Raw genomic sequence first — 72,089 nt, forward strand, 5'->3', positions numbered from 1 at the left:
ACTTGACTCGAGGAGTGAACTCAACTCGAGGAGTAATGTAGAGTCGGTACGAGGAGTAGCTAGTCGACTCGTGGACTCGGTACTCGACTCGAGGAGTGAATTCAACTCGAGGAGGAACGTAGAGTCGGCCCGAGGAGTAGCTAGTCGACTCGTGGACTCAGTACTCGACTCGAGGAATGAACTCAACTCGAGGAGGAACGTAGAGTCGGCACGAGGAGTAGCTAGTCGACTCGTGGACTCGGTACTCGACTCAAGGAATGAACTCAACTCGAGGAGAAATGTAGAGTCGGCACGAGGAGTGGCTTGTCGACTCGTGGACTCGGTACTCGACTCGAGGAATGAACTCAACTCGAGGAGAAACGTAGAGTCGGCACGAGGAGTGGTTTGTCGACTCGTGGACTCGGTACTCGACTCGAGGAATGAACTCAACTCGAGGAGAAATGTAGAGTCGGTACGAGGAGTAGCTAGTCGACTCGTGGACTCGGTACTCGACTCGAGGAATGAACTCAACTCGAGGAGAAATGTAGAGTCGGCACGAGGAGTAGCTAGTCGACTCGTGGACTCGGTACTCGACTCGAGGAATGAACTCAACTCGAGGAGAAGTGTGTAGACCGTCTCTCTCTGGGATCTCCGGCCTAACCATCGGCCCCTTGAGACTTTGTTATGCTTTTACTTTTTTTTTTAAGTTGTTTAGTTGATTGGGTATTGATTCCTGTTAGCCCCCCGAGTTTCTTGCGTTTGTGAGACGAAGACCAAGAAATTCTCGTGTTGGAGGTAGACAATAGTGTGTGTTGCCATGTATAGGATAACTCTTTATTGCAATAAGGGGGTCGTTACAGGTTGTCATGGCACTTGGCCTTCTTTGGAAAAAGAAAATTGCATAATTGAAATGAAGCGATTACCAAGTCGAGCGAGTTCGGTCGTGAGTTTAAGGGTTGAAGCCGCGACAATCATGGCTTGCTAGCGGATGCGACGAATTCCTTGAAGTCCCCACCTCGAATTAGGGAATCAATTCGCTTCCTAAGTTGGTCGCATTCAATTGTCGTGTGCCCGTGATCACGGTGATACTCGCACCGTTTGTTCTTGTCTCACGTTGCGGGGTCCTTCTTCATCGGAGGTGGGGATCCCAGCTTCTCTCTGTGCAAGCTCAGGATCCTGTCGGGTGTCGCGTTAAGAGGGACGAAGGACTGCTTCGGGGCTGGAGAATGGTGGTCATTAGGGACTTGGCCACTTCTACGCCTCTTCTTTCGCGAGCCGAGACTGGCGGCCGATGCCGTGAGTGTGGCATCGCGCTTTTTGTTGGATGCACGGTCAGCAACGTTGGGTGGTTGGTGTCCCAAGGCAGCCTCTCTTACGGTCTCGCGTCGGGCGTTGAGTTTCTCTCTCAAGTCGCATCCACGGGATTCCCTTCGGGAATCGAGATGGTCTCTCAAGTCTCCGTTGGCCGTCCCTATCACCCTTGGCAAGGATACGTCGTTCAAGTGACGTCCTCGATGGGCGCCACGACCTTCGGTATCGTCGCCCAATCGGAGGCCTTGGACGCGAATGGTGAGCTTGGAGCGTCCCTTTCTGGACCTTGAGATTGAGCATCCTCGAGCGTTGCGTGATCTTTGACGTCTCGATGCGGTCTCTCGAGGGTGTCCCCTTCAGAGCGCATGTGTTTGTTCGCTCGACGGTGGATGCCTTGACATGGTCGCCTGATGGGGTCTCCTCGAAGGCGTGCATGCGCGTTCACTTTCGTGAATAGCGTGGTCAAGGTTTGTCTCGCTGGTTCTCGACTTTGCCACGTAATCGTGGTCTTTCTCGTCATGGTCGACGTAGTTGTTGGAGTCGAGGAGGTCGGCGATGAGCGCGCCGGTGACGCCGGGACGGTCTAGGAGCTCGACGAGCCTTCAAGCCGTGTCCTCTCGGACTGCGGCCTCGGGGTCATTCGTCGGGTCTCGGGGCTGGCTCTCATTATCATGAGGTTGCCCTTCAAGACGGTGCGCAGAGCTTTGGAGGTCGTGCCTCGAGCTAGTCGCTCGGGCGCCCACGGAGGTGGCGGGGACACGACTCATCTCTTGAGAGTCGTAGAAGTAGCAGGAAAGAGGAATAGGAGGGAGAGCATCGCCAAGGTCGGGCGGTCCCCTCCTTCTAGCGCCAAAATGTTGTCGCTGTTTTTCGGACAACCATTTAGGAGCCCAGAGTGGTTAGACCCAAGGCCAGACCAAGTGGTCTCACTTCGGCTCGAGCGTGTCGGACTTGGTATTCCAAGTCGTCCCTTAGCTGTGAATGTCCCTTGAGTTCGTCCAAGTACCTGAAAAGGAAGAAAGAGCAGGTGAACTAGGAAGGGAAAACAGAGGGGGTGCCTCTGTTTACCTCTCCGACGCTCAACATTAGTAGGATTGAGGTGGAGTATAGAGGTTTTAGAGGTGGTGAGAGGCCAAAGATGAGCGAAACGAGTGAAGTATGAGTTCGACAGCGTTTCGGGACTCAAAAATGGATTCTCAACCAAGGGGGCCCCTGTATTTATAGGCGTGGTTTGAAGCCCCCTTTGGCCGAGCTCGGGCGGCCGAGTGGAGGTCGAGCTCGGGCGGCCGAGTGGAGGTCGAGCTCGAGCGGCCGAGCAGAGGTTGAGCTCGGGAGGCCGAGAGGAGGCCGAGCCCGGGTGGCCGAGTGGAGGTCGAGCTCGGGAGGGCGAGCAGAGGTTGAGCTTGGGCGGCCGAGTGGAGGTCGAGCTCGGGCGGCCGAGTGGAGGTCGAGCTCGGGAGGGCGAGCAGAGGTCGAGCTCGGGCGGCCGAGTGGAGGTCGAGCTCGGGCGGCCGAGTGGAGGTCGAGCTCGGGCGGCCGAGTGGAGGTCGAGCTCGGGCGGCCGAGTGGAGGGCGAGCCCGGGCGGCCGAGTGGAGGGCGAGCCCGGGCGGTCGAGTGGACTGGATGGCCGACTGGAGGGGTTCACTCGGCCATTGGCCGAGTGAACTATTAGGCCGTCTGGAGGGTTCACTCGGCCATTGGCCGAGTGAACTGCTGGGCCGGCAGAAGGGTTCACTCGGCCATTGGCCGAGTGAACTATTGGGTCAGCTGGATGTTGACTCCGCCAATGGCCGACTGAGGTGGCTGGGTCGGCCATTGGGCGTTGACTCGGCCAGTGGCCGGTCTGAGGCTTGGCCCGGTTGTGATCTAGCCCGGTCAACGGCCTAGGCAGGGGTTGCGCCGGTTGTGTGGTTGAAGTGGCCCATTTTGTCCTCGTCGGCCCAGGACGGGCCGACAACAACATTAATGAGCATTATATAATTACTAACCTTTGAGAAGCTTGAACGTTGAGAAGCCTTCAGAAAGTTGAAACGTTCGTCTCCCTTTGCAGCACGTCTCTCTTCTTTCCTCGGGAACTCGAGCAACCACGAAAGTTTATATCACTAAAATCACGCGAGAAAGAAAGGAATTAGTGTGTGAGCACTTTTAAACACGACGACTCGAGAACAAGTCTCAAAGTCGAAGAGCTAAAAATACTAGGTCAAATGAGGACCTAGGTGCCAAAACAAAAACGAAAGAAAACTAGAGAGAGAGAGGGAATGGGGCGGCCAAGCTAGAGAGAGAAGCTATCAATCTCTAAAACTTGGGATGAATGAAATGAGAAGAATGATGGCTCTATTTATAGGAGAGGTTTTACCTTTAATAAGGTAGTTTCCTCTTCTAAAAAATATCACATATTCATGAGCAAATATTCCCTCCTTCGCACTAATGTCACACGGCCAAGAGGGGGCTTCTAGAAGCCTTGGATTTGTTTCCTCTTTTGTTTTGCTTCTCCCTTGACTCATTTTGGCCGAAATCCCTTATGCATCTAGATGCAAATTTGTTTCCTCTTTTCTTTTGGCAAGTATCTTCATACATTAATGCACAAAATAATCTCCATTTTCTTTCTTTGGGTTGGGCGGCCAAGACTCCTAAAAGGAGCTTCTAAAAGCTTCTTCATTTGTTCATGACAACATAAGAAATGCCCATTAAGAATTTTCAAGTAAAATTCTATGAAATGAAATTAATCCACAAGGCCCAATGAACTCATCATGGCCGAGTGATTTAAGCCATCATATGACCATGTCAAAAAATTTATTGACATTCATTTCATCCTATGTCCAAAAAGACAAAAATACCATTTTGATAGTTTTCGTAAAACTTGTCTCGTTCTTGTTTTGACTTAGCTTCTAGTTTAACTATTCCTACTCAATATGATTTGTGATAGTGACCTCATGGATCCAAATGAACACGTCTTGAACTAAAATACTTGGACTCAAAAAGTTCGCAAACTTTTTCCAAGTTTAGCTTAATGTCAATTGATTCCACTAAAGAGTTGACACTGAGAATCTCTCGGTTCAAATGAATTTATTTTTAACTCAAGAATTCAACTAATTGTGATGAGTGGATCCATTTAATATTATCTATATTTACCCTTCATGAATATCATCAGCTAGTCGGGATTTACAAAATTACCATTTTACCCTTCTAGCTGTTATTTCCTCAACTCATTTGTTGCTTGTGAATAAGTTAGAAACAATGTATTGACGAGGAGCTAACAAGTCACATTGTTTCATCCAAAAGAGTCAAGACTCAATTTGGACCTGGCCAGTTCATTTATTCACATTCCAAGGAACAAAGCATGAGGTGATATACATTGCATTTCAGCAATTTTGTACATGAATTCCATATCTATGAGAACTTCACAAAGTTACTCATGACATCTTCATAGCATAGTACTTCACCAGTAGGTCTTGTTAAGAATCACATAGTGAATCCGAACTCTGACTTTCTCAAATGAGAATACGTAAGCTATGAAATGGCATGTCTCATTTCAAGATTGAGGTAAGCATGATGCAATTCATACGTAGTGACCTCGAGACATAAGAGGTTAAATGGTTTGTTCTTATCTTGTCTCTAGAAGTGCACTGGTCAATTCAGTACCATCGGAAGATACCTAGAAGAACTATAGAGTCTCAAACTCTCAATGTCTCATAACCAGACATCATAGATTCTCCTAACAATCGTACTGAGATCAATAGTCCTTTGATCCTTAGATTGCGAATATATTGTTTTAAGCAAACCATGAAGAGTTTGCTCATGCAAATCTACATTTGTCTCTTCATGTGTTGTTAGGTTTGTTTATGGACTAAAGACTAGGGTTTTATCATAAAACTTTACACAAGGAATAATGAATGAACGTTTCAACTTTTTATTAATAAATAAGAAATTACAAGCAAGAGTATTCGTGAGACTTTATTACATCAAATGTACAAAAGTAAAGACTACAACTCTTCTTGTGGGCACCATTGACAACATAGGCCACGCCCATTTTGTGACTTTGACATGTCCTTCCCTTGGTTCTGATTCCGATTATGGTTTCTCCCATTGTTCTCCACGTTCAAGGCCCGTCGAGGCCTCGCCAGAATTAATCATCCCCACCTTTTCGGCGAGGATGCGATCTCGCGCGTCGTTGAACTTTAACTTCGCGCTTCATACCGAGTTGCTAACAGCGGCCCTCATCGGATCCTAGCTGTTTGGTAAGGACGCGAGCAGGATCAGAGCTTGCACTTTGTCATCGAACTCTATTTTAACCGATGTCAGCTGATTGACAATCGTATTGAATCCGTTCACGTGCGCCGCCACTCCACCACCTTCATCTATCTTTAGATGTAATAACTTCTTCATCAGGATCCCCTTGTTGTTCGCCGAGGGTTTTTCATACATGTCTGACGGGACCTTCATCATCCCCCGTGGTCTTCTCCTTCACCACGTTATGAGCTACGTTCTTTGACAACGTCATTCGAACAACTCCCAGAACATGTCTGTCGAGGAGATTCCATTCCTCGTCCATCTTCTCTGGTTTCTCGCTCAGCGGTAGATGAAGCATTTTGGCATACAGATAATCCTCGATCTGCATCTTCCAGAATGCGTAGTCCGACCAGTCGAACTACCCGATCCCGTGCACAGTGCCTTCTTCGTCTCCAATCGTCTTCTCTGTCGCTTCTTCTGCGCAACTAATGACCAAGTCGCGCTCTCTACAAGTCGCACTCCGTTTCAATAGTTCTTTTCTGATGTGGAAGATCGGACTCAGCCGCAACCACAGAGCATACTAAGAAATTAAAGAAATTCACAAACCTAGAAGCTCTGATACCAGTTCTTGAGATTTCTTCGTCAAAACCCCTAATACAAACAGAAAATGAAATTAAACAATAGCAAATAAAGGATAGAATAATTTATAGTGGTTCACTTTCAATGCGAAAGCTACTTCCACATTACTACTGCAAAATCGCTATAAACCCAAATGGGGAGGTGTTTACAATTACACTTAGCTTAAAGTGTTTCTTGCTGGGATGAATAGAATACACCCTATGGACCCCTATTTATACACTCTTGGAGTTCACAAAGTTGCTCTCCCTTTCCCATGTGAGACTTTTTCACTCCTATTATATTATGCTCAACACCTTCTAACAAATGCTTTCTAGTGCTTGATCACAACTAGAACAGTTATCTAGGATTATTTATTACTCGAGAGAGAATCGATAACCATGCTTTTATTCATGGCTTCTTCATATTTGATCCTAGGTTAGTAGAAAGTCTAGCCAATTTATGTAATTGTTTGAACTCTTGATTTATTGCGTGTGATTGTTTTGATAGGATTAGAAGCCCTTCAATTGCAAAGGTTTGTTAGATCACTCGAGATAGGCTAGTGAATATTGTTGATAGAGTGAGATTAGCATTATAGGAGTAGATTTGTTGTTCGAACCCGAAACCCCCACATAGTTAGCTCATGTAAAGTCGTGACTCCTACATTCTCATCCTTGCATAACCCGTATTTAATTCTCTGTTTAAATTTGTTTATTTTTGCTCTTGTTACAAGTATCATCTCAACTTACTTGGATTTAATTAGCATCAAGTTTTAGGAAATTGCTGTTATTCTAGTCTCTGTGGGTACGATACTCGAATGTAACATTTTATATTAATTGAGCGACACACGTACACTTGCGTGCACGGATTATTCTCAAAATCGGACGCGTGGCGACATGCATGCCCATGGATACGACACGCGTTTCCCTCTACCCCCTAATCCTGAAACGACTTCATTGGGTAATGTAACGACGTGATATTATTGAAATGACTTTATTTTGAAATCGAACAAAGTTAGTTAGCCTTTAGTTCGCTAAGTACCTAACACTTGCAAACTAAGGGGCTAACTGTAGAGGTGAGAGTAAACCCCTAACTAAATGAGCCTTATTGGGCCCGTGAAATGGTCATCGGTTCCTTTCGAAGCAGATCACGTGCGCTCATTTTGGGCCAGGAGTAAAGCCTCACTTGGACGAATGCATGCCCACCAAGAGAATATGAAGTCAAGGGTAGCCCATAAACTCAGTCAAATTAAAAAACGGTCGATGAAGAGCATGTTTTTCGTTTTTTTCGTTGTTTTTCTGTTTTTGTCGATTTTGTCAAATGTCGTCGTTTTTCGTAATTTTGTCGTTTTATTAAAAGTTAGAGAAAATTTGCACAATTGAGATTCAAACTCACGACCTACGCTTTAGGTGCACAAGTGTTTACCATTAGACAAAGTTACAATCTTGTTACATTTTATACAATTTTAATATAAAATAAGTAAATCGATAATTTTAATATAAAAATCATATAAAAAGAAAAATAAAACAATAAATTTATAATTATTATAAATTAAGTTAGTAAAAATGTGTCACATATTATTATTATATATATATATATATATAAAGGAGAACCCAAAAGTCACTATTCATTGTGACTCAGTTTACTATTCATTCTACAGTAACATTGTAATTAAATAAATAAAATAAAAAAATAAATTAGTCTATTAAAAAACTAAAAAATGACACTGACCAGCGTTAATAAAACTATCCAGAAATGTCTGGAATCTGGATGACTGACTGACGTCAGGGGTAAAGTTATCTCAATAGATACATCTAGATAATTTTGGATTACACGAGTCTTTTTACGTTCCCTACTCTATATAATAAACTACCTCTTCACATTCATTGTTGCTGAAATCTGCAAAGAAAAGCAAAAATCATCATGAGTAAATATTTCATGTTCATCTCTCTCTCTCTCTCTCTCTCTCTCTCTCTCTCTCTCTCTCGAAAATACACAATGAGATCATAATCTGTATCTCATGTTGTTTTACAGGCTGTTTTCACCATTTTAGTAACAGCACTACCACTTATGTTCTACCATCTTCCAAGTGACTAATTTTTTTTTTCTTATTTACTATATTCCGATACACTAATACAGTTCAATCATAGTAAAAACCGTCTCGCAGAAAGTTACGCGAACCTGCTCCATCATCCATATAATATGATAAAGTTCAAAATGAAAAAAAAAAAAACGAAAGAAAGAGTGAACAAAAGATCAAATCTTACAACATAGATATATCCAAACCTACAATTCAGCATCAACGACCAAAAAAAATAAAAAGAAAAGAAAAAGACAAACACAAGACACTTGGTCTTTTTTCTAATAAGCTTTTAGAGACAACTTACCATCCCAACATAAAAAAATTCTTAAATGTCTATCATGTATACAGATTGAGATATGATATGCAAGCATATAATATACAACTAATTAAACAATTTTTATGATCAGCCAAATAAATATTACACACAAATTATTTTGATCCTTTATAACTTACCCTTCAGTCTTCGCTATGAGGTAGGATTGTCGATTTCATTATAATATGCGACCCAGTGTTTCTGCGTATTTTATATCTGCAAAACCATTGAGGCATTGAAAAATGACTTGAAAGGAAAAGAAAGACTCTGCCATTCATTTTTCATATAAAAATCCCCCACGGTCATTTTTTTCCACATTTTGATGTAAGCTCTAAAAACAATTCTAAGACGGGGTTGATAAAAACTCAAATAAGTATACAATTCAAACACAATGAACAGAGTGGCATAGCGAATCAACTAACCTGATATGAAACTTAATCACCACCACCACAACATCAACACTAAAAATGCAACCGTAATAGTAAAAATATTGAAATATCATACATATATATGATGTTAAAGATTTTCAATTGAACTATAAAAAAAATCTGAAAAAACAAACATGCTTCCCATATTTTACATAAATAGTCTCATTACAATTTTTTGTATAATATATCTATTATCAAACTGTATATATTTACTATGTTTGTTGCAGTGTAAAAAAAATTGAAAAATTTGTATTAAATATGTAATTAGTACACTAATGACTGAATTTCATGCAGTTTAATACATTCATTTTTGTAATTTAAGGATAAAATTGTATTATTTATCATTAAAAATAAAGAAACTTTGTTATGCATACAAATTACATTTTCATAATTAATTATCCATTTAAAATGAGCGGCTTCTTCGTACATAATTTAAAAGAAATTTATATTTTTATATTATCGATTTCTTAAAATTTATATTAGTCTTAATGTTTTGGTCTCATAGATATATTTTGCTTTGATAGATAAATAATATATATTTTACATATCTAAATACATATACATACATATTATGATGCATGGTGCCTTTAAAAAAAATACATAGTATGTATGGTGTGTTTATTAGTATAATCTATATATATTAAACTTGCTACTTTTTAATGTTTTACATATTTTGACAATATTTAGTTTATGTATAATTTCTTATGATAAGAAAATTATTATTTAATATCATAAAAATATAAAAATGCAACAAACGTTCCCGCTGCAACGCGCGGGTATCTCACTTGTAAATTATAAAGATATATATATATATATATATATATATATATATATATATACATATGTATATACTATATACACATTTATAGAACTAGATATATGTATTGGGTATAAATACGTTTAGATTGAAATTAATGAGAGTATTTGATATTATATTTGTGCAAAAGCAATTAGATATTGAAGACTATAAAATATAGTTGGCATGAATCTCAATTAAAAATTGAAAAAATATATACATATATATATATATGTATATAACATATTATGTAACATTATTTTCATTCAATTTTCCACTGAAAATGGCATTTGAAAATAATATTTTATTTTCCATTTTCCACATTTTTTCGTTCGTTTTCCGTCGGCTTGTCGAAACGGCGTCGAAAACGGCATTTCAAACCTTGAGTATTACACAAATTCATTCAATAAAAAAGCTATATTCTTTTCGTATTATTATTCTCGCATTTTTATTCTAGTTTTCATCATCAATTTTTGAATCCGAGTATCATCGACGTGAATTCAAGTCCCATTAATCATAATAAAGCGATCTTTATTTCTAAGGCATAGTAACTGTTTTGATTTCGGTTTTTCGACTTCAACAAAAGTGTAAGTTATTATTGTTATAAATTATATTTTTGTATAAATATCAGTGCCATGTAAAAGATAATAATAATAATTATTTCGAGATTATATATAAAGTTTGAAAAGAAGGATAAAACGGAAACCATACCCTTGATCTTCTCCAAGGAAGCTTAATCGAGAGCTCTAATTCTTTTTTTTTTTCTTTGAAAAACAGACATGCATAATCTTAAATTTAAATGAAATGCTAACTTTGAATTTCAGATGTCGGGGTTTGTATCTTTAGTTTTATGAAAATAATGATACTATACATGAAAAAAAAAATTCGCCACATTGACTTTTATTTCGTTTTGATGCTTATATTTCTATTGAAAAAAAAAGAAAAAAATAAATAAATGTGATATAACTATGTATTCTAATGTATTAACCAAGGATTTGAATGCCGTTTCGAACCTCCTGATTTACGAAAAATCGACATGCCAATGGAAAATGGAACGAGAAAAATTTGGAAAATGGCAAATAAAATGCCGTTTTCGATGGAAAACGACGTGCCAATGGAAAACTGAACGGAAACAATGTTGCCTAATATATTAAAAAGATAATACATAATTATATATATATATATATATATATGTATCTTTTGTATTTTAAAACTTGAAAAATATATTCTATATAATATCTATAGATTTAGTACGTATTTATATGTAGTGGTGTTTATTTTTATGTTGAGAGTAATATGTATAATAATGTTTTGAGTTTAATACCTATAATAATTTGTATGGGTTAAATTGTAAAAATGACGAATTCATTGGTCGTTCAATTGTTTGGTTTATGCTTAGGGATGACAACGGGCACGGGTAAAGCCGGGTATATCTCTTCCGTTACCCGTACCCGTTATAATTTTTTACCCGTTACCCGGACCCGTTTACCCGGATTTTGAGAAGGGCCGGGTAACAGGGATACCCGCCGGGTGAGCGGGTTAAAAATATTGGACCCGCCCGATTTAAAAAAAAGAGAAGCGGGTCGGGTAGACCCGCTTACCCGTTTACCCGTTTATAAAATAAAAATCTATCAACAATATAAAGTTTAAAAATAATAAAATTTAGGTGAAAAATATCAAAATGCTACTACAATATAAAGAACATTAGGATTAAAAAAAAATAAATAAAAATACAAAAGAAGTCTTCATTGCAAATTGATCATCTTCATTGTAAATTTGATCATCTTCATTGTAAATTTGGTCATCTTCATTGCAACATATAAAAATTTATTATCTTTTTAAATATTTAAAAATTAACGGGTCGGGTCCCGGGTAACCGGGTACGGGAATGACTATTCCGTTACCCGTACCCGGAGCAGTTAAAACCTTAACGGGAATTACCCGTTTACCAAAAAGAACGGGTATTACCCGACCCGAATAAATCGGGTAACGGGCCGGAACACGGGTAACGGGTCAAATTGCCATCCCTATTTATGCTTTTATGGTGGTTTAATATTAAAAAAAAATCAATTACTTACTTTTATTTAGTTATTTATATGTGATCTTATTTATTAGGCTCAATTACATATTTTGGTATTGTTGTAAGATACAACTTGTATTTGGTATTTAAAGCTAAGAATTCGGTACCAAATTCGGTATTTGAATGTTAATGAACTGCATTTATTTTGCACAATATCTTATGATGTTTAATAGTATTAATATTTTTTATATTATATTTTTCCCTTAAATACGGTAATTAAAGTGCATTAAATGGTAATATTTGATATGTCATTAACAACATTCATTAAATGGGGAAATATTATATTAACATGCAATGCAATGGACAAGTTTTCACCACCACCACCCATCTTTCCCCATCCACCACAAAGAGAGAACAACCCATGGTCTTGAACGTGCGAACAACGTCAAAGAAGAACAACTACAACAAGAAACCCTCCCGAAGTGCGAACAATGTCAAAGAAGAACTTAGACGCGGTGGTGGTGGCTTTATCGCCACCGCCGTCGTAGAGGACGAGATCGGAAATCGTCAAGGCCACGGCGGCGCGGCACAGATCTATTGTTTTTTTTTCTTGTGTTCTCGGCCTTATCACCACTGCCGTCGTCGAGGACGAGATCAGAAATCGCCATAGTAATGGTGGCGGGGCACATATCTGTTGTGGTTTTTTTTTTGGTGTTCTCGGCTTTATCGTTACCGCCATCGTCGAGGACGAGATTGGCAACCGTCGTAACCACAGCGGCGGGACACATATCTCGCGTGATTTTTTGTTAATTTTTTATTTTGGTATTTTGAAGTTAGGAAGCGGATGAGTTTTAACTGTTTTAAGAAAGATAAAAAAAAATATATGTTGTTTAAATATTTCAAGGATAATTTTGGAAAAGTAAATTATTACTGAATGGAATGGTCCATTCTTTACAATACGTGAGGAATGAAAATGAAGTAATGGAGATTCTGCAGAATGATGATTCCCCTGAAGAAAAATGAACCAAACAAAGTATTTCATTTTTTTTGGAATGAATTCCATTCCATTCCTACATTTTGCAGTCAACCAAACATGCCCTAAATGTAGTGGACAAGTTTTGATATTGACGTTTACATACAAACAAAAAAAAAGCAAAAAAAAAAAATTCTATCTCTCTCTCGTCTTCAGCCATCACCATCTTCATCTCTTCTCATTCTTCTTCAATACTTAGCCAATCCAAAACTCGCCCAAATTCTCGTCGAAACTTACCTCCTGTCGTCGAAAAATTATGGAAACTCACCTCAGCACGTCCAATTATCGCCGAGGAGGAACGAAACTCGAAGAAAGTCGCCGAAAAATTGTCTTCTTCTCTGCTTGCTTGCTCTGGTCCGAAACTCGCCAAATCTTCGCCGTTTTCTCCGATTTTCTGAAAATGTCATCGAGTGAATGAAGTTTATACTCTTTAAGTTGATCGAAAACGACCGGTCATTTTAAATGGAAACGACGTGTCGTTTTCGGCGATTGCCAAATGATAAATAGAGGAAAAACGACTTCAAAAGTATCGTCGGCTGTTTACTCACCAGAAACGACATTATCGACCATTGTTGGAGAAAATCGCCGGCATTTGAATCCTTGGTATTAACTCGTCATTTTTTTAAAACCAAAAGGTATAAACCAACTTAAATGTACACATGATTTTCCCTTTTTCTTTAAAAATAAAATGTATTCCCAAAAAAAAAAATGATAATAATAAAAAAAATTGTGGAGAAAAATAGAAATGACAAATCTGTCTCAGCTTAGCTTAACAACAAAAACGCCGTGTATTGTATAGAAAAGACAAAACAATCCCAATCCCAAAGATCTCTCCTTCTGACGTGGCCTGCGAAATTTAAAAAAGGAAAAATAAAATAATAATGATTTGTTGGCTTGGAAGCCAACGAGAAAACGAAAACTCTCTTTCATTTGACACGCAGAGAGAACCAGACAGAGAGAGGTGCGCACGTTAGCATTCATTCATTCCTCATATTCTCACGATTTTTTTTTCTTTGCATTCAATGTTGAGACGAGACGAAAGAGAGGGGAGAGAAATTGTCTGCCATTGACGAGCTTCGAGGAATCGTCGAGCTAATTTTGGAAATATCTGGTATACGCTGCCTCCGAAACTCTCTTCGTTTTTGTGGAGCGGAACGAACGAAACCTCAAATTCGCGGAATAACGACCAAGTTCCGGTGAGCCTCGAGAGTATTCCCGACAATGTAGGTGAATCGTGACTGTCGTTTCGGTGGTTCTCTATCGTCTTTATTGTGGTTATGCAGGTCGTGTATTGGAGGCGCGAGAATCGAGGAGTCTTTGCGCGGTTTTGACCGCCTTTTTGTATTCGGTTTCTAGGGTTTACGGTCGAGCTGAGCTCCGATCAGCCGAGAATTCCTTCCGAAGAGTCGTTGACGAAGGTTTTGCTTGGGAGAAATTAGAAGTTGGACAATGCGCTTGACGTTTATCTTTATTTCATTGCTTTCGATGGAGAGAAATTTGACGCGTTGCCGTTGTTCGAGTCTCTGTTTGGTTCTTCATTCCCCGGAAACGATTGATATTGCAACATCTTGAATGGCTGATCCTCAGAGAAGTGGTTTTGCCGAGAAGGATATTGAGCAGGTTTTTAATATGTTCGAGCAAAATCTTTCTATTTTTGCATATTAATCTGCGAAGTTACATGTAGTTAATATAAATGTTACAATTCTGCGTGCAATGTCATGAACCGGTTATACGCTTATGATTATCGTGTTTGTAGGCAATTACAGCTCTTAAGAAAGGGGCTTGTTTACTCAAGTATGGTCGGAGAGGAAAGCCAAAGTTCTGTCCATTTCGACTCTCGAATGTGAGTACAAATTCCTTTTGTAATGAAAAAATTTGGCCGAACTTTTGAGTATCTGAATTTTCTGTTGAGTTGGCAATGTACGAGAATATTCACCTGAGTTCTTTGTAATTTTTCGCTTCAGGATGAATCTTTATTGATTTGGTACTCTGACAAACAAGAGAAACATCTCAAATTGAGTAATGTTTCAAAGATTATCCCTGGACAACGCACTGTAAGTTTCTCGACTCTAGTGTCTTTCTTCATTTCTGTACTGACTTGAGCCCTATAAATTCGGATGTGAGATCACAACTCTACGGGCAAAGCTTTGAAGTTCATCTGCCTATTTGATTTAGTTGTATCTTCCTTCTATTATTTATCCTTCCTTTTCCGAAGTCAATTTTTAAGAGTGCCTTTGTCGTCTTTCAGGCAATTTTTCAGAGGTATCCCCGGCCTGAAAAGGAGTATCAATCATTTTCCCTCATATACGGCAACCGCTCGTTGGACGTGGTGAGTGAATTTGGTTAGGTCGTCTCTCCATAGCTGTGCTCATACGTCATCCTCAGAATGAATTGCCAATGGCTATAGCTTTTTTTACATAATTGTTTCAGCTTAAATATTCATTTACAATTTTTTTAAAGGTGAGAAAAATATTGTCCAGCAGAAGAAATGAATGGGGAATCGATTTTATACTTCTGCGAGATGACTTTCTGTTGTGTTTGTTTTGACATGGTTATCTGCCTATGTATGAACAGATATGTAAAGAAAAGGATGAAGCTGAAGTTTGGTTTGCTGGTCTTAACACGTTGATTACACGAGACAATCGCAGGTGGAGAAACGACAATGGATCAATTGATCATTCTTGTCCTCGTCCTCGAAGAAATTCACCATCCATAGCCCCATTTGTCTGTATCAATCATTTAACCTTTAGTTGAAGATCCATAGGTGCATCTCTATCATTTAACGTTTTCTTTTTTCTCCTCGTCGTCACGAATTGCGACAGGATCCAGGAGATGCAGAGGAAGTCAACTCGGAGAACATTGCACAAACCAGATTGGGGAAAGCAATCTCGGACGTTGTGACATATACTCAAGTCACAAAACGGTTTAACCTAGCCGACCCAATTTCCACTCTCTCATATTCGCCTGCCTATACAGACAATTCTAACGGCCGAAGCTCGGCAGCCGAAGGGCTTCGAGTCAGCTTATCTAGTGCTGTAAGTTTGTCGAGTCAAGGTTCTTACCACGACGAGTTTGACGCTCTGTGTGATGTTTTCATGTGGGGTGAAGGTGTTGGCAGCGGAGTGTTGGGTGGCGGTGTGCACAGAGTCGGGAGTTCATTTAACACCAAGATCGATGCGCTTATACCCAAGCCATTGGTATCAACAGCCATTCTTGATGTCCATGGTATTGCTTGCGGTAGTAGACACGCTCTGGTGGTCACTAGGCAAGGTGAGATTTTTAGTTGGGGAGAGGAGATCGGAGGTAGGCTTGGTCACGGCGTGGAAGTCGACATTCCTCAACCGAAGCTCATTGAAGTCCTCAGTGGGACAAGCGTCGAACTAGTAGCGTGTGGCGAGTATCACTCTTGTGCTGTCTCGGTCTCCGGAGAGCTTTATACTTGGGGAAAGGGGAGTCACAGCTCCGGTATGCTTGGGCACGGAAGCGTGATTAGTCAATGGATTCCAAGAAAGGTAAGTGGGCAAATGGAAGGGATACGCATATCGCATATCTCGTGTGGGCTATGGCACATGGCCGCTATTACATCAGCTGGTCAGTTGTTTACATTCGGAGATGGTTCGTTCGGAGCCTTGGGGCACGGAGATCTCAGTAGCACATCGATTCTGAGGGAAGTTGAGAGCTTTCGAGGGATGAGAACGACGCGGGTCGCTTGTGGTGTTTGGCATACTGCCTCGGTCGTTGATGTGGTGAATGAGTTCAGTCCCGAAAATTCCGACAACTCTTCGTCTGGGCAGCTCTACACTTGGGGGGACGGGGAAAAATGGCAGCTTGGACATGGCGACAACAAACCTAGGCTTCTTCCTCATACAGTGTCTGCCTTTGCCGACAATAAGATTTGCCAAGTCGCATGTGGTCATACTCTCACAGTTGCTCTCACGACTTCAGGACAAGTGTATACGATGGGAAGTACTTCATTCGGGCAGCTGGGCGATCCTTCAGCGAATGGAAACGATCCCGTTCTAGTAAGAGGTAGAATCGCAGGAGCCTTTGTCCAAGAGATCGCATGTGGATCTTATCACGTTGCGGCGTTGACTTCCAAAACAGAGGTCTTTACTTGGGGAAAGGGTTCGAATGGGCAGTTGGGTCACGGGGATAACGATCACAGAGCCACACCTACTCTTGTTGAACATCTTAAAGATAAGCAGGTGAAGAGTGTGACGTGTGGTTCTAATCTCACGGCGGTTATTTGTCTTCATAAATGGGCATCCGGCGCTGACCATTCCATGTGCTTTGGTTGCCGTAGTCCTTTCGGATTCAGAAGAAAGCGTCACAACTGTTACAATTGTGGATTGGTGTTTTGCAAAGTATGTAGCAACAAAAAATCCTTGAAAGCTGCTTTGGCTCCGAACTTGAATAAGCCGTATCGAGTATGTGATGATTGCTACAACAAGCTAAAGCAAGTTGAGGAAACTAGATCGGTCCTGAGAAAACCCACGAGTGTAAATGAACATCAGAAATCTAACGACACGGCTGAAAGAGATACCCGGAGTACGAAATCACGGGCATCTCTCTCCAGATTCTCTTCTTTTGGTTCAGGCACTGGAAATCAATCCGAAGGCTGGCTTTCCAATGCTGAAAATCAAGCAGAAGCGCAACTGTATTGTGCTCTTCCTGCTCTGGGTGAAGTTTCTCTGTTAAGAGACTTCAACTCTATAAAAGCGTCAAAGTCTCTAGTCGGATGCCCAAACAAAGCTCCCGTGTCCAGACCAATGTCAAGAACAACATCTCCGATCTCGAGAAAGTCAAGCCCACAATGGTCTCCAGAAGATGCAGTAAATGATAGTCTAAGCCAAGAGATTATGATTTTAAGGACACAGGTAAACTTGTTGACATTGCTTTAGTGACTATCAACAAGTAATTTAATCTAATCACACAACAAGCATATGCCAGAATCATAAAAATACAGCCACATTTGTAATGATATTAATCAAGCTTGTTAACATAAGCCTTTGGACCATATAATAAGTAAATAAATAAATGAACTTTGATTATGTTTTGCCCAGAAAAAAAAAATGATTGAAGAAACTGCATACAGGTTGAAGATCTTACTTACAAATCCCAGAACCTTGAGGCCGAGTTGGAGAAAACAACAAACAAATGGAAGGAGATGACAACAATAGTAGCCGAAGAAACGGAAAAGAGCAAATCTGCCAAGGAGGTTATAAAATCCTTAACATCTCAGGTTTGTTATGTTTTCTCATCTGGGTCTTACCTATTTTAGGTTTATTATTTGTCTGATAGACACATCCTCTGCTGATATGCAATCCATAAAATCACTGCTCTGACTTCTGATGATTTATTTTTCCATTCAAAAGTTAAAAGATCTAGCTAAAAGATTCCCAGAAGGACAGCCAATGAGTTGTACTTCACACCGAGTAGCTGAACACGCCTCGGAGCCGTTGCAACCAATTGACACCGCTCCCTCAAACACTTCTGAAGGCGAATCAAACAGCGATTCTCCGAACCAAGCATTGCCTATTGAGTCCAGATCACAAACAGGAAAAGAGTCTGTGGTTCAAGATGAACCTGGGGTTTACTTAACCCTGACTTCTCTGGCAGATGGTGGGACTGAACTCACGCGCGTTCGCTTCAGGTAAGAAAGACATCATAGGCATTGAATTGTTGAAACCCTTGGTTACTGATTTTCATATAATCTTTTACCAAACAGTCGGAAACATTTCACTGAGGGAGAAGCTGAGAGATGGTGGACCGAACACGGAGCCAGAGTATGTGAACGGAACAACGTGCGAAACGCAGAGAGTTAACTGGCAAGCGTTTGAGTTGCTTGGGTAACAAGTCAGATATACAATCCCTATAATGACTGATAATTTCAGATTTAACTCTCTTCTGGAAACTGTATATTTTTCTCTCTCAATCTTCCGGTGGAGCTAACCTCAGAATCTCCCAAAACTAAAGAATCTAGGACCACTGAGCAGAGAACCTAGTTTAGGAAGAAACATCTTTTGGTCTAGAAAGGAATGCATAGATAGATAATATTCATCTTTTTTTACTAATCTTTTTTTTGGGGGGAAATATTTTCTTCCTTTAGTAGAAAGATATTACAGATAAAGCTGGTTAGTTTGCAGGTTTTTTGAAACCCCATTTTTTTCTTTTCTGTAATGCTAATGGTAGTTGTAATAGTAATCTACACAATTGCTTATTTCCATCTCTGATTCCTCTAACGCCTCCATAATTCTAGCTCCACAACTACTTACAGAGAGTAATGAACATATTGTAAGCGCTCAAACTAGTTCTATAAAACCATATATTCACAGATCATAAATCAAAATGATCAACCAAGAGGAAAGAGACATGTCCATTCTAATTTGTTCTTCAGTTATACAACAAGATAGAAAAGAAAAAAAAAACTATCTTCTCCGAAAGGGCTCGAGACTGTTACTTGCGTTGGGGGTTTTCTCTTCCTTATAGGGCTGAGTCGAAGGATCGGAGAGAGTGGGTAACCTCGAGACACTGCCTTTTCCTCTCCGGGCATTCGGCCCCAACTCCTCTATCATGTACTTCCACCCATCAATCGGTCTCCTCCGACTAAATATGTGCGTCTTTATAAAACTAGCAATCTGCAAAAAAAAAAAAAAAAAAAAAAAAAAAAAAAAACATCAGTTTCATTTTTTGGGATCAGAAATCAACACAAGAGTAAGTAATGAAAATGGACCTGAAATTTGCAGTAGGCGATTCTCCGGTCGAACTCCTGGAGTAGAATATCCTCTTCTCTCTGAGTCATATCCCACACATTACCGTCGTTTTCGTTCTTTGACGTCGTTTCCCAGCCATCTGGCTTCGCTTTGAACTCAGAGTTAGGGCTCCGAGCCTTCTCGCCCTCAAATCCACCATTCCCATAGTCGAAAATGCTATTATTCAAAGATACCAAACATAAGAACATAGAAAAAAAAACAAAAAAAACAAAGATGCATAATATGAATTTCAAACTCGGTACATACTCGGAACAACTGTGCATCAATCTCTCGATATCATCGCATTCGCCGCCGAACTTTGCCTCCTCGAGCTTCTCGATCTCCTTCATCCACAGGCCAGCGTGAATCCTCTGCTTCTTCAACCGGTAATCCTTCTTCATGTCCTCCAATCTCCCCAGCGATTCGATCTCGTTCTCTTTCTCTCTCTCCGCGGTGTTTTCTTCGAGCTTCTTCTCAACAAACGCCTTCTGGTTCGAGCTCTTGCCTTTCCTCTCGCTCCATTTCTCGTCCATCTCCGCCATGAACTCCCTCGCCTCCGCGTCGCCGATTCCGAAGTTCACGTCGGCCTCCCATGGCGCCCGGGACTTCGCCGACAGGTCCTCCGGCAGCCAGGCCGTCTCCCACGCGTCGTTCCAGCCTCCTCCGCCATCGTCGTCGTCTTCTTTCTCTCTCTCGCCGCCGGTTTTCCCGTTCCAGTTCGACGATAGCGATCTGAAACTGGACAGACTGTGGAGTTTAGTGATCCTATTCGCTACACTTTGAAGCGAAATCATCGGAATTCGTTGTTGATTGCAGAGATATAATCCAATCAACGTCTTTTGAACGCCATTGATGAGCTTCCGAGCTTAAACCCTACCGAGTGGAGTTTTACAGACAAGAGGTCAAAGACACGTGTTTTAATACGGCCCAATTTAAATTAGTTGGGCTTTTTTATATATATTTTTGGCCCAATATAAAAAAATATATCCAGGTTAACTAATGGGCCTTTATTTATTTTAGACCCAACACTACAATATATCGACTACTCTGGATTAGGGTTTTGAGAGATATAAAGTTAGATTCTGACCTACGAACAAGCCTCCCCTGAAGAACAGCTGAGCGACCGAAGCACCGCCGAGTAACAATGGTGCACGTTTCTTTCTATCGGAACTGTGAGTTTTCATCTTCTTCTCTCTGTCTCTGGATATTTGTTTTCATCGCGAAAGAATAGGAACGGTTACGAGATTTCGATACAAGAACACATTTAGGGTTTAGGAAAGTCGTAGATTCAAGCAATCTGTATATTCACGCCTGTGTTGATACGAAAAATGAAATCGATAAAATAGATGGGAAGACCTTCAAGAAGCCGAGGCGTCCGTACGAGAAGGAGCGTTTGGACGCGGAGCTGAAGCTGGTCGGAGAGTACGGTCTTCGGTGCAAGAGAGAGCTGTGGAGAGTTCAGTACGCTCTGAGCCGTATCAGGAACAACGCTCGTATGCTCTTGACGTTGGACGAGAAGAACCCGAGGAGGATCTTCGAGGGAGAGGCTCTCCTGAGGAGGATGAACAAGTACGGTCTCCTTGACGAGAGCCAGAACAAGCTCGATTACGTTCTCGCTCTGACCGTCGAGAATTTCCTCGAGCGCCGACTTCAGACCTTGGTCTTCAAGTCCGGCATGGCCAAGTCGATCCACCACGCGCGTGTCCTCATCAGGCAAAGGCACATTAGGTATACTCTCAATCCATGGGCTCTTTTTTTTATAATTCATATGGTATAGTTGAACATTCGACATTAGATTGATCTTCAGTGAAAGTTTTTGAGTCACTTCCTTGAAGATCAAATTTTTATAGATATTGAGTTGAATGTGGCAGATTTTGTTTTGGCTGGTGTGGTCTATTGGTAATTTATCTTAATTAAGAAGCTGAGATGCCTTGTTTTGGTGACTTGTAGATATGATGTTAAATGGTCAATTTCTTGTGAAATTAGAATGGTTTGTAGTGGAAACTAAACAATTTTACTTCATTTTTTTATTTGGCTGTGTGGTCTATTGACAATCTATTGTATTTAAGATACCGAGAGGCCTTGCTTTAGTGAGTTGTATATACGAAATTAAATGGTCAATTTCGTGTAAAATGAGAATAATTTGTAGTGGAAACTATTACAATTTTACTGCATTTGGTGATTTGGCTGTGTGATCTATTCACAATTGATCATTTGAGAAACCAAGATACAATATTCTCATTTTTTTTCATGTCGCTTGTGAAAATTGAATTTTGGCTGGTCTTATCTTGTGAATTTTATGGTTTTGATTCCTATTTTATATGTGGTTCTCGTAATTGAGGATGTGGATAATTATATGTTTGCAATTTTATTGCGGGTGTGAATTACAGGGTTGGGAGGCAAGTCGTGAACATTCCCTCGTTCATGGTGAGGGTTGACTCGCAGAAGCACATTGACTTTTCGCTCACAAGTCCGTTCGGAGGCGGCCGTCCAGGCCGCGTTAAGAGAAGGAACCAGAAGGCCGCCGCCAAGAAGGCTGCCGGAGGAGACGGAGACGACGAAGACGAAGAGTAAAAACCATGTAATAGGTCTCATCCTCGGATTTTGTTAAAGAGAGATTTTTCGACTTCTATCCTTGAGATTTTTAATTCTATTGCCTACTTTCTCTTTCTATTTTGTTCTCCTTTTGGTTTTTTTTTTTTTTTGTTATTTATTATTATTGTGTTATAACCTTTAGGAAGTTAAAGAAGATGTGCTGGCTTATGTCTACGGTATCCTTTTTACATACTACTCCATTATATGTTAAGAACTGTCTTCTATTTTTTTTTTCTTCCTAAACTACCAATTGGATTACTTTTGCATCAGAGTCTAAATCTAATAACGTACATAAGTTCTCTCTTGAATCTGAGTTGCCCAATGTCGAAATTTCAATAAAGTTTAAAGCTTTATGTTTGTAACAAAATCTAAGGCAGTGAAACATACACTTAAAAGCGCCTAGTCTTCTCACCGAAGTACTGTTTCTGAAAGGATAGATAATTATAATTTTTGCTTATTACTTATTTTTTTTTCTTAAATAGTAACACTATAACAACACAATCACAAACTTTGGAAACCACACCGGGCACTCGTAAAACCAAGACTAACTCCTTGTTGCTAAGGCAAGTCCTCTGAAGCAAGGAATCGAATACCGTTACCAATGTCGTAATGGGACTCAGATTTTGATGGGTTCCCGGGAGAAGTCATTGACTTACCGGGGCATCCAGTAAAACTTAGGGTAAACCGTGCCGGTGAACTTACCGTTACCGATGTGGTTCACCGGCAAATACCGGACTTACCGATGGGGTATTTAGTGAACAACAAATTTATAATGTCATACATATTACATACCATAGGCTAAAAAAAATAGTTTACAGTATTGTTATTACATACCATATGCTAAAAACAAAAATAGTTTACAATATCTTTATTACATACTATATGCTAAAAATGACTACTCCGGTAATATCCCTCGACTAACGGTCATACAATAATCGTACCAAGTCAAAAAATGAGCGTATGCAGATTGGTACGTCTCCAAATGATAGTCGTATTCCCATTGCATCATACCTGTAGAGAAATAGTATGCGGGATAACCTTCTTGCGGTCGAACTGGGGTCATGATGATTTGTGGTGGTGGAGAATAGTGTGTTGCGGTAAGAGGAACACCCTTCATAATACTGGTACCCCGTGTCTTGAGGAGTAATTGCCACCGATCCGTAGTTGGTCGATAAATCATCAACGTCATTGCTAGACGTAAATGACATGGCATCATTCATTCCTCCACCGTGGCCGCCCCCATAACCTGTGTCAAAAAAAGTCGAGTGAAAACGGTTATAGTCTTCCTCACTTGGTACGTATCCACCGCCACCACCACCGACACTGTAGGAGCCTCCACGTCCCTCCCCACTATCACCAGCACCACTAGAGCCGTAGTCACCACCACCACCACCACCGTAGGTACCTCGATCGTCACCACCCCCTCCACCTCCATCACCCCCTCCACCATCACCGTCGTCACCGTCATCCGAATCAGAACTCTGGCTAGATTCGCGTTGAGGAAGAACTTCTGACTCTAACACGCGCTCCGGATCAAGTCAAAGCTCTCGGGCGTCTAAGCTACCGTCGGATCCGAGTTCTGGTTGACGTCATCCAGTGAAACCGAGTCAATCCACCGAAGCATTTCATCGTCTCCTTCATTATCATGACCCGAACGCTCAAAAACTCTTTCAATGATATCCAAAGGATCCATCTGGGTTGTCGAGTTGTCGTGGATCCGGGTAAGTTCTCTGATTTGCAGCTTCATGTTGTACGAGCAGAAGACAAGCTTCTCTAGCCTCTTATATGCTAGGCGGTTCCTCTGTTTGGTGTGGATCAAGGCGAAAGTGCTCTAATTTCTCTCGCAAGCAAATGATGATGCCGTCTGAGACAAAATTCAAATGGCCAACGCTTGCAACGTCGGTGTCCAGTTCCCATAACATTCCCACCATTCAGCCGTAATCATGTCACAATAAGAAATATAACTTCATCTCATTAGACTCCATGGCACAATCTTCATATAAGAATATACATAACACTTACTTGCACACAACGTCCCTCGTGCCGAGATAGCACTTCTTTGTGCGAAGTCCCCTCTAGCTTCTCGGAATGCGATAAACTATAATAGGTAACGTCGATGTGAGTACAGGTTCTACAACTCATTGAATAATATAGGTTTAAGATTATACCTCTCTACCCAGTGAAGCACCATCTAACTCCGGATGCAGCTTATCAAACACCTTCGTGACAGCCGCCATATGCGTGTTATCCATTACTACTTCCGGGTTATATTGCAACTTCGGATTGAGAAAGAAAGCTGCAATAGAAGCACGTGTTATAAAAAGGAAAAGGTTAATGAAAAGGCATTATGTTGATGATACTCAATTTGGTCGGCCATGTCCAACCATTAGCCAGTATCGTGCATCCATACATCTTCCAACGCTTCTTCTGCTCTTCCACGAAGTTCTCGGCATCTACGACCTCCATCTCGAGGTACTTGTTGTAAACTTCGTACGCCGATGGGAGAGGAATCTTAGGACCTGCAATACACATGATCATATTCCAAACATAAATATCTTAATACAAGTACAACAAGTGTGAGAATTACCGAGATCTTGAGCCGTCACAATCATGTTTTTGAATTCATGACTGTTGACCTTGCTCGCGGGCACGTGCTGGTGAACGATGAATTTGGTAATAGCTCTTCCGAGCCACGACTTCTTCTTTGGGTCCACCATCTCGTCCACTCTAGGTTGCCTCGCACTAGGAGACTTATATAATGACGGAGCGAGAGGTGGAGATTTTGCAGTCGAGCCCCCTGGGATCCGATTGGAACCGAGCTTCCCACTCTGCCCGAGCTGCTTCCTGACGCGACTTCTTCATCGCTGCTCGGAGGTCTGCTTCGTAATCGGGAGTAGGACCCTCTTCATCAGCGTCAGTGTGATATGGTTTGTGGACTGTTTTTAGAATGGTTTCCTCCAATGTGTGTTTATGTTTCTTCTTCTCAATATTACCGAGGATTAAAGCTTGCATCTTCTCCATCACCTCAGGAGGAACTTTATCGCACATTTTAACGTTCTTCTGTGAGTCCAAGTGTGCAAGATGATTTTTTACTCTCGTGATCCCCCCCTCCTCCAATTACATGACCGCAAAAGTTGCACGTGTTCGCACTTGCTTTTCCCGGAACGGGCGTACAATATTTCCTTGCTGGGTCGGGTGGCGCCATCTTCAAGTCTACTCTACAAACAACTCACAAACATAAATATTCATAAGATTTAAAATAATCCATAAAAATATTTAACAAATTCATACAACACATATTCTAAATTTAATTCAACAATCCATATCACATATTCAAAATTAAATTTCAACAATCCATATCACATATTCAAAATTCATATGACATTACAAAATTCCATATCACATAAACATACACATATTCTAATTTAATTTCAACAATCAATATCACATTTCAAAATTCATATGAAATTTCAAAAATCCATTTCACATCAACATACACATCCTAATTTTAATTTCAAGTTTCAACAAAACATAAATCAATATCACATATTAAAAATTTATATGAAATTTCAAAAATACATATCACATAATCATGTATATTCATTAAATTATCACATAATCATGAATTGATCATAACAAATCTATAAGAAATTTCCACTAACTCAACAAAACAAATTAAAAATCATAATTTCCGTTTAATAATCTATAAATTTCGAGTTAATATACATCATAATAACTAAGAACACTATCTTCACCACAAAAATCCATAACAAATTTGAACAAAAATCATCAAAACAACCATATTTCATGAACATTACAAATCTGTCGGATTTTGAGGGCTTACCCACGCTTGCCGCCGGAATCGAGGAAGAAAACAACTACGAGCTGCTGGAAAGCTAACGCAGGCGGCGGGAATTGGCAGAATGGCGTGAGTTTTGGGAGAGCTCGCGGCGGATTCTGAAACCCTAAATCTCGGACAAAATGAGACTTCTCGGATGAAATCTCATTTAAATACCTTGGTTTTTTTTTAAAAAAAAAAAAACAACATGAACCGAGCCGGTTTTGGCGAACCGGGAAGTGAACCGGGACTCGTCCGGTTCTCAGCGGTTCTCAGGGAATTCACTGGTTTTGTAAAGAACCGTGCCGGTTCCTCCTCTGAACCCGAGTTTCGGACGGGATTCGTCCGGTTCCCGGTTCCCGCGGGATTTTAATCCTTGCTCTGAAGATCCCATTTTTCCATTCACGGGCTCAAATTGCATGGGTTTGATTGTTTTAACAGCGTAAATGGATGAGCGGACATTAGAGGACTTTGACATGGGATTAGTCCTTCATTTTTTTTTTTGAACTGTAGCTTTACTTTGGAGGTGGAGGTGGTGTAGAATTGCCAATTAGACTATGCTAGGTACCTCCATATTTAATTATAAAATGCACCTACATATTTGATTTAATATAACACGGTGTTTGTATCCATTCATCTGTATTAATTTCTATGTCCCGAGGTATGCAAAACAACCTTAACACCGTGTTGTTTAAACGAACCAAATAATTGAAATGCGCTTTTACCCAATAATTTCTCTTATGAAATAGATGGTGAATTCAAAAAAAAAAAAAGTTACATCTTGTGTTTTCGTGGATTTGAATACCACCAATAACGAAGATTTGAAAAAAAAAAAAAAACACCGATATCGTCATAAGATGGGGTTAAGTATAAAAAACAAAGTCGGCTAAAATGGTCCAAATCTTCTTTAGTAGTGACATTCTAAGTCTTCCAAAATATTTATAATTGGAAAACCATAGGAAAATAAGTATCATAAACACTTCTAATTGTAGTAAAAACGGTATTTATTACCCCTAATAACTACCTTTTACGACGAATAATTTTTTAATCGATATATCCATAAACATAGAAACCGATAATGTCTACATTTGACGATGTCTTTTTTTTTCAATATATGCATAAATTTGTCTCGATATGTTTATAAACTTTAGATTATTTTTTATACGTGGATGTTAACTTGTTGGATAGTTACGATGCCCAATTTAATTTGTGAAAATTATGTGTTTTTTAAAACTAATCGCAAAAATTGTGTCTAAACTTTCTTATTGCACAAATAGTGTTATAAGTTATAAATAATATTTTTTTTTCTTGCTATTTACTGATTTTTTTTAAAATATTGTTTATTGTTTTGGGCTGTTATTTTATTATTTTTTTTTTGTTTACATATTCCAGTTTCATTTATTCAAGAAATTAATATCACATAACATTTTATAATTTTATAAAATACTATTTTTAAAAAGGCTACTATTTTAGAAATATTGCACTTCAAAAACACACCAACTGTTGAAATGTATTTTAATATCATATCTTATTATTTACCATAGTATACTCTTAAAATCTAATAAGAGTTATGTTTATTTGAAAATTATTATTTTATTATAAGTGGTAAATATCCACATATATTAGTTCAATACTGATCATATACTCCATACTATATCTGTTATAAGAGTTATTTGTGCTTCAACTGTTCCGTCATAGGAGAGCAGATATGAGCAAATATGTTTTTAACTCTTAAGATAAAATGGAGGAACTGACTCTAAAAAATTCGTTATATTTATAAAAGTATTGAAATGAATTAATTCTTGGGGACATTTTGTTCTTTCATTATCAACTCATACGAGAAGATCATTAACATGAGTTGTTGGAATACAAATGATAATAGACATCTACACATAGAAGTTATTCTACATTTTTCAGCCAACAATTATTATTTGTAAATTTTGTTATTCTTCTTCTATAACAAGTTTTTTGCGCAAGAAAAATGAGGATTGTTGACTATAGCCACCAAGGCGGCTATTTTTATTTTAAATTCATTTATTGACAGATAAATGTAACAACATCACAACAATTGTGTTCCCTTATCTTAACCATTCAAATAATAGCCCTATTGAAAATTTTCTCCTATAATTGACAATATAGCAGGGACTATGAAAGGCTAAGCTCCGTGACAATTAAATAAAAAAAAAAATAAATAAATAAATAAATAAAAAGTGGACTTGTTATCGAAGTTTGAAATTAGAATTAGGTGTTTTAAAAATATTAAATGTGCCAAAGTCTCGTTCAGAAAACAAAAATGCCAAAAGTCCAACACTGAAAAAATAAGGGATGATAATATGAAGAAAATGAAAAACATTTTTGATACTCATCCTTTAACTTTCAGCAATAACAATCGAAGTTAACGCGTTGAAATTTAAAAATGTGGGACAATTTGGGTTTTGTTGGGCTAAAAGTCAAACGCGGAGGGCTTTATACGGCGTTAGAATTAGAACGACTCCTAAAAGACCACGCGAATAGTCCGCACTTATGACCATACGAGCATTTTGAAATTGGACAGAATTTTTGGTCAAAAATAAAATAAATAAATTGGGGTTTATCCTAAAAATAAAATAAATAAATAATCAATTTATTTTTGGACTATCTAACCATACGAAACGTTATAAATTTTTATATAGTCAATATTTCGTTAGTTTTTAGTAAATAGTCACATAAATTTATTTACGCAGAGTAAATTTCTAGTAAATATGTGTAAATAACATTGGTTACGTCATATTTTTGGTTATTTACGAAACATTTATGGTTATTTACTAAAAATTTACAAAACGTTGACTAAAATGTAAATGGAAAAATTGTCTCAACTAGTAGCAATTTTTATACTTTTGACTAAAATAATAGCAACTATATTTTTTAGACACCTTTACTAGTAACTATAGACTTAGATATCTACAATTGTTGTTAATTATAGACTTGTAAGTCTACAATTTATGACAAATGTATACTTTCATGTCTATAGTTATTAGTAAAAGTGTACAAAAGCATAATTGCTACTATTTTGGTTCAAATTATCAAAAATTGTTACTAGTTGAAGCCATTTTCCATGTAAATGTTTATGTTTTTGTGGCTAATATTTGTTTTTTATATAATAAACTTTAAGAATAATTTTTTTCAACATCTGCTTACAAGCATAGTTAGTTCATAAATTCGTGGCCTCATTTGAAACATTCAGGATATGAATCTACAATCTAAATCGACTTAGTCATTTAAATAAATCAGTAAAGAATAGTCCCAAGTATTGCTTTCACTACTGCAAGAAATGTGGTATCAAGAATTGTTCAATGGAAATTCTAGCAATCTCGTCTGTTAAAAAAATAGGATTTTGAGACTGATTATTATTGTAAACGTTAGATTGACAGTTTCAACTCTAGTGGGACATGCCCATTGTAGCACTGATTAGCACTGAGATCCAATATGAAATCAGTTAGAGTGATTCAAATTTCTGATATTGTGAGTCCCCACTTGGAATGACATGCATTTTTTTTTTTTTTTGATCGAGACATGCATTTCGATTAGCATAAGTTTTCATGCATTATAATATTTTGGAAAAAAGCATGTGGCAATCCAAGGCCCACGTTTTATTTTAATTTCTTTTTCTCCTAACATGTTTCTATATTAAAAAAAAAAAAAAAATTAAGTTCCCCTCTCTCTCTCTCTCAAAAAAAAAATCCATGGCTCTATCTTCCTCTCTCTCTCTCTCTCTCTAAAAAAAAAATCCATGACTTACCCCAAGGGACAAAGGCAACGAACACTATCCACAATCATATAAAACATAAAAAGAAACAAGTTTATTGGTATTGGTTCGTATTCTTCTTATATAGATAAACTGTTTTAAACAACTATAACAAGTAAAATAGTCTACGAAATAATAGTGACAATAAGCGTTATAAACACTGCGAATGACAGTGATAACAAAAGAATGGACTACGAATTTATCGCCTGTCTGCTTGACAAACAATGATTTTTTTTTCATTCTTATTTATAAGAAATTTTGAATTTGAGAGTCTAATGGTATCCTTCTTTTTCTATTTTAAGAAATTAGTTTTGCTATTGTTTTTATTTGATATTCACTAATGGGAAAGAGGGGTACTTAAATCATTCTAGATTGATTTTATAATAGTGTTTATTTTTTTACAATACAAATAAAATAACGGTAATTTTATAAAAATCGTATATCTAAATTTAGCTATCAATTAGGTAGACCATCCTACCTTTTTTTTTTAGGGAAAGGTAGACCATCCTACCTAACACAAGTAAATGGGAAAAACTCGAACGATAGTCCACACTATTATTTAATCAAAGTTAGAAAATGATTAATCTCTAACATCCGAAATATGCCGACCTTAGAATTAGGTACTAGACTACTGAGATTGGTTTTCTATTTTATTGATAAAAGTCAAAGATTTAGAGTACAAGAATAGCGAAAAAAAAAAAATCAAAAATTTGTAGAAGAAGAAGATGAAAAGTGAACCACAAACAATAAAAAAAATACAACGAAATAACATATGAGTTATCCGTCTATGCAGGTAAGTCTTTGATTGTTGCAGATTGCGGTTTTAGAGATCTTGCCCGACTGAAATCCATGCCCAAATAAAATAATATTTAGATCTGATATTCAGATCTGAAGAAATATTCAAAATCACTTCGATTAAAGATCGGACTTTACAGAAGTCAGATATAATAAATCTGGATTATTGAAACATAATCAAAAGACAAAGCAAAACATGAAGAAAAAAAATAAAGAAAATACATTCTCCTAAGTCGAAAGTTCTTTATTGGTCGAGACCACCGAAGTCTCCGTATTCCAGAAGAGACAATAACATCGAGGTTGAAAGCCTAAATCTTAATTTTTTTGGAAGAGAGAGCGCGACGGCTAGGGTTTTGAGGTGACATTTTTTGGGACAATGGTTTTACATGTATAATTGAACCTTTTTTTAACTATTGTTCGTTCATATATATATAATTAATAATTAATTATATTAAAGAGATTTGTAAGTAATTAGGCCACTTTAAACATGTGATTTTTGATCTAGCCTATGTTTGACAATTTTTAGGGATATATTTTGGAACTAGGTCACTTTAAACATGTGATTTTGGATCTAGCCTATATTAAATAATATTTAAGAACAAAATACAAAAAAAAAAAAAAATCATCAAGAAAGATATTTCATCATTTCTCATAATTAAAACTACTCTCATAAGAAAGAAAGAAAGAAAAAACATTAGTGTCTAGATCCTCCAATATAATTAAATCCGTAAACTTTAAACAAAAAATTAGGTAAATATCCAATTAAAACGTTTGGAATTGCTATATAGCTAACATTTCGTAAATTTTAAATAAATAACCACAAATATGATGTGATATTCCTGATTTTGTGAGATATTTACTTCAATTTACGCGTGTAAAACTGTAAATACAAGGACGTGACTATTTACCTATGATTTACGAAACGTTGATTATATAGGATGTGAAACTGTAAATATGGCTATATATTAAATAGACCCAACTTTAAAATTACAGTGATGGGACTATATAATTGAAGAAACTGACGACCTAGTTGGGAATATTCTGGATACACGTATTATATGTATACGTACAAATTTGTATTTGCACATATATACAATATGATGTGACATTCCTGATTTTGTGAGATATTTACTTCAATTTACGCGTGTAAATACATGGCCGTGACTATTTACCAAAAAATTATGAAACATTAATTGTATAAGAATATGAAACCGTAAATATGACTATATATTAAATAGACCCAACTTTAAAATTACACTGATGGAAATATATAATTGAAGAAACTGGCGACCTAGTTGGGAATATTCTAGATACACGTATGTTATCTGTATATATATTACAACTTTAAAATTTGTATTAGATTTGTTATATATATATATATATATATATATATATATATATATATATATATATATATATGTGTGTGTGTGTGTGTGTGTGTGTGTGTGTGTGTGTGTGAGATTGGAAAAAAGAATAGACGTGTGAGCCAACTACTCCCCTTTATATGTTATCTGTATAATTCAATGTGACGCAGACTCGTGACTATTTGGTTTTTGCTTCTGTTTTCATCTCATCCCCAATTTATTTATTTTGTCACCCATAATGTCATATTCATAAACAAACTATGAGTCCATTATTAGTTCGTGACGTCCAAAACACATGCCATTGGATTTCGTCTAGATACTGCCACTGCTGAAAATATTTATGATATTTAAATGTTTGATAGTACTGCTAACTACTAATATGGTGAAGTTAAGTTTTTGGACTTGAGTGTCACGAAAAAGAAATTGAAGTGCCAAATTTTCAAATTTAGCTACAAACTTAAGGACCAAACAATTATCGAAATAAATTTACTAATTTTAAGTACGTGGCGGCATATGCCCTTGAACTTTTCAAAATTGTATTTTTATTCTTATCTTTTTATTATTTTCTTTTCTTTTTAGCTTATAATTTTTTGATTTTTCATATTTGCCTAAAAAAATATTATGTAGACACCTCTGAATTTAAAAATAAAAATAAAAAATTCATACACCCTCTAAAATTTTATGTTGGAGTCATTATGAATTGTATATCGACTCCAACATACACCGTAAGGTCATCTCTTCTTGCAAGTAGGTCGAGAGACCTTGATAAAAGCAAGGATAAAAATCTCGGGGTTCCCGTCCTATTCCCATCTGAGAACCGGGTTCCGGGGGGTCCCCGACACGGTTCAGTACAAAACCATGATATTCTCTAAGAATTGAACCAAATCTCGGTCACAAAAACAGGCTTGGTTCAGTTATTTTTTATACAAAAATCGGGGTATAAAAACAGGATTCGGGACCGAACTTTGCCATTTACGCCAAAAAGTAGGGTTATGTTTCCTGTCGACGAGATTAAGGATTTTCATGCACAACCGCTACTTCTCGTGGAATTCAACTACTTTCCATCAGCCGAACGGTCAAAAGTTTCTTCTTCCTGGTGAGAAGCACGGGTAACTCCTCAGATTTCGGCATTTTTAGGATTTTGATTAGGCTAAATTATTTTTTTAGAGTAAATGGCGGAAAAAGTCCCTTAAGTTTTAGGAAACAGCTAACATAATCCATATTCTTTATTTTGAACGGTAAAAATCTCTAATCTTAAAAATTTCACATTATGTTGGTCCCTACTGCTATATTACGTTAAATTCTTAACAGAATCAACATTTAAACAATTTTTTTTTGTAAAATAAATAAAAAATAAATCATTAAACACTTACCCCAATGAAAATAAAAACTAAGCGTATATACACGAAGGGAAATAAATCATTAAAACATTTACACTTAAACAATTCAAACAAGACGATTTGAAAACTTCGAGCCCCAGTAGCAAATGGAAGAACCCATGATGGAAGAATTCGAGCCCCAGCAAATGGAGGAACCCCAAATCGGAGTCGAGCACCGAAACGAAGAGTTTGAGTTCGCCGAAGAGGCCTATCTTGGCCAGGAACACAACGACGAGGATTCACACCCAAAACACCCTCAATAATGGTGGGCGTCGGTGAACCAGGCATGTGAAGAAGGCGTCGGTGGTCAAGACGAAGAATCTGATGGCATTAGGTTAGAGAGTGAGCTTGAGAGCCTCTACGACGAAGATGAAGATGATGAACAGCCATCGAGGAGGGCATTTAAGCCGCGCGTGAATCTAGCCGAGTTCAAGTTCAAATTAGGTATGCTTTTCCGAACTGTTGAGATTTTGAGATCAACGTTAAGAGAAGTGTTCATTAAGCAGCATAGGAGTTTTAAGTACGTGCACAATGATCAAACCAGAGTTAGGGCTAGGTGCAGAGGAGAAGGATGTAAATGGACATTGTATGCTAAGGTCCAGAATTCAGATAACAAGACCATGGGAATCAATACTCTAACAGATGAACATGACTGTGGACTAGTTTTTTTATAATAAACTAGTCCATAGTAAGTGGTTGTCTGTTGAGTTTATTGATTACTTTAGGTTGAACCCTAATATGGACTATCAGAACTTCAAAGAACTAGTTGTTGCAGCTCATTTCACGAATGTTTCATATCCAGTGTTTAATAGAGCCAGATTAAATGCAAGAAAGGCTTTAGAAGGGTCTGTGAGAGATCAGTATGCTATTTTGGAAGATTATTGCAAGCACATAATTGCAACTAATCCTGGTTCAACAGCTATTTTGAAGACAAAAATGGTAAATGAGAAAAGGATATTTCAGAGAGTGTATATCTGTGTAAGTGCTTGCAAGGAGGGATTTAGTAGAGGATGTAGACCCTTATTGGGATTTGATGAATGTTTTTTGAAAGGGTATTGTAAGGGTGTGTTACTTGCTGCAGTGGGTATTGATGCAAATAACTCTTGCTTCCCGGTTGCATATACTGTGACATAGAAGGAGAATACAGAGACTTGGTTGTAGTTCATGCAGCTTCTCAGAGAGGATTTGTCATTTTGATGCCTCAAGTTGGCCAAATTAGTTCTCAGATACTGCAAATTGGCCAAAACAGATACACATATCAAAACAGATACACAAATTGGCCAAACCAAATTCATTGATACAATTGAAGCATATTCAGCTAAACAGATACATTAAACAGAGTATGATACACAAATTCAACTCAATATGAGTGATCATCAAGCACAAATACATATGATCACTAAACAGAGTATCACAAACACTAATAGATTTATGTACAACATTTTATTTCCTGTATTTGTAGCCACAACTTGAACAGAGCTGCTAAACTCCATCAAACTTGAAACTAGATCTCTTAATTGGCGATTCTCGAACTCGAGATGCTTAATTCTTCTCAGAAGTGTTTCTTGTGTTGACCTATCCACGCCTTCTGGGTCAATCCACAGAAAGCTTGAGCATCCACCAGCATCCTAAAACAATAACCACAAGCAATCAAACCTAATTTAACCTAAAACTATCACCACGAAGTTCACAGACCTAAAAAAATTCACACATACTTACTCTTTTCTTGTAACAACTAAGGAACCTTCTACCTGGGTTTAAATCAGTCAACGACGTCCTCTGCACCACCGCAACCCCACATATGCACAGTCCATTCACAATACGACCATGAGCTACCGGGTTTTGACTGGGACTGGTTCCTCGCCTCGACGTGCGCTGTGAGTGGCCATAGAACGACGACGATGATTGTTCTTCACCCATTGAACCAAAAGCAGATGGAATTTTGGTCTAGGGTTAGTCGATTTGGGATTTCAAATTGGGATTTTTTTTGTTTGTGGAATTTGGGATTTAGGGCTCGGTCTTCCTTCATGTATATACGTTTAGTTTTTATTTTCATTGTTTTAAGTGTTTAATGATTTATTTTTTTTATTTATTTTACAAAAAAATGTTTAAATGTTGATTCCGTTAAGAATTTAACGTAATATAGAAGTAGGGACCAATAGAATGTGAAAATTTCAAGATTAGAGATTTTTACCGTTCAAAATAAAGAATAGTGATTATGTTAGCTGTTTCCTAAAACTTAAAGAACTTTTGCCGCAATTTCCTCTTTTTTATAGTTATTTTCATGTTTAGTAACATTAAACTGATTTTGGTTTCGGAATATTTATATTATTAATCCAAAGTTAAGGTTTTGAATGTGTTTTGTTGATTTTGTTGAAATTTCTTATATATTTGTCATGGCTAAACTAAATTTATTTGTTTTGAGCATGAAGATAAGCTAATGTTATTTAAATGTTATGTTCATGAGAAGTTGTGGTTTAGTTATATGAAATTAAATTATGAATACGTGTATATGTGTGTTAATGAAATTTATAATTAATGTGATTTGTTAAATTAAGAATATGTGTATATGAGATATGTGTTTTCCTTTTGTGTTTATGACTTTACGTGTTATTTGTAGACTTGGCGCCAGCCGACCCAGCAAGGGAGTATTGTATGCCCGTGCAAACTCTTGTAATTTTTGTGGTCATATAATGGGATGAAGGGGGATCACTAGAGTGAAAAATTACCTGACACATTTGGACGCTCAAATGAACGTAAAAATATGTGATAAAGTCCCTTCTGAGGCGATGGAGGAGATGCGAGCCTTAATCGTTGGTAATGTTGAAAAGAAGAAGCATACACATACCTTGGACGAAACGATTCGCAATACCTTCAACAAACCCTTTCACAATGGCGATGATGATGAAGAGGATCCTAAATATGAAGCCCAACTCCGAGCAGTGATGAAGAGGTCACGATAAGATGCGGCTCGGTCAGAATGGAAAACACGGTTGCAATCGGGTCCCAGGAGAGGCTCGGGTGCAAAATCTCCACTGACGGCTCCCTCGTTATATAAGTTTCCAAGTGAGAGGCAACCAATAGTTGACGAGATGGTGGACCCGAAGAAAAATATGTGGCTCAGAAGAGCTATCACCAAATTCATCATTAACCAGTACGTACCCGCGAGTAAGATCAACAGTCATGAATTCAAAAACATGATTTTGACTGGATAGGCCCTTACCCTCCCTACTTATTCCATGAGTGTTTTCCGCATCCCTGTTGGTCTTTGTAAGGAGATTGAGAAGATATTGGCGAGACTTTGGTGGGGTGGAGATATCTCATCTCGAAAACTATATTAGAAATCGTGGGAGAAATTGTGTTTACTTAAAGCGCAAAGAGGTCTCGGTTTTAAGGATCTTTCTCTTTTTTAATCAAGCAATATTAGCTAAGCAAGGTTGGAAAATTTTGTCAAACCTTTCTTCTCTAACGGCTAGACTTTTGAAAGCTTAGTACTTTCCTCGATGTTCATTTCGCTCTACTCAGGTTTCATCTTCAGCTTCCGCGATGTGGAGGGCTTTTATATGGGGTCGAGAAATTCTGAATAACGGCTGCCGTAGGGATGTGGGTGATGAAAAAACAATTCGAGTTTTTGAAGACTGATGGTTACCATGACCTCCATCCTTTCGGAACGCTTGCTGGCTATCCTGAGCATCTCCGCTTGGTATGGAGCCGACGACAAACTCCTTGACCTAGCATCATGATAAATCAGCTCATTATACGGTTAATTCCGGGTACCAGATGGCTAGTGAAACCAAGCCAACTGCAACATCCTCCTTGACAAAGGGTGGTTTCTGGCAACCCATCTGGAGGTTACAAACTGCTGGATAGGTTCGAATCTTCATGTGGCATTTGATGAGCGATTGTCTTCCGTCGGCCCAGACACTTGATAAACGAGGCATTAAATTCCCAAGCTCTTGTTCTATTGTGAGTCATATGAAGATACGGCTCATGTTTTTTCCTTCTGCAAAAGGGCTCGCATGATGTGGTCGAAAACAGTGTTTGGGGGTCGCGTTCGTAATCCACAACGAGCTCCTTAAGATGTGCTCATCAAAATTATCAAATGTTAACGCAACTTTTAAACAATAAGTATATAAATGAGCTTATATTTATTTTACAAAAATAAGCTTCAGAACAATTTTGATTTTTAACTAGGTCTAATGTTCTTGCAGCATATATATTGGTCAAAGGATTTTTTTTTCCGCCAGCGGACTCCATTTAATATATATTTTAAATAGACTATTCAAAGTGTATTACTATTACTATAATTATTATCATACATTCATAGTCACATAGCTAAAATTTTAGTCTAGAAGAGACCACTGGTCGAAATACCGTTACCGTTATCGTTTCAGAACGCATATTTTACTGATATCTGAAAGTAAATCAGATGAATACCGTGAAATTCAGAAAATGAAAGTAAAACTGTACCGTTGAGAATACGTTACCAACAAATAATACCGTCAATGCCATACTTACCGAGAGGAATGTAGCGAATAAATATTTAAAAAAATCATACATAACATAGGATAAAAATGGAAAAAGTCTACAATAATATTTCAACAAAAATCCAACACAAACTTAATGGAATAGTTCAATACAAAGTACAAAATCAAAATAATTATAATATTCATGTTAAAAATCAACTAATTATACATAAAATTTCATATTCTACAACTAATTTAACAAAAAAAGAACCAAAAATACATTCAAATATAAATTTTTCGGATGTAACAAAAAAAATTAAAAAACAATTGGATACAAACTCCAATTAAACACAATAATGAAGTTAGAAACTAAGAATTTGAACTAAATCATCAAAAAAACTAACGACAAATTTCGTGAAGAACACTATATATTATCAGATTTTAAGAATTGTCGGTATTTGACCACTTATCGGTAAGTTTCCGTCGGAATTCATGAGAATTTTCCTAAAGACAACTGCAAAGTAGAAGGATTCTCCGGAAAACGCGTGACACCGGAAAGGTTTCCATGGAATATAAGAAAAATTCTGGTTTTGTACATACCGGTATTGGGACTCTCAAAAAAACAGTTTTCGGTCCAGTTTCCGACCGGAATTCGCGGAATTTTAATCCTTGGAAGGGACATAAATTTTAAGTAAAGAAACGTAAGAAAATTAATCTTTTTTCTAAGGGGCATAAATAAGTAAAAAAAATTATCTAAGAGGGGTATATATGAAATAACAATTTATTCGGGAAAAAATTTAAAATTTATGGGGTAAAATATATTCTAAAAAATTGAGGGACACTTTGATAACAATTCCTCAACACAAAATCTAATTCTAAAAAACTTTACATTACAGGAAAAATAAATAAAATTTGTTGTCAAATAGGTGAAACTCCGTGCAAGTCGGGGTGAATACTCCGTGCAAGTCGGGGTGAATCAGACAGTCTTGTTCTTCTTCTTGCCCTTTACATTTTAATTGTTAGATATTTGTATCAATCATGAGTTTATCAGCAACTCATACTCTTGAATCTTTCAGGTTATTTGATAATAATTGTCTAGTTCAGGACTTCGAGGAGTTCTTCACTAACGTTGACTTTGTGAATTTAAGTAATTATTTCTTAAGTTGTGTGATTGTCTTCTTTTGGATATCTTTTACCCTTTTTTGTTGTCAACTTCTCAAATATTTAATGTCGGCTCCCTTCTAAACTAATTATCTCGGCGTTTTCCTTATAATTGTTGGTTTAAGACTTTGTCCTCAGAATTTAATGACTATTGATCATGGATTGTATTCTATAACTTATAATCTAAACGTTTCGCACATGATTTGATGTTCGGGCTTGTCTCCTCAAAATTAGTTGATTTCTGATAATGCCAACCAAAGATAGTTTAGTTGTATAACAATACTTATAATAATGATAATAGTAATAGGTGGTAGTTAGCTTGGTCTAGTGGTAATCCCACATATAACTCGACGGAGAGGTCATGGGTTCAAGTCCTCATAGGATGCAGAAATGCATGCCCTGTATGATTTATTCTAAATTATGTAATCTTCGCCAATAGTGTCACATGCGCTTTCCACTGCTAATATATCATGTAATCTTGGCCAATAGTGCTACTTCTAAAAAATGATAATAGTAATAGGTAAATTGTCTCTGAACTTTTGTGATTGTGCTATTTTAGTCCCTAATCTTTCTTAAGCATATTACACCGTATCCTATTGATTTAGTAGCTATTTTTGTCCTTTTAAAATAAATCAATTAATTTAACACTTAAACTACTTTAAACATAATTTCTTATTATATATTTTTTATATATAAAATGCACTACTAAGCTTATATTTTGACCTACAAAAGAAAAAATAAAAGTTAGACAAATTCAAATTTATTTTAGCGTTTTTTTATCTAATTATACTTTTGAACAAGTTATATTAGTATATTTATATATAATTTAAGTTGTTTAGGTAAAATAATTTATTTTAAACACTAACTATTTTTAAAAGGGCCAAAGGAGCTACTAAATCAATATGTTAGGGACAAAAATGCTCCATAAAAAGATTAGGGATCAAAATAGGAATCATACAAATTCATGGACTATTAACGTTAAAACCCCCTAATAATAATTCCATTTTTAGAAAATAAAGAGCAGTCTGTCTCACTCGTTTCAGCCGGACCATCGCCACCTTCCTTGGCCATCAAAAAAATAAAGGCTGATAACTAACATAACGTGCTTCACTTGATAAATAATTGTTTAGATTCCTCATAAATGTTAAATGATAAAGCATATGGTACTACTTTTGATAAAGATGAGATATCTCAGACCAGCAACTTGTTATGTTTACACATTACAAAATCCATTATTAGATTTGAGATGGCATATCCCTCGAACTTTCAACCACTCATTCAAATATTGTGTTTGAATAATTTATTTACATATTTTGTCCTAACTTAGAATATTGCGATTAATATAATTGACAAAAGAGGCCTATATTATTATGCCATCTGTATATGTAACACTAAACAATATTTGAGTTGGAGAGTAGCGGGGCTAGGAATTCCAATCAAAATAGAACAATTTTTTTTAAAAAAAATATCACGAAGGCAACAAATTTCAAAAAATCATATAAATTTAAGTTGAAATTATGAAACTTATTAAAAAAAAAAAAATTAAAGTAAAAATTATAATTTTCAAAAGTTTAAGGAGAATTTGACTCTCCTAGACTTAAAGTAGCCCCACCCTTGATTGCATACAGTAATCCACCCTTACCCATCGATTAATCGTTTACCCACCACTAATAAATAACTCTCATATACTCTAACCCTTCTAATATACCGCAACATAACTGTCAATATAGAGTATTCATACCCATCAAAATTAATACCCACTAATAAGCTTTGGCGAGCCACGACAACCTCGAGCCCAAGTTCATCCTCATCAGAGTCGTAGATCTCAGGCGCCCCATCCCGATGTTGTGTTCCGGAGATGCTCTCCACATGTTGTGGTCAAAGTTCTCGCCGTCGGGAGACTCCTCGTTGATCGACGCCTCTTGACAATGTTGCGACCCCCGATGGTGTTGAGTGTTGGCTCATAGGCTAACGTCGATCTCGGGTTTGCATTCCCTCGCGGTGAGGGCCTTATGAATGCGGTTGTGTGGGTGTGGGTTAGATTTTGGAGGGTGATAAAGTTACTTGTTAGTTTTTAGTAGTTATAGTTAATTTTATTTTGGATTTTTCATTAGGACTGTTTTTGTTTTTAGAATCGGGTTTGTTTTTAGATCTAATTACTTTCGTGATGTTGTTGTGTTTATGGTCTGAAAACGGATTAGTTGTTTATATAAAATATTACCAACTCCAAATACTTATATCACCTCACCACTTGAATTTCTATTAATTATAGTACTTAGTATTTATATTATTTGTAGTTTATCATTTTTTTTAATTAATTGAACATTATTTATATTTCAAAACTTAAGTGAATCATTTTCTCTTAAACAACTATTAATCTGGTGTTTTATAACGGGTAAGCAAACGATATTTTTAAAGTTTATTTTGTAATGAATTTTAACTATGGGCAATTAGATTAGTAATCCAATAGACCACCCTCCTTTTAAAAAAGAGATTTGTAACTAATTAGGCCACTTTAAGTACATGTGATTTTGGATCTAGCCTATGTTTGACAATTTTTAGGGATATAACCAAATGGCTTATGTGGCAATAATTAAAGTCTGATTTGCCTTTATTTATTAACAAATTCGTCACTTTCTCTAAAAGTAGGAGAGAGAAAATGACGAATTTGTTAATAAATAAGGGCAAATCAGACCTTAATTATTGCCACATAAACATGTTGGCTATTTCTCTAAAAGTTGTGAAACGTAGGCTAAAAACAAATTTCATAATTTCATTTTGGCTATTTTGCTACACTACCCTTTAAAAAATGGCACAAGTTTCATTTTATTAAGAAAACAGTCAATCAGGTCGAAATTAATTAAATTAAATGTTCAGTTGATTAAATTAGCTGTTCAATTGATTTAATTAACGGAACAGGTAATTAAATTAACTTAGGTCTGCTGGGCTATTTCACTAATAAAATGAAACTTGAGCTAAATCTTTAAAATGAGGTAAAAGATTGGTTAGTTGCAACAAATACTTGTTTTAACTAATTATTAAAATTAACCAAATTTTTTTTATTAAATTTAAGATATTATACAATGTTAACAAATTTTAAATGAAAAAATAATAATGATTAAATCATTTTTGGTTAAAACAATTAAGCATATCAAACAAATTTAATGAAATTACAATTAAGCGTAAATAAATTTAAAAAGTGCTTAAAATTAACAAAAGAGTAGACTTCTTATATAAATTTTAATTATGAACCTGACTTTTGTTGATTTCCTGAAATCGGATCGTATATATTACGGCACGACTCGTTTCTCATTTGATATAATGTCGACAAATTCGTTCTCACACACTTTCATTGTCGATCCTATCACTTTCAGAGCTTTATTATTTCATGGCCAAATTGATGAGTAATTTCTTGCCAAATTGATGAGTAATTTCTTGCTGATTATAAATAAGTGTCGTGTGAGATGGTTAAGAAACGCCTGAAGTTTCCGTGAATATAAAGTTGCTTCTCATCTAAGCTATTTATCATTAATAAAATTAGGGAAAGGACAACCACTCAATTTGAATAATATGCTTTTGGAACCATAGAAATTATTGGCGACAGTATAAAGCTTTAATTCGCTCAAAATCCTCTAAAAATATCCTAATCAATCACATTCAAAATTATCACTAATTAATTTTCATGGCATAAATAATGTAGAACATTTTATCCCCAAAAAAGCAAGCAGTGGTACGAGTAGAATTATGATGGTAATGATAGTCGAAAACCTGTTGTTCTCGTGTTAATTCTATTTTTTTTATACCAGATGTCGTGGGTTCAATCTTCACCGAAAGTAAATGCTCTTAAAAAAAATTAATAATTTTATATTGGGTACTATAGTTTAGTAGTCCAAATGAAACTCTGAAATTTAGATATAGCCATTGTTTAAAAAAAAAATTGTTCAATAGCCACACGTTCAAAATCGTTATATCCCTTGCTTATTATAACCCTAAAAAAATCGGATAAATATCTCACTTAAATTTCCAGAATTATTTTAAACAAAACGCAGTTATTGACGCGTGTAAATTGCTCCCAAAAATCATGAACAAATCCCTATACACGCGACCTTCTTCATTTCATTATGTTTTTTTTTTATGTTAATTGCTTGTTAAGTCAATTAATTAACTGATTAAATTGCTTGTTAAATTAATTCATTAACTCAGCTAGTTAGGTTAATTCTCTGCAATCCCGTTCGTCTTCGTCCCCGACAACTTTGAGGTCCACGTTGACCGGACTGCCAATAAACACCACGGACATCGAATCCCCGTTGCTGATTTGCAAGAATTAGGGATTTAATTTTGTTGTTCGCAAGTTAATTAATTTACTAGAAGAGTAAATTCAATTTACTGCTCGTATTTTTGCTGTTTGGAATCGGCGGAGGCTGTTTGAAATCGGTGATGGTGAAGACTCAGACCGGTAGTAAATGAAATCAATTGGATAGAGAAATTAAAATTAACTTTGTAATAATTTAATTGGAAGAGTAAAATTAAATTAATTACATATTAAAACAAATTAATTTTTTAGTAAATTAAATTAACTGAAAGAGTAAATTAAATTAACTCTTCTTCACATGGGTATAATCGTACCTGCGAAAATATGTGAACTATTTTCCTAATAAAATTAAACTTGAGCTAGATCCAAAACAAGAGGTAGATAATTGATTAGTTACAATAATTATTTGTTTATATAATGTACAATTTACATGACAGTAAGTGAATGTCCATTTGTTAATTTTTCATTTGAATTGTCATTTTTTATGTATCCTCCGAATGTTATTTTATTTATCTCGTTTAAATGATCATTTTATAATGATTCAGTTCGAATGAAATAGACAATTTGAATGTTGCGCAAAACAGATTCTTTGTTCTTATTCATGCGAACATGCGATCAAAAGAAGGAAAAAAAAAGAGGTGAAAAGTGAATAAGATTTTCATTTGTTTTTGTGTTCACAAGCTTGTTTTTTCGTCTATACGAAGGTGAATGGTGATTTCACGTTTTGTCGTCAATAGTGAAAAAAAAAAAGGGTTAATAAGAAGGGAAAAAAAAAATCTTGTGATAATTTCACGTTCTTAGTGGACTTGGAATCGATGTTGGATCACATGCTCAATTAACTTACCAAATGTGGCTGCCTTTAAAAAAAAAAAAAAAAAGTTAAGCTGGACTAAAGAACAAAAAAAAATTATTAAAACAATTAGTGATTAAAAAAAGGAAAGTAAAACAATAAAAATAAAAATAGTGTTGTGAATCATGACAACTAGGGGTGTTCATGAAAACTGACAAACCAAACAATCCGATCACCTAAATCAAACCGTACTCTTTTCTAACCCGCCTCATTACAATCCGAAAAATTTTGGGTTGAAACCAATCCAACCCGCAAGTGTTTCGGGTTGGTTTGGTTTTTGATCGTCATTCTCTAAAAAAATGAAAAATATTATCAAGGTAAAATAAAAAAAAAATACACCATATGCTTTATGGTTTTAAAATAAAAATATAAATGTATTTTTAAATTAATTAATTATTTTGTAGGTGTATCTTTATGCTCACGACAGTTGACAAATAGATAATATAAGTAGACTGAATATGATCATAAAGACTTATTTATATTAGTTTCAACAACTCATTTTTTTATTACTTTACAGATTTTTCATGACGTATAAATTTTTATGGAGTGTTAAATTTGAGATGAGACATAATTAATTTGCATGGTTTTTTTTTTATTAATTTGATTCAACGATTCTATTTTGTATTTTTGTTGTGACAAATTAACCCGAAGAACCCGATTTAAACCACCCCAAATAAATCAAACCAAACCAACCCGATTAATATCGGTTCGGGTTGGTTCGGTTTCAGTATCATAAATGGTTTGGGTTGGGTTATAAAAATGACAAACCGAAAATTTCAAGTCGAATTCATGAAATGTACAAACTCGACCCCGATGTACAGGCCTAGTGACAACGAAGGAGTAAATGCGTTTAAAAAAAAAAGTAAATCTAGGAGTAAATATGTAATTAAATTTTTTTTTTATTATTAAAAAAAACTACTTTTTTCTGCTACAGTACATTGCAATTAACTTTTGATGTAAGTGCTGATGACCCCACATTGGTATCAAATAATAGGAGGCCCCACAAAACATTCGGGCATGTAATGCAAATGGTTGCAAGATTGCGACACCTGTCCCCATCATTCTGTCCCTTCAAAATCATGATAATATCCAGAGACAGACTCATGCATTATCATCATCATCATGTGCATAATACACGTACACGTATATATATAGAGAAATTTCATTTTGGACCTCAAGTAAATCAAAATATCAAGATTACATCTTTTATTTTCAAAATATCTAATATTTGACTATTGATCAAAAAATAGACAAAATTATCCGTTTAACTTTTTTATCCTTTGTATTTTATCATACACCATCGTAATTCAAAAAATAAAAATAAAAAATCTCAGTATTCGTACATCGTATGAATCTCATCATACGTTATCATATTTTTTTTCAAATTTTCTCAAATTCAAAATCCTAACTCTATCGAATTCAATCAAAATCATTATAAATCTTGTATAATCACTGGAAACACAAAATAAAAAAGAATTTTATATTATTCGGTATTTTACATAGACGAGCTCAAATCTAAGCGAGAACATCAAACCCTTAAAAAAAATTATGAAATTGGGTGAATGAGAGAGAAGGAGAGTGAAAATGAAAGAAATTATTTAGTTGAATGTTACTTTTATCTATTTTTTAATATAAAAAGTTTAATTTTAGATATTTTCAAGAAAATTGATACGTTTATTATCATTTGATAAGCAATTTTACACTCAAATTATAATTTGGACGTTTTTACTAATGAGCTAATGAGCGCAATAATTAAAATACCTTTTTCTTTTCTTTTCTTTTCTTTTCTTCTCTTTTCTCTTTCCCTGCCTGCTTTCCTTCACTCAAGTTCTTTTTCTTTTCTTCTCTCTCTCTCTCTTTCTCTCTCTCTCTCTACTATGTGTGAAAATTGGTCCGGCGAAATGACGGGAGCTTCGATCCGGCGTCATTAATCAGATTTTCTATCGTTTCTTTTTAGTTTGAACTTTAGCGTTCTTTTTTTTGTTCTCTGTCTTTTTCTCGACTGCGGTGGCATATACGAATCAATCTCAACAATAGAAACAATCCAACAATCAGCGACGTAGTTTCAGTTTCGTTACTTCTCCTATACAAAAGTTTTTTTTTTTTTTTTGGGGTGCTAATGACATGATCCAAATCCTCCAAATTCTTTGTAGTTATGATTCAAAGAATTGATTGATTGATTTTTCCCCTTTTGACAATCCAACTGATGGAGGTAGATTAAGATAATACGGACCTTGGGAGGTTTAAGACTTGCTGTGCGTGAGCTTGTTGCTGTCACTGTTGAGGTTATATGGTTAACTATGAGCCTACCAGCTGTTTGATAAAATATCAAATATGGATTTTGATTCAATTATCCATCACAATCTGCCAAATATTCATCAACGAAGTCATTTACGTGTGTGTTTCTAAACGGTGTTCTGGATTTTTCTTATTCGATTGACCTGAAACGCAAATTAAAACGTGTCATCGGATAAAGACGGTCCAAATTCATGTCTCGGATTAACATATTCAACCACCCAGAAAATACCTTAACTTAGTACCCACAAACTATTTAATCATAGCCCTTCACTAATACGATAAGTATATTTGTTAAAACTATTTCAATGGTTGAAAATTTTAATTCGTTGTGTACTAATTTCAGATTTAAGGGTATTCATTCTCACGAGTTCAGGTTATAATACTTGAGACTTATTTTTTTCTTGTTTTTTCTTTAAACTACTCACAGAGATTGCTTGTAACACACCGGGAACGACATCGTGACAGTAACAATGTGTTTTTTTTTATCAAAATTTTGATGTTTGTAATCTCAAAATACTAAAAAATTTCTCTTTAAATTATTTTCTGTTTCGTTTTTCTCTTGGTTACTCGTATATTTTTTTTATTTATCTATCAGTATTGATTATTTATTATGGAGATTAATTATCACAAACAAGTTGTGAGATTGTAGTGGTTTTGTGTGGTTTTTTTTTAAGTAGAAATATTTATCATTAACGATCAGCTGAAGTACTACTTTAATTAAACAAAAAATTAAAAAAAATAGTCAAGTTAAACGTTTGATATTGCTAAATAGTCAAGGTTTGGTAAATATTAGGTAAATAGTCATAAATGATGACGTGGCTTAAAATGGCAGTGACTATTTACTTAATATTTACGTTTGTAAATATATAAAATTGGCTATTTACCTAATATTTACCAAACATTGGCTATTTAGCAATTCTCAACGTTTAAGTTGGCTATTTTGCTAAATTACCCTTAATTAAATCTGCTCATTATGTTTTTCCGACTTTAACTGTGAGAAATAATTTCTTTCAGTGTTTACCGAAATTTCAGTGTATACTACGTAAATTTTCGTTCCACTGGCAGAAATTTCCAATTCCGCATATAAAAATAATAATAAAAGTTAAAACGTTTACAAAGATTAAACTATAATGTTTTTTGAGTAATGACTAGTATGTAAAATTGAGATAATGAAAAATAATTTATTGAAAACAGCCTCATTAAAAGTAAAACTTTTCCGTGCAAACTCAAACGGATAAATTTATGTTGACGAAAGTGTACCTTTAAATTTTATTCATAATTATTTAAAATTACAAATACAATCTAAATCATTAAAGTTTACTTTTTTTTTTTTGAAAACGTGGGCGGCACCACGAGAAATATCATTAATACCTTCACGTATGGCGGAGGAACACCGTGGTTACAAAGAGATAAAATCATTAAGAACATCCCAAGCGGCGCATGGCGGGACAAGCTCCGACCACCGAGCCTCCGTATTAACAACAAGTGCATATTTTGCTAAATTATGAGCAGCCATGTTACAAGTGCCGGGAATAAAAATAAAAGAAACATCCACAAAGATCAAAGAGCTAACCTTGATGTTTTCAAGTATAGTACCAAGCTCCATAGGAGGGATATCTCTTCTCTTAATCGCGTTGACGACCCGGAGGCAGTCGGACTGCACAACCACATGTTCGATACCCAAATCTTTAGCAAGATCAAGTCCTCGAAGGATGGTTGTCGCCTCCGCCAGCTCCGCCGAGAGGCCGATGGTTTTAGCAATCACCTCCGATGCCAAAACCATACCCTGGTTATCCCGAATTACGCACCCGGATCCATAGCGACCGCCAATTACATCCACCGCCGCGTCCACACTAATCGCACATACCCCGGGGTTCGGAAGGGGCCAACCCGAGACCGTGTTCTTGTTGTCCTCCCTTCGCCTAGGTTTGTTAGCCTCACGATAGGCCTCGAGGAAACCTCCGGCCCAATCAACAAGAGCCTCGGGGGACCATTTACTGTTTCCCGAGAGAACTTTATTACGATGGTTCCATATTTCCCATACCAAAACAATAAGGAATTCAAAGTTACTAACCTCAATGGATTCCGCGATTTTGAGGAAGGTTCCCACCACGTCGTCCCCTCGGTTATCCTTAATGATTGCGTCAAAGTTCGTAAGAGCCCAAACTTTTTTCACCCAATTACAATCCCATATAGCATGGTTGACCGTTTCCGGTCTTCCATGACACAATGGGCATTGGTCGTTAGTAGCAATTTTACGCCGAAAAAGGAGAGACATCATCGGGATCCATCATTTCCAAACACGCCACACAAAAAGCTTAATCTTCGGAGGCACCGCAAGCCTCCAAAGACCGTTCCACCACGTGGCTGAGGCCGAGGGGGTCAACGAACTCGGTCTCGCCAAGGAGGTACACGCCCACCAATAGCCGCTCTTCACCGTGTACTCGTCATTTTCGGTAAAGTGCCATCGGAGAACATCGGCCGTACCCTCTCTACTCTCCGAAATTGCTAAAATCGCATCTGCATCCTCTCTCCCGAACATATCTCGGACCAAGGCTTCATTCCATTTTCGTCGTGGTTCTTGAGCTCCGCCACGCGCATATCTCCGGGAATAAAGAGGGGGTCGGAGAGAGAGAGAAGTTGGTAGTTCGGGGAATCCATTTATCCTTCGCAACAAACACCGATTCACCATCTCCCACTCTCCATCTAGCTCCCTCGAGAATAACTTCTTTGCCCCACATTAAGCCGCGCCAAAGGTTAGAGCCATACGAGGGGCATGAAGCCTCCAAGAGGTTTCCATTTGGGTAATAGCACTCCCGTAGGACCCTCTCAATAAGGCTGCCCCGCCGACGAATGAGACGCCAAACACTTTTAGCGACAAGTGCTTGATTAAATTTCTCCAAGTCGCGAAAACCGATCCCCCTCGCTTTTATGTCTAGTAAGCTCATCCCACTTGCACTAATGGATCTTTCGTTCCTCCCCGCTATTGCCCCACCAAAACTTAGTCACCGCTTTTTGAATGGCGGCGATGAGGGTTTTGGGGATTCGGAAGCAACTCACCGCGTAGCTCGGAATTGCTTGAAGGACCGATTTGATAAGCACCTCACGGCCCGCTTGAGAGAACCAAATCCCTCTCCACGTACGTAGCTTAGCCCAAACTTTCTCCCGTATCGACGCAAAGACCTCAACTCTCCTCTTGCCGGTGAGTGTGGGAAGCCCAAGGTAGCGAATGTGGCATTCCGTGATAGACACCCCGAGGTTCGCAGCGATGTCGAGCTTGGTTTCTTCAACCACATCCTTCCCAAAACTAATGTCGGACTCAGAGAAATTCACAAGTCGTCCCGAAGCCGCGGCGTAGGTGTCGAGGCAGCCCCTAATAGCCTCACTCTCCTCCACACAAGCACGAAAAAAGATGAGACTATCATCGGCGAAGAGCAAATGGGAAACCCAGAACTCCCCTCGGCCAAATTGGACTCCTGTGATGTCCCTCCTTTCTTCCCCGCCTTTTAGGAGGCTTGAGAGTCTTTCCGCGCAAATAAGAAAGAGAAGAGGCGAAAGCGGGTCCCCTTGGCGAAGGCCTCTTGCCGGACTCACCCTTCCCCGGATCACACCGTTGATGTTGAAGGAAAAGCTAACCGACTTAACGCATCGCATGACTTTCTCGACCCACTCCTCGGAAAAACCCAGTTTTAACATCACTGATTCGATGAAGATCCATTCCACCCGGTCGTAGGCCTTGGCCATGTCAATCTTGAAGGCCGCACAACCTCCGTTCTTGAATCTACCGTTCTTCATCGTGTGAATTCCTTCGAAGCACACCATGATGTTGTCAAAGATTTGTCGCCCGCCCACGAAAGCCCCTTGATTTTCCGAAATCACCTTCTCCATGACGACCCTAAGCCTCGACACAAGACACCGAGAGACCACTTTGTAAATCACATTACAAAGGCTTATGGGTCGGAACTCACTAACCTTTTCGGGAGAATCGACTTTCGGAATGAGAGTGATGATGGTGTCTTTAATCTCCTCCACTGGGTCCCCATTGTTAAGGATCATCAAGCAAACACTAGTCACCCGTTTACCCACCACCGCCCAATATTTTTGGTAGAATAGGGCCGGGAAACCGTCACTCCCCGGGGCTTTGATGGCCCCCATAGAAAAGACCTCTCTCTTCACATCTTCTTCCTCAAAGGGCCGAAGAAGCTCCATGTTCATGTTGGGGCTGACTTTCGGGGTCACCCCCCTCGTAACCTTCTCAATAGCGCTCGGCGAAGGTTTGGAGGAAGTAAAAATCCCTCGGAAGTAGGTAGCAATAATCTCCTCAATTCCCCTATCATCGTCCCTTCGTTCCCCGGTATGATCGAGAAGGAACCGAATAGTGCTTTTCTTCTTCCTCTTCGAGGCCCTTCGGTAGAAAAGAGTCTTATTTTTATCTCCATACCTCATCCAGTCTATTCTGCTCCGTTGATGCCAATAGACCTTGTCCTTCTCGAGAAGTGCATCGAGTTGTCTTTGTTCGCAGCTCAGGTTCCCACGATCAGCCCCGTAGCTCGAGTCACCCGCCCTGCACACAACTTCCTTCTGTTTCTCAATTTTTTTCTTCAAACCCGATCTCCACTCTCGGCCCAACGCACCAAGGCTCCCCCTACACCTCCGAAGCGACTCAAGAAGCATCGAAACTCCCCCATCCGTACACGAGTCCCAACTTGAGCGAATTCGGTTCTCGCATTCCTCCTCGTCTATCACCCACCCTTCTATGTGATACTGTGAGAAGGAACACAAAGTGAAGCTAATCGGCTCCCTCCAAAGAAGAAGAAGCCCTTCACTCCTCCCCACACACTCCACCGCAAAGCAATTATCGTAGCCCAATAACACCCGGACCCGTTCAGCCGCACTCCTCTTAAGTTTAGTTTCCGATAGAAAGATAAAATCGAGCTTGTACTTAAGGGAGTGCGACTGAAGGGCCCTCTTCGTCCCGGGATTTCCCAATCCCCGGACGTTCCAAATGAAGGGAATCATTGCTTCCGACCGCCCACATCCATCTGGGGCGCCGCTTCAGTTGTCTTGAGATCCCCTATCAAATCCAGACCATTCAGCTCAGAAATTACCGAGGATGAGGAATTGGGCGAGATGGTGTACTGGGCCTCCTCTGTGGACCTCGCCGAGTCAACAGGAGGAATGCGGAGATGGGCAATGTCTGCAGTCGCCTTCTGATCCCCCACCACCGCGTTCATCACGAGGGATCCTGCTTTTTTATCCGGACCCTGTCGAGCCCGTTTCTTCCAGGAAGACTTGTCTGCAACAGTAGGTCTGGAACGTTTCTGATTTGTCCCACTACCTCTCCCTCCCTTGCGCATGAGATTCCCCGCTTTCGGAGGCCTGCCCAAATTCTCTTCATCACCGTTACTAGTCGCCATGGTCACCCCAAATTCAAAATTTGGCTTTATTCTCTCAGGTTTGGTGCCAGCCGTCTTGTCGCACTTCCACTGAGGGTACATCTTCTCATCCTTCTTCTCTTGCTTCGTGGATGCCGGTATTTCCCTGTCATCTTTGCTTCCCTTCCCCACACGGTGACTATTATTCAAATCCCCAGTGACATGATCGCAAGAGACCCCACGAACACAGTTTCCAGCGACCCAGACTTCGCCATGGCCGACTCATTCTTTGCCTTGGGCCTTCTAGTCGTATCCAGCCCACCAGGGGAGTTATTGTGAGCCTCAAAATTAAATGGGCCCATATTCAAAGTTGTTGGGCCTGGTCCGGAATGGGCCAAAGAGTTAAAAGCCTCAACTTTGCTCTTAAAATCTTGATTGGCTTGTCTCTTTCCTTTTCCTGTTCGAGGTGTAGTACTCGGCTCTCCCACATCAACGTTCATCTTCTCCTTGGAACCACGCGAGCTGGGGTTCCCCATACTTCCAATTCCCGAGGACGCCGCTGGCCCAGATTGGGTAAACTTCTCACAACGTTCCTCTTGCTTGTCCCCAGGATTGGCTGACTTGTTCACTGTTGAGGTTGTCTGCCTGGGGATTTGCGATTCCCCAGGCCTCTACTCATTCACTGGCTCCGATGTCGAGACATCGGCTTGTGAGCCCGAAGCTTGCTCAGCTGAGCTCGGCGCCTGCTGACCTCTAGGTTGAGCCACGCCCCCCTTCCTTCTCGGGTTTTTCTTCGTCTCCTCCGACGCCTGGTTCTCCTGTGGCGTCTCCCCATCCCTACCAGCCGTACGAGATTCGATTTCGACTCCTCTGGCCGGGGATAAGAACACTCCCGGCCTCCTTTTGTCTGCTCTGAGCCAAGTTCCAAAAGCTTTTACCACAGCTCCGTCCTCTCTCTGAATCATCAGCGGTGGGTCTTGACAGGTTCGGTAATCGTGAGATAGACCCCCACAGTTGAAGCAAATCGGCGGAAGGCGCTCATATTGAAATTCAACCCAAAGCTTTTTCCCCTCACATGGCACAAACCGCCCCGGACTCAACTTTCCGTCAATGGGTACCACAGCCTTGAATCTAAAGAAGTTATTAAACATAACCTCTTTAGGTTTGTTGATATTGAGTTCTGAAATCCTTCCGACTGAACTAGCCACTCTGTTTGCATTCTTTAGGGTAACCAAAGCTGGTGGCATTCCCACAGCACGAACCCACATCGCAAATTCGTTCAGTTTCTCTTTTTTCCAGTCCCCCGACAAGGGCCACTTTTTCACCAGGATCGTACCCTGGGCAAAACACCAAGGGTCCCTAGCAATCACATACTTACTCTCCTCCTTCTTGTTGCACCATAGGTGAAACATAAATTCCAGTTGATTGGCCTGTAGTACCTTCAGTCGCCACCCTTTGGACATGCCCCACAACCCCTCTAGGAGGGCTCCTAGCGCCTGTCGTCGGAGTGGCTTTCTCAGTACCAGTCTCCCCAAAATCCCTTCATCAGCTAAGGAATTCGCAGACTCCGATTGCACCTCTCAATCCTCGTCTTTATCCTCCATTCCAAGTAGTATGGTCTGGTTAATCAAATCTTCCACTCCATTGTCTTCGTCTGTCATGGTCTACTCAGGGTAGTCACACTCACCAGGGAGAGCTTCTCACGTAGAGTCTTTTTTGTATATAATGTCCCATTAAAGTTTACTTTTGAAAAAATCATGTCTCACTATATGTTGTCTAAATTTTAATTATTTTCTTAATTATTATATAGTTATATAAAGGCTTGAACCAAATATATGTGATAAAAACTCTTTCAAAAGTCTTAGACATGATTTTAATTAAGCATATTAGCCACCAAAACGTATTTAAATCTAGGCATCGAAATTGACACTACAGAGAAGTTTCAATCCCAGCTGCCACTATACACTCCCACGGAGTTTCCGATTCATTTTGTGTTTGAAACCGGAAATTTCGGTTCCATGTAGAGTGCGGATATGCCCAATAAAATTCAAAAATATTTCCTTCCAATTATATTCTTTCCAACAAAATAAAATTATCTTTTTAAGGCATAGGGGTTGTAATATCCGTCACTCCATAACTTTCTTTGTTTCTAGTTTTCTCTCTCTCTCGTTACAGAGACGGCCCTAAAAAAAAACCCTAAAACAGAGTACATCCAGATCTAGATCTAGAGCTCTCCCCTGGGGCCAAATCCGGCGGAGGCTTCGGTCACCGATTGGGTGTCTCTCGGCTCCGGGGGAGGAAGTACGGCGGATCTACACCGACAAAAAGAGTCAAGAGCTGTGGTGATGGAGGTTTTGTGTGACGGTTTGAGTTATGGTTTTTGTTGCAGCGCGGCTCTTCGGGGGCAGAGGCATGACGGCTCGGTTCATCGACGACGGAGGCTCGTCTCCTCGGCGACGGCGGTGCGGCTCGTCTCCTCGGCGACGGCGATGCGGCTCGTCTCCTCGGCGAAGGCGGTGCGGCTCGTCTCCTCGGCGAAGGCGGTGCGGCTCGTCTCCTCAGCGTCGGCGGTGCGCCTCGTCTCCTCGGCGGCTCTGCGTCGGTGGTGCGCCTCGGAGCCTCGGTGGCGAAGTGGCTCTGCTCCTCATCGACGGTGGTGCGGCTCGTCCCTCGGCGACGGCAGCGCGTCTCTGTTCCTCGACGACAGCGGAGGGGCTCGGCTCTTCGGCGACAGTGGGGCAGTGTGGTTCATCGGCAACAACAGCGTGACGTGGCTCTTCGTGGCCATCTTCCTCCCATCGTATCAGTGTTGACTCTCGTGTGTCGGACTCCGGTTCCGATTTTAGATTTTCTTTTCAGTCTCAGTATTAGTGTGTGTGTGAAACTTTTAATTTATTGTCGTGATTTGCTTGTTTTGGCTTATTATGGAGGCGGATTAGCAGTTGTCTCCTTTGTCGTTTTGGATTTCCTGTTAGAATTTTCTCTATGCAGGCAGAAGAATCATCTTCTTCTTGGTCACCGGATCAAGGTTGATTGGATTTCTCCATTATCCGTTATGGATATTTTGAAAGAGCCATATATGTGCTCGATTTCTCTTGTGCTCGTTATGCACAAAATTGCGCGATTATCTGAACTTAGTGTTAGATTCACTCCGACTTAAGTCTGTTGTGTTCCTTGTACTAAGATGTAATTCTCCTGTATTTCTGGGTATTTTACCCATTTCTTAATGGAAATCCATATCTATTCAAAAAAAAAAAAAAAGGCATAGGGGTTGTTGTTCAACGACCCTAACCTATCTCGTCCAAACAAACATTAGATCATTTCGCTGACAAAACGAAAATTTATAAATCTATTAGACATTAAATTACAACTTTAACTGCTAAAAAACTTTCAATTCCGGATCGAAAAGTGGCAATTGGTTGGACGGAATTACCATTCCTTCCAAATGCCCAAGATTAAATTACGATAACACCCTCCTTTTCTTTGTCTTCGTTGAAAAGTATTAGGATTACACTCTCCATCTATGTATGGAATTATGGATGGACGTGTAATGTATTATTATGTGTGTGGTGGAGCCATGGCAGACAGGCAGGCAGAGCCTTCCCAGGTGGGCCCCACTCACGGGTGGTCCTTTGCAGCTACTTGCCTGTCTCTCTCAAATGCACTTATTATTTATTAATATTATTTTTTCTATTATTACTTTACTTTTCTTCTGCTCGTTTATTCATCGATTTGACTTGATTGGAGGTTTCCTAAAAACAAATCCCATAAACAACGGTCTTTTCCGTGCTTCTCCTCTTCTTTTTACTTTTTCATTAACAGGAAGAGATATATGTGAACGCTTATTGAAAATTTGCTTTCATGAAATTAAAGAAATCTCAAGCTCTTGTTGTGTGTGAGGTTTGAAAGATCTCAAATTAATCCCATTATTAATCTCTTTGGGTGCGTTTCGAACCTAACGTCTTTGACCAAATAAAAAAGAACTCTCTCCAGTGTTATTTGAAGAAAAAAAATTACTTGAATAGAACTAAAATTTCATGGACCTGAGTATACAAAAAAAAAGTGGAAATGAAATTCCAAACGAATTACATAACTGAATTTAGTTATATTTCTGTAACATCTTGTAACTTTTCATTTTCATAATGGAGTTCCGACTTTCGAACCTTACTTAATTTCAGGGAAAACATGTAATATAAACAAAGACTTGGGGTTTTTTAAAACGGCTCTCACAAACGAGGTACCATAAATAAATGAAATAAAATAAAATAAAAAGTTAGGGTCGTTAATAATGAACGGAATATAGGTAAATTCTTTCCTTCTAACAAGTCGAATTTTCTTCCTCTAAAACAAACAGGGACCAGAAAGAGACAAAGTCACTATATCTTCTTTTTACAACGAGTGGAGGGACCAAAATGAAAATTTCAAAAAAAAAGGGTCTCCATTTTCCTTTTTCTCCCCTAACCCGCCCCTCCATTTCCTCTATTTTTCCATCTAAACACCCCAAAAAAAACTTTTCATTTCAATCCGGTCCCTCCTACATGCAAAGTTCGGACTGCATAAGCGTGTAGTAAAAAGCCGCCTCGTCTTCAAGCTCCCAAAGCCCCTGGTCCGACAACCGAGCCTCGTCAAAGACAACGCCGTCGACCCCCGAAAACGACGTGTCGTTTATGTTCGGAATCCCGAGCTCGTCGTCGGAGGCTTCCAGAAGGTGCCTCATGACGCTCTCTCTCTCGTCCTCTTGCTCGGATGATGACGTGGCGAGGTTTTCCGGGTCGGGCTCGGAGGAGGAAGAGGACGAGAGCTCTTGCTGGAGCGTCGTGATGAGAGATGACAGGTCTTGGCTCGGCTCTTCTTCCTCGGAAGAGTCCAGGAAAGAGAGTATGTCGTTCATCGAGTATTTCTGTCGTTTGTTTGTTGTTGTGGTGGTGGTTGTGACTGTGTTGAGGGTTTCTTCTAGATCATGGGTTTCTTCTTCTTCTCTTTGGCGTTTCGATTGTGTTTGAGTTTCAGCCATTGTGAGAAATGAGAGAGAGAGAGAGAGAGATTGGGAATTTTTAGAGAGAGCAACAAAAGGTAAAGGATTTAGTAATATGATGAGAGAGATAAGAAGGGTTGGAATGGGTTTTATAGGAAGGAAAGGAAAGGCTGGTTTCCGGTCAAAATAAAGGAAATAATAAAAGATAGCTAAGAATATTTTATTTTTTATTATTATTTTAATGTTTGATATTGAGAAACACAATAAAGAGAGAGAGTTTTAAAGTTGGACAATTAAGGGTGATTAAAATAATAGGAAAGAAGTACGGAAATTAAATAGAAGCGGTTTGTTGAGTTGACCGTTGGATTTACTTTTTGGGATTATCGAGGAAAATCTAACGGTGGAGAGTGAGGAGGGTGACATAATTGAAAGTGAGATGGGGTGTTGGATGGTGCGGTGAGGAGTGTGTCCGTGTAATGTTATCAAGGGAAAATAAAAAATAAAAAAAAAGGAGGTTGTGCAGAATCATGCAACTCCTACAAAAGTACACCACATCTCAATAACATCTATTAAATACGTGTATCTTCGATTTTTTTTTTTCATTTTTTGTTATATATTATATATATATAGCTATACAAATCCAAAGTGAATCTGAATTGTGGGTATAATCTATTTAGTTATTTCAGACCACCTCTAAAATGAAAATTGTGCATTCAATTTACATTGTAGAAAATATATCCTTCAAAATCAAAAAAAGAATGAATATAAATTGTTTTTTTTTAATATATAGATAAATAACTCTTGAGAAATGGATAAATTTTTAGGCAATGAAATGAAATCACAAGGAACGCATGGTACTTAAAAACTATTGAGGAATTGGAATCCAAACTTCGATCAGATAAGGGTCCTTCTCTCTTCCATACCACCATCTCTCGAAGGTCGTTGAGGAGATACAAGCACGATGCACACATAGATTTAACAATTCTCTCACTCATAATCGATGGTGAATCATAGTCGATGATGAATTATGATTATGAATAAATGAACGATCAGTGTATTTGACTAAAAGATGCAATTCAACAATCAAACCTTAAATGAGTTGTGTTAGAATTGATAAACAAATCTTTTGCGAATCAATAGATCTGGTAACTAAATATGATCGCATCACACAATTTCTCAGAACTATTTTTCAAAAATACTTTTAAACTAATATATACAACAAAGAAGAAACTATATATTAATGTAGAGAATCGGGGATTCAAACTTGAGGTGCCTAAACAAGATATGATGCCCTTAACTCCAGTTCCTTCTTCCACGATGCACTTCCTCGGGACTTCGAGTTCTGTTGTGATTAAAAGTGGAAGTTTTGGTTCCGTGTGGGGAGCGGAAATATCCGAAAAAAAAAATCAGGAAGGAATTCCTTCCAATATTATTCCTTCTAATTCTTATTTCTCTTTTTTTAAGTATATCTTGCCCGTTGGAATAATACAAAAAGGCCTAGAATAATCTCCAATCGGAAGTAGATATTTTCAGTGGTGGAATTAAAATTTTAGTTCCATATACACAAAATTTTCGATCATTAGTGGCCAAAAATGTTTTTTCCATTCTCGACCGTAAGAAGCCAAGGAACGGAAGTGGAACTTCTGTGCCTTCCAAATGTCCAGATATACTTTATGTCTTAGAATAGTCTGCGATCTAGATATTAGTTAGCAACCAATTAAAAGTCAAATTGAACTGACTACATCAATTAAGTGAAATTTATTCCCGCTCAGATTAGACCGCTTTTCAATTTTAACGGTTAAACCTTTTGGAAATATTAAACCCATCAAGTTTTACCCATGTGTTGTAGAATGGAGACTACGTCCCTTGGCGGACAAATTCCTAAATATATGGAGATTGTGTGATTCAGGTGTCCTCTTCATTGTGTGCTCTTAAGTACTAGTCAAAATTTTGAATCCAGTCGTTAGCCGAAAAATCGAACCTAAAAATAACTGTTTACGACCCTTAATATAGTGTACTTCTAACGTACAACAATAATTGCTTTACGACGCTTAATGTAATACACTTACTGTTAAGTGTGTTTCGTACGCATTAAACTCCTATTTATCGGCTTGAAACACAACCATTTTCAAGTGATTTTTAGTTTTTTTTTAATTTTTTTTAGTGGAATTCTGGTTTGAGAGCGATTTATGGTGCTAAAGATGTTATTGCAGGATTATGCAAAGTTCCGGAGCAATCGGAATAGAAAGGCATTCAATCAGGAACCTATGAGTTAAAGAAAAGCTTGTAAAAGGTTTGGCGCGGTGCGCGGAGCAAAAGCCGAGTTCCCGAGAGCTTTGCATGGAACGCGCAGTCTATCACGCGTAGGAGGATGCTGTGCGTATCTCCTTGCGCACCACGCAGACCTTATGGCGCGACGCACCTAGTCTGTATTTAGTTGTTTTGGGTTTAATGTATTAGGATTGCTTTTATTTATTTTTCTTGTTTGTTTTCGTCGACGGCGTGAATTGAACCCCTTAAGGGTGATGGCTTAGCTTTTCTCAATCATGGTTGTGGATTCATGTCTATTTGAATGAAGTATTTTTTTTTTTCAGTTCATCTTCTCTACAGCTTTATTTAATTTCATACTTAATGCTTGTGTGAAATTTGCAACCTCATTCGTGATTTTTAGGATGGACTTGATGCTTGAGAAATATTAGGTTGATCAGGCATAAGAATTAGATAATTGTAGTACATTCCTAGGCTAGAGATAGCTAGGCTGCTATGGAGTCGTATGTACATTTTTGTTTGTAATGCTTTCGTATTTTTAAGGTTTGAGATCGAGAGATAAACCCGGTATTGACATAGGTTTTTATATGCTCGAGAGACATCTAGCAATAATTATTACGTGAGTGTGATTAGTGAAGAGAGTGAACTGAAAGAATCGTGCGTAACTCTAGGAATCGAGAGATAAACCCGATATCGACATAGGTTTTTAAGCTTTTTATGATCTTTTCAGGGTTTACGAAGCGAAACTCATTCCGCAATACCGAACGCAGCCAAGTCAATCACAGACGCAATATCCAAGAAAACACTAATACACGAATGTGTTCGTCAACGCGTTTGCCTATAGTCCATCTCTTCAACAACATGAAGGTGGGACAAGTCAACCGAGGTCGAGCCTAGCTAGCCGACACACATTCTCATCCCGAGATACAAGAGTACGATCGGAACGAGTAGGTCAAACCGGATGACGAAGCCATCGACTTCTTGGTTTGGTGGAGACAGAACGCAAGGAGGTTTCTAGTGTTATCATCTATGACACAAGACATCCTCACCATCCATGTTTCAGCCGTGTCATCTAAGGCGGCTTTTAGTAGCGCGAGATGCATCATCGACGATAGAAGATATAGCTAGAAACCGGATATGGTCAAAGCATTGACATGTGGTAAGGATTGGATTCAACATAGGAATCGAGCACAATAAACATTCTTGTGCTTTGATATTCTTGATGATTTTGAAGTTGATTTTGCAAATGTAAACATCAGTGGTTAGTCTAACTTGTATAACTAAGGGATATCCCGATCCTTGTCCGGGATAATTTTTCAAATAATTAACGAGATAAGAGGTGCTATTTTTTCTCGCCGTCGCACCTTTTTAGAGGTCGGTGAAGTTTTTTAAGAGACCCATTTTTAAATTGGCATTCTTCTTTATTATTTCTTTCTACTCATTTAGTTTAAAATCATTTCAAATAAATCATTCTATATAATTATTTAAAATCTTTTAAAAAAAAATTTTAATTTTTTTTAACCTGATGGGTCCGAAATACTTAACGGGACTGGATTCCCGTTTGATCAAATAACGTGAGTCGAGGCGGAGGTGATAGTGGTAGATGTGGTATCTCCGGCTGAGCCACGTTTACATGTGTGGCAGTGGCATGCGAAAAGTATAGGAGGGGACTATACTACAAGTTTTATATTAAATTGGTAGTTCCGTCAAAACTTAAAATTTTCTTTTTATATTGTCCACATATAAAAAAAGAATATCTAAAAGGTTATAAGAAACCAAAAACAGAAGGACCTGCTACCGTAAACCCTATGTAAGTTACACAAGTACTTGCAGTATCTTGTCTTTATCTTGTTTCGTTCTGTTTATGATGGACGGTTCTGATTATTTTACATTTAATTAGGAAGGCCTCTATTATATCAAATGGGCGTGGCATCAGCAATTGGGTCATGTAGCTACATATTTTCTTTTTTTCTCGGGGAAAGGACAATTAATACTTAAATTTAGGAAAAAGAGAAAGAGAGCTTTAAAAAATATGAAAAGTAATAGTTGAAAAAGAAAAAGAGATAAAGGAGAGTCAGTAATTAGGTGAGGAGGGACAAAATAGACTTTATCATCTCCCATTCGCCGTATCTTTAGGCAGAGACCATAGGATTTATTATATATAGTTTATATTTAAGAATATATGAATCTCTAGCTTTCTCAATTTAATTTAGTTTTATTTTGAATATGATAATATTTTAATTTCTCTAGGTGTTTTATGGTACACACATATATATATGTACGTGGATATGAATTATATAAAGCTGGAATATTTTACTAAAATTTAAAAAAATTACTGAAATTTTAAGTATTAAGAATTGAATATTAATGTTACGGAAATTATAGTGTATGAAATATGAGTATTAATCTCACAAAAATTAGTATAGTATATTAAATATGAGTATCATTCTCACAAAAATTAGAAAATATTAATAATTTTGTTTGACAAGTATCACAAATTCCATATACGGTAATTTGAGAGATTGACTAACTAAATAGAAACACGTGTAATTAAAGTCAAGCAAATACTACACATAAAAATAAGAATAAATAAATAAAACAAAAATCATCAACATATTTTACAATGATAAAAATCATAAGTAAAGAGTTGAGGATATAGAAAGTAAGAAATTAGTTGAAGATGAGGATCAAGCTCTAAAAAATTTCAAAAAGTCAATACAAAATAAAAACAAAGGAAAGATATATTTTGTAATGTCTAATCTCGTATTTATAGATTGAATGATGATTTTTCATAACTACATGGATCTTGGGACGAGATCCAAATAAGGTCAAAATAGCTCAAACGAATATTAAACTAAAATAGGACACTCTTAACACATGGCATGCGCTTGTTTGTGTGGCGCAATATAGTGCGTAGGAATGGCAACGGGTACGGGTTTTAGCGAGTATACCAATATCGGTATCCGTACCCGCTTATTAAAATACCCGTTAACCCGTACCCGTTAACCCGGTTTTCCCAACGGGGCGGGTAACGGGTATACCCGCCGGGTGACGGGTGCCAAAATTGAGCACCCGTTAACCCGTTTAAAAAAAAAAAAAAAATTTAATAAGAGTCAAAATAACAATCTACTCATTATGATGTAATCTAATGTTTTCTTAAAAAAAATATTTAGTTTTTTTTCATAAAAATAATTAACGGGCGGGTTAGCGGGTTAACAGGGCGGGTTTAACATTTTCGCTACCCGACCCGTACCCGCTAAAATACTAACGTGTAATACCCGTTAGCCCGTTAACTCATTTTGAACGAGTATTACCCGACCCGTTAAGACCGGGTAACGGACGGGCTAATGGGTTTCGGGTAAAAATGTCATCCCTAATAGTGCGCAAGTTTTATAGAAAGTGATCGTAACGATTTTTAATGGGCCTTAACTTATTACTCAAATATCTCATTCTCTCAAATAAATATGCGTTGAAAAGTGGTAGTTAGTTTGGTCTAGCGGTAATCTCACACACACCTTGACGGAGAGGTCATGTGTTCAAGCCCCCATGGGATGCAGAAATGCATGCCCCCTAAGATTTATTCTAAAAATTATGTAATCTTGATCAATAGTGCCACCTACTATGTAATCTTGGCTGATAGTGTCACATGCGTTTTGCACTGCTAATATATCATATAATCCTGACCGATAGTGCCCTCACTAAAAAAAAATATATGCGTTTGAAAGGTAAGAGAAAACTCCATTTAATACCAAAAATGATTCATTCAAAATATTCAATTATTAATCTTAAAATCATACAAAAAAGGGCTTCGTGTTTCGCTCTAATTGCTGAAAAAGTCTCAGGATCATCTCAAAATTACTAGACGACCCTAAAAAAAAATACTTAGCTCATTAATGGCCTATAAAATCAAAGAAAGATACAAAGTAAATATAAAATACCTACAGACTTTATTTGATTTAAGTTTAAAAAAGTACACAAGAAGTGTGTGTAAAATATAACTACAATTTTTAAAATAAGTTAAATACATTAATTGAATTAAAAAATAATTGAAGTAAATTTAAAATAGATCATAATTTATTAAGTAATTAATAATAAAATATTTCAATTAAAATTAGGGTAAACTAGCAACGTAGCCATTTTGAAACATGGTTTTTGGAATCTAGCCAACGTTTGGTAAATTTTGCAATCCAGCCATTTACTGAAATTTACGGATATAAAATACCTAATTTATCCTTTTTCTTGTACTTACTTGATCAAAGCACTAGCCCACGTTTGACCGGTTTGAATTGTATACAGCTAATTAATTTCAGATTTTTTTCGCAATTTAATTGGATATTTAGCTAATTGAATAGGAGATTCGGTGATGTAATGCAATAAATGCACTATATTTGCTTACACGCGTAAGTACAAAAAATTTACCATAATTAACAGAAATTAACAAATCAGCGGAGATTAACAAAAAATTACAAACATTTACACTGTATTTGCTTACATGGCTATAATTTCAGCAATTTAATTTCAGCTTTTTGAATTCATAATAGGAGATTCGGTGATGTAATTAAAAGGGAAAAGAAATATTTATTGATTGAATAAGTCAAACAGGATAATAAATACACGTAATTACTCATGACCCGTTCAAAATTAGAAAATAAATTTGGAAAACAAAAACCGTATTAAATGCGTAATAAAGGAAATGAAAGTATCGGCTCTACCTGCACATATGTAAATTTACCATAATTAACAAAAATTAACAAAACAACGGAGATTAACAAAAATTTACAAACATTTACACTGTATTTGCTTATACGGCTATAATGTTCATTAAAGAAATAAACGCTCAATAACCAACTTTGCCAAATATAGAATTTTTTTTAAAATTCGAAATATAAACGAAATATAACAAATTCGACTACAAAACCAAGTTTCAAAACGTGGACTAGTATTTTTGAAACCAAACCAAGGCTAATATAGTAAATACCATCTTACATAAATATGACACGTCATCAAATTTGGCTAGATTCGAAAATTAAATTAAACGTTGGCTAGATTACAATTGCAAGTTTGCAACGTTTGATGTGGCTTAGATCGACTAATTTTTCTTAAAATTATCGATAGATTTGTTTTTTTTTTACTATATTTTATTGTTACATAAAAGACGTAATGTATATTTAAGGATGAAGAATTTGTTGCAACTAGTCAACCCTCTAGCTTATTTGAATATTTTAGCCAAAATTTCATTTTATTAATATAATAGTTCACCAGGCCTGTAATAAATTAATTAACTAAATAATAAATTTAATTTATCTTTAGTTAACTAATTTACTGCGGACCTGGTGTATTATTTTGTTTTATAAAATGAAACTTTGACTATTATTTGAAAAGTGAGTGAGCTGTTGGACTACTGTATTAATTACCCTGTTAAGAATATTAGATATTTTAAATATAAATCAAACAATTAATTATAAAACATAATTGAATTCTTATTTGTATATTCGTAAGGATTGAATAATAACAAAGATGTTTTGACATTTTAAAGATTGAATCCTACCTTAACACATGAAGAGACCTTAAAAAAGAAATATTCTCATCAAAACTAAGTTGGAGAGTAGTCTTTTTCCGTAGTTTAAAATTGCTAGTTGTTTTAATGGGTATGGTCTGGATAAAATTTATGGTAAAACTTTCGTGGTTCTCTTTTTATGTTGTTCAAAACTAAGTTGGAGAATTGTACAAAATCAGACCCTACTCATGATATTTTTTTTAAAATCATATCTTATCCATACTCATTTATTTTTAATGGGTCTAGGTAAAACTTTAGAGAGTACAATATAACTCATACATATTTTTTTACCCATTTAATATTAAATTTATTAATAAAAAAATAAACAACTCTAAAAAAACTTAAATTAATAAATATATACACTAAAATTTGTTTAAAATTCATAAATATTATAAATTTCAAATGAGTACTTAAAAATCATAACCTATTTATACTCATATAATTTTTAATGAGTAATACTTATACCTTATCTATTACTCATTTATTCGGGTAAGACACTACGGATAAAATTGTCATCCTTAATTACTATTAGAATAAAATTATTTTGAGATAACGTTACAATTCAAAATTGTACTAATGGATAGCCAACTATTCATTTAATATCAGAATATATTTTCAATACTTCCTTTCAAACAAAAAAAAAAAAAAAACAAAAAAAAAAGGAAAGGAAAAACGGACGTTATTATTTAATTTTTATTTTATTTTATATGGAGTTTGGTTGAACTCTCGGGGAAGGTAATATCTTGTGGCAAACGAGACTGAGGTTTCTAGTAGCTTCCACATCATTCGAATTTAGCTGAGAAAGAAAATAGCATATTCATTCGTTCAAAAAAGAAAAAAGAAAATAGCATATTCAAGTTGGACCCATTTTCAGTCTAAATATCTAGGGTTTTATATTCATCTTTCATTATATGCTTTCACTAATTTAGCAAGTAAATATTTATTTAGATGAATTTATTACTGTAGCGTTATATATAATGTTAATGTTTATTTATAAAATAAAAAGATTACATAATTTATAATTATTTTAATCTCCATACAAAAAGAAATAACAATTCGAAGAAAAAAAAGACACTATATTTAGCATTGACAAGTTATTGTTCTTAATCCATGATCACTAAAAAGTTCAAAAATATTGAATTTAGTTATACATAGGGAAATGGTCGGTTCTAGTAGTCATTTCAATAGTTTGGACCAAAATATAGAGTTTCTTGTTTTTGACACTTTTAGTAGTTGCTTAAGTGAGCAAGTACATATTTGCCCTTGACTTTATTTTTTGTTTTAAAAATACCCCATTAAACAATAGCGTCAGTTAATATTTCAAAACTCAAATGAAACCCATTTTCATCTTCTTGGTTTACGCTCTCTCATCTCTCCTCCGACTCTTTCTCTATCTAAAACCCTCACCCACTTCGCCGAAATCGCGGAAATCCTCATCCACGTCGTCGAAATCTCCGGGTTCGTTGCTAATCTCTCCTAAATATCTCAGGTTCGTTGTTAATCTTCATTATTCTTTCAAATCTCTACGAATCACCTTTTTTCAAACGCTAAATTGCAGAAAATGACGGCCAAAAAATGGGCGTCGGTTCAAAAGAATTCGAGGACGACGAAGAAAGGTCCGACGCCGCTGAAGAAAAGTCTCTCCAGCGAAAAAGTCTCCCGCCAAGAAGCCAACAACGTCTCGTCGAGTGAAGAAACCAAAACTAGTCACTGAATTGTCGGCGTCAAATTAAGATGAGACATCGCCATTTGAGCTCCGAAAACGAAAAGCAACTGTAAATGATGTACATTTCTTCACTTTGAGCATTTTGGGTAACTTTTTGATGGCATGCAAAGCTGAATTTGGGTTATTATTTATGCGATTGTAGAATTCTTTGATTTGCATATTTCTGTGTGTTGAAGATTTCATAGGTTATAATTTATGTAATTGTAGACATTTATAGCTATAGTCACTAGAATTGTAGATGTTTATGTCTAGTGACTATAGCTATAAATGTCTACAATTACATGTTTGTGTAGATATAGTTCTGGTGATATGAGGACTGTTTGTGTAGAGTTTCATGTTTTTTTCTTGACATATGCAGGGAATTGTAAGATTTGTCCCCGAAGAAGAGATTGTGGACCACAACTTCATCTTCTTCGGCGCATTGGACAAGTTTGAGGAGACCATGTGGCGGTGAAACTTGCGACCGGCTACGAATCTGACGACGAGTTTCCGACATCTTTGGTCTGAGATTTTTATGTTTACATGAACTCAAATCTCAAACTATGAAGTTACTTTTAAAACTATGTTTTATATTTTTGTATGGTTTTGTGTGACAATTTGAAGTTTGAATGCCTAAACATTGCTATATATTTTCGTATGCTTTTGTTTTGTTTTATTATGACTGTATGGCTTCGGTATGCTTTTGTTTTGTTATGGCTGTGTCTACAGATGTGTACAGTGATGTCTACAATTGTGATGATTGTAGACATATATATCTACAATTTGAACTAATTGTAGACATTAAATGTCTACAATCACCACAATTGTAGACATAAATGTCTACAATCAGTTTAATTATAGACAATGATGTTTACAATTTGAACAACTTCTATCATGTAATGCATTCAAGACGTAAAAAAGACATACAACTATAATAATTCAATTCTATCATTAACCCTGTCTCACTGAAATATAACATTGTAAATTCATCACCACCATAACACTGCAAAAGTATCAGTTCAAACAAAAATTGTCATTGCATTGCATTGAAATCATCTTCATTACATCATTACAAAACCCTTAAAACAGATACCTTAAAATCTGATTCGAGCAGCTATTATCTGACTAACCAAACATATTCAGAGCATGTAAAAAACTACAACAATGACATTGACAACGAACAGAACCATCTTCAGCTTGAAAATTTGACTTCGAAGTCCCGCATTCTCGGATTCTAACATGTTTTTCCTCCTCAGCAAACCGGGAATAATTTGCTTCGATCTATAGCACATTTCTGGGTCTATCCATTTGAAATACCCGCACCCACCATCTTCCTGAGAAAACAAACACAAAGAGGTGACTTTTCGGCGAAAACAAACACGCGATTCACAATCGTGATTCGAGAGCTTACCTTTTTTGTGATGCAACCGTGGAACCTCCTTCCAGGATTCAAAATTGTCCACGAAGCGCACTCGCGAACAGGAATGCCACAGTAGCAAAGCTCTCCCATGACTGCAAGATCGCGACTTGAAGTTAAGCAGACGAGAGAAATAAGAAGCAATTTGGGGTCCTTTTCTTATTTAGGGATTTCAAATTGTTTTTCTCATTGAGTCCAGAGAAAGAGTTTGATGATTTATGCCGCCAATTCCCCTTGATATGTATAATTGTAATAAAAACTGTAATAAACGGTAGACTTATAAGTCTACAGTTAACAACAATTGTAGATATCGACGTCTACAGTTGTAGTAACTGTAGACTTATAATATCTACAATTGTTACAACTGACATTCCTGCATAGCAAAAACGCATATCTGATTGTTATTATCGTGTATGGAAAAAAATTAAATGTCTACAATGAGACTATTTGTATACATGTATATCTACAATTACACCAATTGTAGATATACATGTCTACAATTCTTGTAATTGTAGACATATAGGTCTACAACTTCAGTTGTAATAGACGTATTAGTCTACAACAGCTGAAGGTGTACACCAATATGTCCACATTTACAAGAATTGTAGACATGTATATCTACAATTACAATAACGAGGTATAACGGGGACAGTCTACAATTTCAGAGACTGTAGACATGAATGTCTACAATTCAAGAACGCAAAAAAAAAACTCAAACGTCCAAAAACATGAAGAACAACACACAAACAAACCCAGCAACAAACAACACAGAGACGGCGGGTAATGGCACCAACAAACCCAGAACGACAAAGACCTAAAACCCAGACAACAAGCACACGAAAACAAAGATGACTGACGAAAAAAAGCTTTCTTTTAAGATGCACGAGGATGACGTTGAACAAACATGTTCTCCGAAACCCAGAAACTCAGAAACCCGACGAGGATGAACGAAAACCCAGAAACAAAAAGAGAGGAGAGAAGACGACGAGGCGATGAACGAAAGAAGCTTACTTTTAGACGATGACGAAGTGGCCGAGAGCTGAGCTTCACTTCAAAGACACACACAGCTCATGGAGGAAGTTCAAACGTCCTTCACACGCAGAGAAAAAAGAGATGAGAGAGAGAGAGAGCTGTGATGACACAATAAACAAGACGTACTTGAATTCTTATTGAGCAAGTTTTGGTTTAGGGCTTGAATGAACAAAATTAAATTTTAAAGGGTAAACCAGGTATCAAATTATTATCTCTCCTCAAAACACTACTAAAAGTGTCCAAAATTAGGCTACTCTATATTTGGTCCAAACTACTGAAATGAGTAGTAGAATCGGCCAAATTATAATTTAGAGAGAAAGTGTTTGGTTTGGATGTGTTGCCTTGATTATTGACTGGGTGTATTTACACTATATATTACAAGTGAATGTCCACATATCAGGTACACGTTCTAACTAATTTGATAGTGGTTGTACCAATAAATGCCAATTGGCTGCTGATTGTACATGACTAACTAATACTAATTGACTATATCACAATAGCTCCCCAGAGGCTAAACTGTCTGAACCAGATTCAGCTTGGAGTAGTACGAAGCGTGGTATAATCAGTGCTTTCGTGAAGACGTCATCTTCAGTGAGAACATAATGAACTTCAAGAAACTTTGCTACGATCTTCTCACGTATAAAGTGAATGTCAATCTCTATATATTAGGTGCGAGCACGAAAAACAGAGTTTGAGACTAAAGAACTAGCTCCCATATCGTCATACTAAAGTATAGAGGGATCAGGACTTAGTGGCACACCAAGTTCTTTGAAAAACGACTGAAGCCATAGCACTTCTGAGGCAATTATGGATAATGCTCGATACTCCGACTCTGTACTCCTGCGAGGCATGACGTCCCGCTTCTTTGATGACCAGCTGATGAGATTTGAACCGAGATAAACGCAGTAACCAGTTGTGGATCTTCGATCATCGATGTTTCTTACCCAGTCCACGTTAGTGTAGGCAACGAGGTTGAGTCTCGGAGCTGGTTCAAACTTTAGCCCCTAAGTAGACGACCCTGGAAGATACCTTAGAACCCATTTGCATGCAGTCCAGTACATCATTGTTGGTGACTGAAGGTATTGGCTCAATTTATTCACGGAAAATGCAATGTCCGATCGAGTCATCGTGAGATATTGGAGTGAGCCAACTATACTCCAATAGGTTGAAGGTTGCTCAAACGGTGGAGAGTCATCTCTGCTCAACTTGCTACTTCGACACATTGGTGTTGGACATGCTTTGGCATCATCTCTGACAAACTTTTGCTAAGTGACATAAATGCATGAAGCATCTCGTGTGACTTCAAAGCCTAATAAGAAGTTGACATGACCAAAACTTTTGAGCGTGAAATTCTTGTCAAGATCTGAGATAACTTTAGCAATAAACTTACATTTGTTTCTTGTGATTAAAATATCATCTATACATATACACGTAAGTAGATGATAAATGAGTCATTGTTGTACAGAAACAGGGACATATTTGCAGTGGAACTCTTAAAGCCATAGTAAATAAGAGCTTGATGAAGCTGTTCGTACCACGCATGTGGCGCTCGGCGAAGACCATAGGGCCTTGTTTAACTTGCAGACGAAGTTAGGTCGTTGGCTGTCAATGAACCATCTAGTTGACTCATGAAGACTGTCTCTTTTAGCTCGCCATTTAGAAAGACGTTATTCACGTCAATTTGCTGGATATCCCAGCCAAAAGTGACAACAAGAGTGAATACGACCTTAATTGTAGATGGCTTAGCTACTGGACTATAAGTCTCGAAGTAGTCAACTCCTGCATTATGTTGAAATCCATGTGCCACTAGTCGAGCTTTGAATCGTTCTGCAGATCCATCTTCTTTGTGTTTGACTCTGAAAGACCACCGGTTGGTAACAACATACATGCTCTCTTTATATGGAACCAAATCCCAAGTCTTGTTGATAAGTGCCTTGTACTCGAGATCCACGTCACTAGTCCCCGTTGGATAAGACAAAGCTTTCTTGACTGTAACTGGTTCCTGTTCTAAATCACATATAACATCAACTACTATCAAAGATTTTGGTTTGTGAATACCTAGTTTGGCTCTAGTGATCATAGGGTGATTGTTTTGTGGTCTAATGGCTGTTGAGACATGTGTAGGTGCGGGGTCTGGTTCTTGGAATGGTACAATTTCCATTTGAGACATGTCTGGTTGTATATTTTCCGAAGGATTAGGAAATAATAGGACATATGTATCTGGTGTGTTAATTAGTGCGTGTACTTGATCAGTTGGATGTGTAGGTGAGGGTGTGTGTATGGAATATTGTGTAGTAGGGTGGTATGACATGGGCATAGATTGTGACATATCAACTTTCTGATTGTTGGACTTAAACAAATTATGATAACAACAGTTCTAGATAAATTAACCCTGCTAGACTCATGTAAGCATCTGTATCTGAAGGAATGTAACCTAAACACACACATTGAGGACCTTAAATTGTATTTGTGAGTCTGATAAGGACGAAGAAAGGGAAACCATGCACAACCAAAAGTTTGAGAAACTTGTAATGTGGTTTTCTTGAGTGAAGAGTTTCAAAGGTTGATTTCTGATTTAGGCTTTTAGTGGGAAGTCTGTTGATGAGAAAAGTGGATGACACAACATAGTCGCACCAAAATTTTAGGGGAAGTTCGGCATGGGATAGTAAAATCAAGGACAAGTCAATTATATGTTGATGTTTCATTTCTACTTTGCCATTCTGTTGATGAGTTCTAGGGCATGGATGTCTGAACTGGATTCCTAACTGGTTAAGGATGGGAGGGAGAGGTCTAAATTTAACTCCCCAATCTGATTGTAGACATTTTATGGTGGTGTTGAATTGTGTTTGAACAAGTTTGTGAAATCTGAGAGAAAGGTTTTGACTGTATTTGATTTGAGCTTTAAAGAGAATATCCATGTGAACCTGGTAAAGTCATCTACAAAATGCACATGATATTTTAATCCATCTGTTGGCATTTCAGGAGATGAACCCTAAAGATTCGAGTGCACAAATTGAAAAGGATGAGTGGTTTTAAGATCAATAGATGAGAAATGAAATTGATGTAATTTACCAGACACACAATTAGAACAAAAATCAAGTTTATTGATAGCAAGAGTACTGTTTACAAACTTTCAAAATGACCTTAGATGGATGTCCTAATCTTTGATGTCAGATATTGAGATCGTTGGTAAATGACATGTTGCTTGAAGTTGTACAAACATGAGACCGATGACAAAAACTTTTGCAAACACATGACTCTTTACTATGACTACAATCAGTACATTCATCACAAGATAAAGAAAATAAAGGACTCGAAAAATTTGAATAAAAGCCTAGATATGTGGCTTCAAATCAC

General features: G+C 37.4%; 4 protein-coding genes across 4 annotated transcripts; 2 read left to right on the plus strand and 2 right to left on the minus strand.

Moving 5' to 3' along the window:
• The first annotated feature begins 13,715 nt into the window (after positions 1 to 13,715).
• Positions 13,716 to 19,029, plus strand: LOC149403055 (PH, RCC1 and FYVE domains-containing protein 1-like). Its single transcript, XM_089609565.1, has 10 exons — positions 13,716 to 14,005; positions 14,093 to 14,429; positions 14,566 to 14,652; positions 14,774 to 14,863; positions 15,058 to 15,138; positions 15,384 to 15,533; positions 15,632 to 17,686; positions 17,905 to 18,051; positions 18,185 to 18,462; positions 18,538 to 19,029. Exons 2-10 carry the CDS (start codon positions 14,382 to 14,384, stop codon positions 18,632 to 18,634), a joined length of 3,033 nt encoding a protein of 1,010 aa, XP_089465691.1. The 5' UTR covers positions 13,716 to 14,005; positions 14,093 to 14,381; the 3' UTR covers positions 18,635 to 19,029.
• A 91-nt stretch (positions 19,030 to 19,120) lies between these two features.
• Positions 19,121 to 20,461, minus strand: LOC149403056 (mucin-like protein). The gene is made up of 3 exons (XM_089609567.1): positions 19,829 to 20,461; positions 19,543 to 19,738; positions 19,121 to 19,447 (listed from the first exon to the last, which is right to left on the minus strand). The coding sequence occupies exons 1-3, from the start codon at positions 20,353 to 20,355 to the stop codon at positions 19,238 to 19,240; spliced, it is 933 nt and encodes a 310-aa protein (XP_089465693.1). The 5' UTR covers positions 20,356 to 20,461; the 3' UTR covers positions 19,121 to 19,237.
• Positions 20,462 to 20,582: 121 nt separating this feature from the next.
• On the plus strand, positions 20,583 to 22,391 carry LOC149403057 (small ribosomal subunit protein uS4y). Its single transcript, XM_089609568.1, has 3 exons — positions 20,583 to 20,733; positions 20,908 to 21,289; positions 21,952 to 22,391. The coding sequence occupies exons 1-3, from the start codon at positions 20,706 to 20,708 to the stop codon at positions 22,133 to 22,135; spliced, it is 594 nt and encodes a 197-aa protein (XP_089465694.1). The 5' UTR covers positions 20,583 to 20,705; the 3' UTR covers positions 22,136 to 22,391.
• Positions 22,392 to 56,039: 33,648 nt separating this feature from the next.
• On the minus strand, positions 56,040 to 56,893 carry LOC149403058 (zinc finger CCHC domain protein). Its single transcript, XM_089609842.1, has one exon. The coding sequence runs from the start codon at positions 56,790 to 56,792 to the stop codon at positions 56,313 to 56,315; it is 480 nt and encodes a 159-aa protein (XP_089465968.1). The 5' UTR covers positions 56,793 to 56,893; the 3' UTR covers positions 56,040 to 56,312.
• Positions 56,894 to 72,089: the final 15,196 nt, after the last annotated feature.

Source organism: Urtica dioica, chromosome 3 (genome assembly GCF_054948205.1).
Source record: "Urtica dioica subsp. dioica isolate 48M chromosome 3, U.dioica_male_clone48M_v1_H2, whole genome shotgun sequence".
NCBI classification, from domain to species: domain Eukaryota; kingdom Viridiplantae; phylum Streptophyta; class Magnoliopsida; order Rosales; family Urticaceae; genus Urtica; species Urtica dioica.

What these genes read in the sequence shown, in the direction of transcription:
- LOC149403056 (XM_089609567.1), bottom strand. Translation starts at nt 20,355, where the DNA reads ATGATTTCGCTTCAAAGTGTAGCGAATAGGATCACTAAACTCCACAGT. An exon ending in TTGATGCACAGTTGTTCCGA is followed by an intron (nt 19,739 to 19,828) that starts GTATGTACCGAG and finishes TTTGAATAATAG; the next exon opens with CATTTTCGACTATGGGAATG. An exon ending in TCGCCTACTGCAAATTTCAG is followed by an intron (nt 19,448 to 19,542) that starts GTCCATTTTCAT and finishes TTTTTTTTGCAG; the next exon opens with ATTGCTAGTTTTATAAAGAC.
- LOC149403057 (XM_089609568.1), top strand. Translation starts at nt 20,706, where the DNA reads ATGGTGCACGTTTCTTTCTATCGGAACT. An exon ending in CGTTTCTTTCTATCGGAACT is followed by an intron (nt 20,734 to 20,907) that starts GTGAGTTTTCAT and finishes TCGATAAAATAG; the next exon opens with ATGGGAAGACCTTCAAGAAG. An exon ending in ATCAGGCAAAGGCACATTAG is followed by an intron (nt 21,290 to 21,951) that starts GTATACTCTCAA and finishes TGTGAATTACAG; the next exon opens with GGTTGGGAGGCAAGTCGTGA.
- LOC149403055 (XM_089609565.1), top strand. Translation starts at nt 14,382, where the DNA reads ATGGCTGATCCTCAGAGAAGTGGTTTTGCCGAGAAGGATATTGAGCAG. An exon ending in GTCCATTTCGACTCTCGAAT is followed by an intron (nt 14,653 to 14,773) that starts GTGAGTACAAAT and finishes TTTTCGCTTCAG; the next exon opens with GATGAATCTTTATTGATTTG. An exon ending in TAAAATCCTTAACATCTCAG is followed by an intron (nt 18,052 to 18,184) that starts GTTTGTTATGTT and finishes TCCATTCAAAAG; the next exon opens with TTAAAAGATCTAGCTAAAAG.
- LOC149403058 (XM_089609842.1), bottom strand. Translation starts at nt 56,792, where the DNA reads ATGGCTGAAACTCAAACACAATCGAAACGCCAAAGAGAAGAAGAAGAA.